We start from the raw sequence: 63665 nt of genomic DNA, 5'->3' as shown, positions 1-63665 counted from the left end.
TTTTTTTCCCCACTGTATTTGACACCCTCTCAATCAGAAAGATTTCTGGCTCCCAGGTGTCTTTTATACAGGTAACGAGTGTCACGATCGTTGAACGGAGTAGACCAAGTCGCAGCGTTGAAGGCAAACATACTTTATTTTCCAAAGTGATAACACGAACAAAACAATAAACGATAACGTGACGTCCTAGGTTAAACACAACCAACACGGAACAAATCAAAAGGAACAAGATCCCACAACTACTGTGGGTAAACTGGCTGCTTAAGTATGGTTCCCAATCAGAGACAACAAGCAACAGCTGATACTCGTTGCCTCTGATTGAGAACCATACTGGCCAACATAGAAAACACAACTCTAGAATACCGACATAGAACAAGAACACATAGAAACTACACACCCTGGCTCAACATATAGAGTCCCCAGAGCCAGGGTGTGACAGTACCCCCCCCCAAAGGCGCGGACTGCGACCGCGCCTCAACATAAACCAAACAGGGGAGGGCTGGGTGGGCATTCCTCCTCGGAGGCGGTTCCGGCTCCGGGCTTGCCCACCACCCTCCAATAATCCCCCCGTAGCGCCCCTGGTCCGGTCTGGCCCCACTGGCTGGAGCTGGACTGGACATCGTAGGAGCGGATTGCTTAAGCTCCGGTGTGGAGCAGCTGACCGGTACCTGACCAGGCACCGGTGACCCAGGCACGGGTTGTGCCGGACAGACGACGCGCACCCCTGGCTTGGTGCGTGGAGCAGGAACGGACCGGACCGGGCTGACGATGCGCACCCCTGGCTTGGTGCGTGGAGCAGCAACGGGCCGGACCGGGCTGACGATGCGCACCCCTGGCTTGGTGCGTGGAGCAGCAACGGGCCGGACCGGGCTGACGATGCGCACCCCTGGCTTGGTGCGTGGAGCAGGAACGGGCCTTACCGGGCTGACGACTCGCACCGTAGGCTTGGTGCGAGTGGCAGGAACAGGCCGGGCCGGGCTGGCGACGCGCACCGTAGGCTTGGTGCGAGTGGCAGGAACAGGCCAGGCCGGGCTAGCGACGCACACCCTTAGCTTGGTGCGTGGAGCAGGAACAGGCCGGGCTGGGCTGGCGATGCGCACCGTAGGCTTGGTGCGAAGGGCAGGAACCGGCCGGGCCGGGCTGACGACGCACACCGTAGGCTTGGTGCGAGGGGCAGGAAGAGGCCGGGCCGGGCTGGCGACGCACACCGTAGGCTTGGTGCGTGGAGCAGGAACGGGCCTTACCGGGCTGACGACTCGCACCGTAGGCTTGGTGCGAGTGGCAGGAACAGGCCGGGCCGGGCTGGCGACGCGCACCGTAGGCTTGGTGCGAGTGGCAGGAACAGGCCGGGCCGGGCTGGCGACGCGCATCCTTAGCTTGGTGCGTGGAGCAGGAACAGGCTGGGCTGGCGATGCGCACCGTAGGCTTGGTGCGAAGGGCAGGAACAGGCCGGGCTGGCGACGCACACCGTAGGCTTGGTGCGAGGGGCAGGAACAGGCCGGGCCGGGCTGGCGACGCACACCGTAGGCTTGGTGCGAGGGGCAGGAACAGGCCGGGCCGGGCTGGCGACGCACACCGTAGGCTTGGTGCGAGTGGCAGGAACAGGCCGGGCCGGGCTGGCGATGCGCACCGTAGGCTTGGTGCGAGTGGCAGGAACAGGCCGGGCTGGGCTGGCGACGCGCACCGGAGGCTTGGTGCGAGGAGCAGGAACAGGCCGGGCCGGGCTGTGGAGACGGATAGAGGCCTGGAGTGAAGAGCTGCCACAACCCGTCCTGGCTGAATGTCTAGCTTCACACACTCTGTGTGAGGCATCAGCACAGGACGTACAGGGCTGTGTACCCGTACTGGCATAACAGCACGTGACACTGGCGCAGGATATCCGGGACCGAGGAGAGGCACTGGAGGCCACAAGCGCTGAGCCGGCACACTCCGTCCTGGCTGCATGCCCACCTTCGCACGACACGTGCGGGGTGCTCGCACAGGACGTACCAGACTATGCCGGACCACTTGTGGCACAGTACGCAGCTCCGCATACCCCGGAACCTGCCCAGTCTCATGCTGCCATGCCTGAGTACGGGGAGTTGGCTCTGCTCTCCATCCAGGCTCCGCCAACCTGCCTTCTGGCCCCCCAAACCCGGTGGCCTCCTCTCCTAATCTCCCATTTCGCCCTGTGGCAGCCTCCTGCTGCCCAGTCGCCCATGCCTTGTGCCCCCCCCCTAAAAATGTTCTGGGGTTGCCTCTCGTCCGTCCGACGATGACACTGTTGACGCCGTTGCTCCTCTCTCGCCAGGGCCTTAACCTTAGCCCATGGCCCTTTTCCCCCAAGCATGTCCTCCCAGGACCACAATTTGCCCACCTGGGCCATCGCCAACCTCTCCAGCTCCTTACCCGGCGCTTCACCCATGTCCAGGCTGCCTGCTCCTGGACACGCTGCTTGGTCCTGGTATGGTGGGATCTTCTGTCACGAACGTTGAACGGAGTAGACCAAGTCGCAGCGTTGAAGGCAAACATACTTTATTTTCCAAAGTGATAACACGAACAAAACAATAAACGATAACGTGACGTCCTAGGTTAAACACAACCAACACGGAACAAACCAAAAGGAACAAGATCCCACAACTACTGTGGGTAAACTGGCTGCTTAAGTATGGCTCCCAATCAGAGACAACAAGCAACAGCTGATACTCGTTGCCTCTGATTGAGAACCATACTGGCCAACATAGAAAAAACAACTCTAGAATACCGACATAGAACAAGAACACATAGAAACTACACACCCTGGCTCAACATATAGAGTCCCCAGAGCCAGGGTGTGACAACGAGCTGAGATTAGGAGCACACTCTTAAAGGGAGTGCTCCTAATCTCAGCTTGTTACCTGTATAAAAGGCACCTGTCCACAGAAGCAATCAATCAATCAGATTCCAAACTCTCCACCATGGCCAAGACCAAAGAGCTCTCCAAGGATGTCAGGGACAAGATTGTAGACCTACACAAGGCTGGAATGGGCTACAAGACCATCGCCAAGCAGCTTGGTGAGAAGGTGACAACAGTTGGTGCGATTATTCGCAAATGGAAGAAACACAAAATAACTGTCAATCTCCCTCGGCCTGGGGCTCCATGCAAGATCTCACCTTGTGGAGTTGCAATGATCATGAGAACGGTGAGGAGTCAGCCCAGAACTACACGGGAGGATCTTGTCAATGATCTCAAGGCAGCTGGGACCATAGTCACCAAGAAAACAATTGGTAACACACTACGCCGTGAAGGACTGAAATCCTGCAGCGCTCGCAAGGTCCACCTGCTCAAGAAAGTACATATACAGGCCCGTCTGAAGTTTGCCAATGAACATCTGAATGATTCAGAGGAGAACTGGGTGAAAGTGTTGTGGTCAGATGAGACCAAAATCGAGCTCTTTGGCATCAACTCAACTCGCCGTGTTTGGAGGAGGAGGAATGCTACCTATGACCCCAAGAACACCATCCCCACCATCAAACATAGAGGTGGAAACATTATGCCTTGGGGGTGTTTTTCTGCAAAGGGGACAGGACATCTTCACCGCATCAAAGGGACGATGGACGGGGCCATGTACCGTCAAATCTTGGGTGAGAACCACCTTCTCTCAGCCAGGGCATTGAAAATGGGTCGTGGATGGGTATTCCAGCATGACAATGATCCAAAACACACAGCCAAGGCAACAAAGGAGTGGCTCAAGAAGAAGCGCATTAAGGTCCTGGAGTGGCCTAGCCAGTCTCCAGACCTTAATCCCATAGAAAATCTGTGGAGGGAGCTGAAGGTTCGAGTTGCCAAACGTCAGCCTCGAAACCTTAATGACTTGGAGAAGATCTGCAAAGAGGAGTGGGACAAAATCCCTCCTGAGATGTGTGCAAACCTGGTGGCCAACTACAAGAAACGTCTGACCTCTGTGATTGCCAACAAGGGTTTTGCCACCAAGTACTAAGTCATGTTTTGCAGAGGGATCAAATACTTATTTCCGTCATTAAAATGCAAATCAATTTATAACATTTTTGACATGCGTTTTTCTGGATTTTTTTGTTGTTATTCTGTCTCTCACTGTTCAAATAAACCTACCATTAAAATTATAGACTGGTCTTTGTCAGTGGGCAAACATTCAAAATCAGCAGGGGATCAAATACTTTTTTCCCTCACTGTACATGTTTCAAGCAGACCACCATAGTCCCTGTGCCCAAGAACACAAAGCTAACTTGTCTAAATGACTATCGCCCCGTAGCACTCACATCTGTAGCCATGAAATGCTTTGAAAGGCTGTTCTTAGCTCACATCAACACCATCATTCCAGACACCCTGGACCCACTACAATTTGCATACTGCCCCAACAGATCCACAGATGACGCAATCTCTATTGCACTCCACACTGCCCTTTCCCATCTGGAAAAAAAGGAACACCTACGTGAGAATGCTATTCATTGACTACAGCTCAGCATTCAACACCATATAGCCCTCCAAGCACATCACTAAGCTAAGGACTCTGGGATTAAACATCTCCCTCTGCAACTCGATCCTGGACTTCCTGACGGGCCGCCCCCATGTGGTGAGGGTAGGCAACAACACATCCGCCACACTGAGCCTCAACACGGGGGCCCCTCAGGGGTGCGTGCTTAGTCCCCTCCTGTACTCCCTGTAAACCCAGAACTCTGTGGCTGCGCACAACTCCAACACCACCATTAAGTTTGCAGACGACACAACGGTAGTAGGTCTGATCACCGACAACGATTAGACTGCCTACAGGGAGGAGGTCAGAGACCTGGCAGTGTGGTGCCAGGACAACAACCTCTCCCTCAACGTCAGCAAAACAAAGGAGCTGATCGTGGACTACAGGATACGGCGGGCCAAGCACGTGTCCATCCTCATCGACAGGGCTGTAGTGGAGCAGGTCGAGAGCTTCAAGTTTCTCTGTGTCCACATCACTAAGGAATTATCATGGTCCACACACACCAACACAGTCATGAAGAGGGCACGACAACACCTCTTCTCCCTCAGGAGGCTGAAAAGATTTACAGCTGCACCATTGAGAGCATCTTGACTAGCTGGATCACCGCTTGGTATGGGAACTGCTTGGCATCCGACCGTAAGGCGCTACAGAGGGTAGTGCGTACGGCCCAGTACATCACTGGGGCCGAGCTCCCTGCCATCCAGGACATCTATACCAGTTGTGTAAAGTACTTAAGTAAAACTACTTGAAAGTACTACTTAAGTAGGTTTTTTGGGTATCTGAACTTAATTGTTAATATTTTTGACAACTTTTACTTTTACTTCACTACATTCCTAAAGAAAATGATGTACTTTTTACGCCATTCTCCATTCGTTATATTTTGAATGCTTAGCAGGACAAGAAAATTGCCTAATTCACACACTTATCAAGAGAACATCCCTGGTCATCCCTGCTGCCTCTGATTTGGCAGACTCACTAAACACATGCTGTGTTTGTAAATTATGTCTGAGTGTGGGAGTATGCCCCTGGCTATCCATCCTTTTTTTTTTTTTTACAAGAAAATGACACCGTCTGGTTTGCTTTATATATGGAATTTGAAATGATTTATACTTTTACTTTTGATACTTAAGTATATTTTAGCAATGACATTTACTTTTGATACTTAAGTATATTTAAAACCAAATACTTTTAGACTTTTACTCAAGTAGTATTTTACTGGGTGACTTTCACTTTTCCTTGAGTCATGTTCTATTAAGGTATCTTTACTTTTACTCAAGTATGACAATTGGGTACTTTTTACACCACTCCTCTATACCAGGCAGTGTCAGAAGAAGGCCCTAAAAATTGTCAGATTCAAGCCACCCAAGTCATAGACTGTTCTCTCTGCCACCACACGGCAAGCGGTACACCGAGCCTGGAACCAACAGGAATCTGAACAGCTTCTACCCCCAAGCCATAAGCCTGGTAAACAGTTAGTCCGGGTAGCTATTGGTTAACTATTTAACTATCTGCATTGACCCTTTTTGCACTAACTGTTTTGACTCATCACATGCGCTGCTGTTACTGTTGATTATCTATCATGTTGCCAAGTCACTTTATCCCTACCTATAAGTACATATCTACCTCAATTACCTCGTACCCCAGCATATCGGATTGGTACTGGTACTTCCTGTACATAGCCAAGTTAGCGTTACTCATTGTGTTTTTATTCCTCATGTTATTATTTCTCTCTTTTTTTTCTCTCTCTGCATTGTTGTGAAGGGCCCGCAAGTAAGCATTTCACTTTTAGTCTACACCTGTTGTTTACGAAGCTTGTAACACATTTATTTTATTTTATTTGCTTATGTTTCTAGCTCCAACAGTGTAGTAATACCTAACAATACAAAACAATACACACAAATCCCCCAAAGAAATAAGAATTAAGAAATATCAGAACGAGCAATGTCAGAATTCGGAATATAAATATATATGTATATGATGGTGGTGTGTATATACATTATGGACAGTATATGAATAGAAAAAGTGTGTACAGCAGTAGTTATATAGTAGTTATATATATAATAGTTATAGTAGTTATATAGTAGTTATAGCCAGTCTTAGTACTTAGTCTATCAGCCTCCCCATATTTAGCTTGGAGTCTGTGATTTGACATACTGAGCAACCTACATGTGGCCTGACAGACATGTTTATCACCGCTATCCTTCTCCACACCCAGCATTCAATGCAGCCAGCCAGGGAGTAAAGGGAGTTAGGAGGGCTGGGGCTGAGCAGCCTGGCCTAAAAAGGACAGCTTTCGCTATTCGGCCAAGTCATAGTCCAGAAGAAATAGTTACCCAGGCCACGTCGTCCCTCATAATAAGGATGAGTCAACCCCGATCAAAATACATAAAGAGAAAACAACGTAAATACATTTTATTACTTTTGATTTGTATGCTCATATGTACTGTATTTTAATGGAAAGCTGTAAAGGGGATTTTCAGGTGAACAAAAAGGAGAACGGTCATTGATAATATCATTTAAAAAATGTATGCAGTTTATTACAAGAATTCAGGGAGAACACCTCCAGAGCAGAAGCAGAGGAAATGTCTAACCACACGGCACCGAATGTTCTGTAAACACCAGCCTGAGAGGCTTGTTGGAAGTCACAACATCAGCTGCTAAAGAATCACACAGTGTCACAGATACATTATCAGTGTGACTTCGGCCCAGCCTGGCGTCAACTTTAACCACAACATTCAATATTGGCAGACAATTGATAATGGCAGTTAAACAGGTCAAAGGTAGGAACATCAATACTTAGTTACAACAGATAATTATAGACTCAAATAAAGGAAAATAATTAAACAAATAATTTCCCATTTGTTTCTCCTTAAAGATGTTTTACATGTCTTCATTATTGTGGGGAACCGCAGAGGGACACTAAATGTTATCATTATGTTCAAATACAAGAAAGCATTGCACAGTGCAGAGCACTTGTGCTTTAAGGAGGTCCTTGTACAGTTCTTTACAGTTATCATCCCAGACTTGCACCATGTTGCCTGTACCTTTTTTTGTGGATATAGAGGGTTTTTATTCGGTGGCAGTACTGAAGGCCATGATACCAGTCAAATGTTGTTTCATAGCTGTTGTTTTGTGATATTTATAGATGGCCTCATCTTACACACCACCAGCCCCTAGTTGGAGTTGAATAACTGACTCATGACATACAGTATAACACCCCCTAGTTGGAGTTGAATAACTGACTCATGACATACAGTATAACAGAAAGCTGTGTGTGTGGGTGCGTGCGTGCGTGCGTCTCTGTGTGTATGTGTGTGTGTGTGTGTGCGTCTATGTGTGTGTGTGTGTGTGTGTGTGTGTGTGTTTAGACCACATGTTATCAAAACCCACACACTGTGTGTGTGCTGTCCTTTTCACTAGTGGGGGCTTCAACCTTTGAGAGGGACTAACAAAGAGAATTAGTGGTACACCCATCAGGATTATATATTTTTAATTTAGTTCAATTAGCGACATCTTTTTGGAGGACACTACCAAAGTCCAGTCCTCTTGATCCAAACCATTGTAAGCCAAATAATAATAACGTGTCATGATTGATTCCAACCTTTGGATATTGGTCTCTGAGGCTTGATAAATACTCCCATAAAGTCCTTATAGGTGGTTTGACTTTAAAGGGACAGCAATTGTATCAATCACAGTGGGCTGCATTCATGACTAATCAGGAATAAGTCATGCAGGGAAAATAAATTGGAGAAGTTTCTGGCTTTTAGGATTTAATGGTCCAAAATGTTTTTACTTCATACGAACCTGTGCTGTTGCATAAATCTTGCTGTTTGCCACTCTGACCTCGGCAACATTGTTGCAAAATACGAATTTGATGTCCCCCCTGTCATGAATTAACAGTGTCACTAGCCATGTTTCTGACCAGACGAAATCATGCAGCAGCATCATTAATATATCAAATTAGTAAAGGGTTGTTTAATATCATCTAAATAACCAAAAGGTTCTATATAGAAGCACAAATAATCTTTTTTCTAAGAGTGAAGAGCAATTATAATTTCAACAGACAATACATGTGGGAGATAATTTGATAAATTGAAGAAATGCAATATTAATATCTAACCCCCAGTGGCAGCCTGCTTCTCTTTATTCAGTTCTCATTGTCACATTTGATGCATTAGAATAAGAACTATACAAACATTAATTTAAATATGAATTGCACCTTGCCACAGTTATATGAAAAGATTTGTAATAGCTTTTGATACCAAGAACCCGGTGTAATTTCAATGTAGGGTGTCTGTAGAACGTTGACAAAGCACACCTCACAGAGCTAGTGAGGGCACATGAGGATTGACTTCATTGTTTTTTTAATTTTTTAATTTTTACAAATGGACAAAAACTGGAGACTTTAATCTTGATGCACCCAGATATTTTAAACATGCTTTTAAGAGTTGTACTTTCACCCCAAGTAAACAACTGTACATACTTGCTCAAGGTAAACAAACTGTCACGAATTCAGCCGAGGCTGCCCCTCCTCCTTGCTCGGGCAGGTTTTGGCGTTCGTCGTCACCGGCTTACTAGCCACTACCGCTCCATTTATCATCACTCCATATGCCTTGTCTTGTCTTGTCAATCACACACACCTGGTACTCATTCCCTCATTAGTCTGTCTATAAGTGTTCCCTCTGCCCCCTTGTCCTTTGTGAGTGATTGTTCATTGTGAGAGTGAGTAGCTCGGTTGAGCTACTCTTTCCTTGTATGTAGCCAAGGTGGATTTTCCCTTGTGCTAGTTTCGTTTTGACGCTTGCTGCGCTTTATTCATGTAAACTGAATAAACTCTGGATTTCGGTGTTTTACCTCCTGCGCCTGACTCCGTCATTCACACCTCATCACACAAACATAAAACACAGTGTTTATATCCTCAATACTCAAATGAGAATGTGTCTGGTCAAATTAGAATTGTTCAACTTCCCCCTGCTCTTACAGAAACACACCAGAAAACGTGTTTGTGTTTGGCTGATGGATTCAGGGAATGAGAGAGATAGGAACGCAATGGTTGAGAGATATTGGTAAAGTCTCTTTCTGAGTAAATAATTTTAGTCACTGGCTAGTGTACATAATTCATTAATTTGAGGTGGAAACATCTATTGAAATATTAATTACATTATGATGCACAGCTGAATTCATAAAGAAGAGAGGACAGTTGTAAAGCTGCCAAATCCAACAGTGGGAGGTTTAAACTAAACTGTGCTCTCTCTCTCTCTCTCTCTCTCTCTCTCTCTCTCTCTCTCTCTCTCTCTCTCTCTCTCTCTCAACAGGATTGACTGTTTAATTCTGTATTGTGTTGAATATATACATTTAAATGGATTGTAGAGGCCAATTTATTCTATGGTTTAAAAGCTTGCTTTGTTTTCTCAAGCTCTCCTCTATGAAAGCGTTAAGTCTTGATGACGTAGCTGTAAGTAAATAGTTGAAATGAGGACATTTTCTGAGGGCGTAAATAAGGAGTTAATTATGCACTATTATGTACTAAATGTTTGTTTATTATTGGAATGAATCACACTGAAAAAGAATTGTATATATAGTGTGTCTCCTAGGTGCCAAGGGTCTAGTGGGTGAGATATTCAGGGTCAGGGACTTATTTTAGGGTGTTTGAGTAAGTGATTGTGTGTTGATCTCCACTTAATTAATGAGAGGGACCTAAGTCTTGCTGTGAGTAATTCAGAGATTTCACGTTGAAATAAAGTATTACAACAAGCACCACTTACAGGAGGCTGATTTGCCATCTGGTTTATCCTTGAGGGATAACACTGCTGTCAAAGTGGACAAATGATGGCAATCAGTGACAACAATGGAACAGTTACCATGAGAGCTGTGTCAGGCCTTTCTCTCTAAATGTTCACAAACAGTTTCACAAATATGTCCATCATGACCAGACACTTTAAAATGTGCATGTCTTTCTCAGCCACTTAAAGGTGACTAAAAAAGCCTTTGCTGTATAATGCAGCCATTCTTATTTAGCCTAATCCACCTTGTTTTAGCCACCTTCTCAAATGACATAAAATAGATGTTAAATAGCAGGGTCTGTGCTTGTACAAGAGGGATTGAGGTTAACCAATAGGACCTCTGAAACGCTCCGTGTTGACGTGCACAGTAAGGCCTATTTCTTTAATAAGGAAGATTAATGGAATGACAGGGAGGGATGATGAAAGCTAGGGATGGAGGAGGAGTAGGAGGAGGGGCTTGTAGCTGGAGAGAGATGCTCTGGGTGCCCTTCGGTTGTTCCCTTCAAGCAGGAATAATTTAATTGGCTGATTAAGAGGGATTGGCGGAGGGGAGTCGAAGCATGGCTCCCGTGTGGCCTCAGCAGACGTCATTATATTCATATGATGGGCTGAGGCTGGTATAGGACCACTTTTCACAGGCCCCATTAACTGTGGCTGTTCTAAAAGTATCCCTTTGAAGAATGACTAGGTACAGAATGCCGGCGAAAATTGTTCTGTCAATAGACGTGCTCCTTGAAGCTTCTCTTGAATAATGCAAAATGCACACACACTCCATATTTGTTCAGCCATCCATTTCTCCCCATATTCTCTCTCGGATGTGTCTGCATGTCCCCTGTAGCTCAGTTGGTAGAGCATGGCGCTTGTAACGCCAGGGTTGTGGGTTCGTTTCCCACGGGGGGCCAGTATGAAAATGTATGCACTCACTAACTGTAAGTTGCTCTGGATAAGAGCTTCTGCTAAATGACTAAAATGTAAATTAATAAGTATGTGGAGCATGAGTAGTTGGCCATGAAGTCTTTCCTCTTGAATGAACAACAAACACTATCTCACTCTAATTCACTCGCTGTGGGGGGGAATGAGCCAATTGGAAGCTTTAGGAACCTTAGATACAATGATATTTCAGTTAAACAAGTGAGCATCACACTCATTTCACAGATAGTGTTGTAGACAACGTTACCATCCCACATCACATCACACACTGTGCAGAGGTCTGAGCATACAGTGGTATGTGATGGGGTTGACTGTGTGCAGCTCAGACCTTAGTGAGGGACTGATTCAGCTTCACTGTTTCAGACGCTACCCACATGCCCCCTCTACCAGTGATCACAATGCCTTAATTTCCCAGAGGGCTAGGAGGGTGATGCGTTCTACCCTTTAATGGACTGCTCGGAGGATATTCAGGATTAAGATAAGTATTTCATTCTCATTCTGACATTGGTGACGGCAGACACACTATGCATTCATTTCCCTCTTACAGACACACTATGCATTCATTTCCTTCTTACAGACACACTATGCATTCATTTCCCTCTTACAGACACACTATGCATTCATTTCCCTCTTACAGACACACTAGAGATTTTTGAACCAGGTCACTATTTCTGTATTCCATACTGTAGAGAGTATAACTTTACTGACATGGGCCCTGACCTTACAACCAAACTTTTGAACCTTTCAAACTATCACTGGACAACTGCCACTGTAAGTGGCAAATGTTACACAAATAAATATTTCAAACTTTTTACCACTAATACCAAATACTTATTTTCAATTTATAGGACAAGAAAAGTTTTGTTGCATTCCAAATTAGGCTCACTTACATGACTATTATTCCATCCTAGTAAATGACATTCAGTCTTTGAATCAGGAAAAGGAACTGTTTCTAATGTAGCCTACCATTTCTACTTGAAATGCGTCTCCATTTTATCCTGATTCAAAAGATGACATGAAAACCAACCTACTACAAAGCCAGACAGGTCCTGAAATAGTACATTGTTTTACACCAATATTACTGACTTGATTTTTTAAGTTGCAGAAAGCATAGACTATGTGCAATAAAGCAAAAAGAAGGTAACAGAGAGAAGCTATTTCCAGAACAAACATATGTACCCATTACGTCAAAAAAGCTGACAGGGGGATTGAAGATAGGGAATGTAAACAGAGATGTCTACATACCATTTGTTGCTGTGAAGAATACATACTGGAAGATCTCTGAAACATTAATGTAACCCACTTACTGTGCAACAGTTTCATAAAGTGCATGCTGGCACACCGTTTATATCATGCCTTCACATCCTCAGATAGAAGTGACATCACACACTTGGCTTTAAACTTGACAGGACACAAGTTATTTGTTGTTATTGATTGTCATTGTTACCGGGCCCATGCATAACAATATGAGCACATCAGTGGTCACTGACAAAGAAGTCACTCAAGCCTCCATTAAGGCCATTATGTTGTCAAACTGTGCTCTTACAGACCTTTTCTCAATCAATACAGTATTTAAAAGCAGTATGAAATATCATTTTGCCTATAATAATGATAATTCTCTTGGCTCGATCAAGCACTCGTTATGAAACATGACTTGACCTCTGAACTTAGAGGTGCCTTTAGAATGGGACAGGAGGATGGGTCAAACTGTATGTCACTGCAGAAGTGGGCAGAGCTTGGATAGTCGAACGCCAAACTCTTCATTGAGACCATGCAGAAACATCAATCCATGGGTGAGTCAGTGCCACATTAGAATTTTTGCCAAAATCAAAATGAAAGAAAAGTTACCCTGCAAATTCAGCAGGATATGGTATGGTATGATATGGGCTATTATAAGTGCCATCTTTCTTACGCAAATCAGTTCTTTGGTGTGCTTCTGCACAACTCAATTTTTCTCCCCTCCTATCGATACAATTACTTTTATTAAGTCATACGAAAGTTTTAGTGCGTGTGCAGTTTCAAATGCATCCTGTCATTACTAAATGTGTTGTGTGATTTGAATATTACTATTTTTAACACACAACAACATTTGATCAATAAAATATTTAGTCAGTTGTCTTCCTCAAATATGGTCCGGAGAATGAAGGGATGATGACGCACTCTTTGTGAGAGGGAGGGAATTTAATTTGATTGGTCCTTAACCTGAATTCATGGCTCAAATACTTCATTCAAGATAAGTGAAGTTAGCCCGGAGCAGGTTAGTTCTGAAGGACTTGTTGCCATAGAAATGTACCTGGCTAAAAGGTGAGCCACTTTCGTGTCATCAGTTATCCCGAGTTGAACTCTGAGTTGATCAAAAACACCTCTATTTAGATTTGTAGTACACCACTGTTCACACTCTGATTTACCAACACACCTCCTGGATAATGAGGATGGGGAATAATAGTCTGTGTGACTCAGTAGAGACATCTCTAATAAGAGTGGGATGCCCCTGTGTGACCTTGAATGGTGCATAATGGTGAAGTTTCCAATAGCAGGTCATGAAAGACAATAACAAGGTGCTGAAGGTCACGGAAGGTCAGCCAATTAGTAAACACAGCCTTAGCTTCTCATTAGTTTGGGTAACTAGCAGTTTATATAAAAATTTGACATTTTATGTATAACTGAACAGAGGAGACATCCTCATCTTACTGTATAAATGAAAATAAACCAGATATGTCATTTTAAGAAATCTCATCATATTAATGTTTTCTCTTGTTTTGACCCATGAGCCTTTGCAGCTCTCCTTTGTCAAATGTAGCAGCTGCCTAGCTGACGTCGGGGTCAAATACTGAGGGTGCCGCTGTTGACATGGCAGTCAGAGGGGGTCCCGGACCCCTGCATAAACTGTGATGGAGATTGACGCCCCTAATGAGCTAGAATACCAGCTAGAATAGCATCCCGAAGGCCTGGGTCTCACCCAAAGCTCCCATTCCCCTGGTGAGTGAGTGAGGTCTAAACCCCAAGGCATCTCTCAGCTCCTAACAATTAACCCAGCCCTGGCCTGCCCTGCTCCACCAAGGAAATTAGCCATCTGTACCCAAGGAGCACCAGTGGGAGGATCTAGCAATGAGGCAGAAGAAACACAGAGACTTGACCAGGAAATTAAAATGTAAAAGTAGTTTTTGTCTATTGATGTAAAATGTATGATAGAAATACATTTTTAGGTTTGTTGATTGTTGTCTGACACCATTGTGATAAATCACTTTTACCCTCCATTCTATTGGAGAACGTGCAATCACTGGAGAAAAAACTGGATGAGCTCCATTCGAGACTCTCGTAACAACGTGATCAGAATGTAATGTAAATGTAATAACTGTAATATCCTATGTTTCTCAGAGTCGTGGCTGAAAATTGTAAATATAAATCTAGCAGGTTTTTCTATACATCGACAGGACAGAACAGCTGCATCAGGGAAGCTCAAAGGAGGGGGTGTGTGTTTCTTTGTTAACAACAACTGGTGCGCAGTGTCTAATATTAAGGAAGTCTCAAGGTTCTGCTCGCCTGAGTTAGAATACCTCATGATAAGCTGCAGACCACACTATTTACTAAGAGAGTTTTCATCTATATTTTGTCATTGATGTCTATTTACCACCACAAACCGATGCTGGCACTAAGACCGCACTCAACGAGCTGTATAGGGCCATAAGCAAACAAGAAAATATTCAACCAGAGGCGGTGTTCCTAGTGGCCGGTGACTTTAATGCAGGAAAACTGAAATCCTTTTTACCTAATTTCTACCAGCATGTCACCTGTGTAACTAGAGGTGAAAAAACTCTAGATCATCTTTACTCCAAACACAGAGACGCATACAAAGCTCTCCCTCGCCCCCCATTTGGCAAATCTGACCATAGCACTATCCTCCTGATTCCTGCTTACAGCCAAAACTCAAACAGGAAGTAACAGTGATGCTCTCAATATGGAAGTGGTCCGATGAAGTGGATGCTAAGCTACAGGACTATTTCACTAGCACAGACTGGAATATGTTCCGGGATTCATCCAATTACATTCAGGAGTACACCACATCAGTCACCGGCTTCATTAATAAGTGCATCGACGACGTTGTCCCCACAGTGACCGTACGTACATATCCCAACCAGAAGCCATGGATTACAGGCAACATCTGCACTGAGCTAAAGGCTAGAGCTTCTGCTTTCAATGAGCGGGACACTAATCTGGACGCTTATAAGAAATCCCCCTACGCCCTCCTACGAACCATCAAACAGGCTTAGTGTAAATACATTACCAAGATGGAATCCTACTACACAGGCTCTAATGCTCGTCAGATGTGGCAGGGCTTGCAAACTATCCCGGATTACAAAGGGAAACCCAGCCGCGAGCTGTCCAGTGACGCAATCCTACAAGACGAGCTAAATACCTTCTATACGCACTTCGAGGCTAGCAACACTGAACTATAAATAACAACACCAGCTGTTCGGGACGACTACGCTCTCCGTAGCCGATGTGAGTAAGACCTTTAAACAGGTTAACATTCACAAGGCCGCAGGGCCAGACAGACTACCAGGACACATACTCAGAGCATGCGCTGACCAGCTGCCAAGTGTCTTCACTGACATTTTCAACCTCTCCCTGACCCAGTCTGTAATACCTACGTTTCAAGCAGACCACCATAGTCCCTGTGCCCAAGAACACCAAGGTAACCTGTCTAAATGACGATCGCTCCGTAGCACTCACATCTGTAACCATGAAATGCTTTGAAAGGCTAGTCATGGCTCACATCAACGACACCCTGGACCACTCCAATTCGCATACCGCCCCAACAGATCCACAGATGACGCCATCTCTATTGCACTCAACACTGCCCTTTCCCATCTGGAAAAAAGGAACACCTACGTGAGAATGCTGTTCATTGACTACAGCTCAGCGACCAACACCATTGTGCCCTTCATGCCTTTACTAAGCTAAAGACCCTGGGATTAAACACTTCCCTCTGCAACTGGATCCTGTACTTCCTGACGGGCCGCCCCAGGTGGTGAGGGTAGGCAACAACACATCCGCCACACTGACCCTCAACACGGGGACACCTCAGGGGTGCGTGCTTAGTCCCCCCCTGTACTCCCTGTTCACCCACGACTTTGTGGCTGCGCACGACTCCAACACCATTATTATGTTTTCAGATGACACGACGGTGGAAGGCTTGATCACAGACGACGATGAGACAGTCTACAGGGAGGAGGTCAGAGACCTGGCAGTGTGGTGCCAGGACAACAACCTCTCCCTCAACGTCAGCAAGGCAAAGGAGCTGATAGTGGATTACAGGAAACGGAGGGCCGAGCACGCCCCCATCCACATCGATGGGGCTGTTGTGGAACAGGTCGAGAGCTTCAAGTGTCCAAATCACTAAGGAACTATCATGGTCCACACACATCAACACATTCGTGAAGAGGGCACGACAACTCCTCCTCCCCCTGAGGAGGCTGAAAAGATGTGGCATGGGCCCTCAGATCCTCAAAAACGTATACAGTTGCACCATTGAGAACATCTTGACTAGCTGAGTCACCGGTTGGTATGACAACTGCTTGGCATCCGACCGCAAGAAGCTACAATCTACACACAATACCCCATAATGACAAAGAACAAACAGGTTTTTTGAAATGTTTGCAAATGTATTACAAATAAAAAACAGAAATACAGAAAGTGAGCTCAGGTGCATCCTGTTTCCATTGATCATCCTTGAGATGTTTCTACAACTTGATTGGAGTCCACCATGTCAGAACAAAAACCAAGCCATGAGGTCGAAGGAATTGTCCGTAGAGCTCCTAGACAGGATTGTGTCAAGGAACAGATCTGGGGAAGGGTACCAAAAAATGTCTGCAGCATTGAAGGTCCCCAAGAACACAATGGACTCCATCATTCTTAAATGGAAGAAGTTTAGTACCACCAAGACTGTTCCTAGAGCTGGCCGCCCGGCCAAACTGAGCAATCGGGGGAGAAGGGCCTTGGTCAGGGAGGTGACCAAGAACCCGATGGTCACTCTGACAGAGCTCCAGAGTTCCTCTGTGGAGATGGGAGAACCTTCCAGAAGGACAACCATCTCTGCAGCACTCCACCAATCAGACCTTTATGGTAAAGTGCCAGACGGAAGCCACTCTTCAGTAAAAGGCACATGACAGCCCGCTTGGAGTTTGCCAAAAGGCACCTAAAGGACCCTCAGAGCCCAAAAGGACTCTCAGAACATGACAAACAAGATTATCTGGTCTGATTTAACAAAGATTGGACTCTTTGGCCTGAATGCCAAGCGTCAAGTCTGGGGGAAACCAGGCACCGCTCATCAGTGGCTTTTTTTGTTACTTTTTAATTTTAATTTTAATTTAACCTTTATTTAACCAGGTAAGCCAGTTGAGAACAAGTTCTTATTTACAACTGCGACCTGGCCAAGATAAAGCAAAGCAGTGCGATAAAACAACAACAACACAGAGTTACATATGGAACAAACAAAATGTACAGTCAATGACACAATAGAAAATCTATATACAGTGTGTGCAAATGTAGTAAGTTATGGAGGTAATGCAATAAATAGGCCATAGTGCAAAATAATTACAATTTAGTATTAACACTGGAGTGATAGATGTGCAGAAGATGATGTGCAAATAGAGAAACTGGGGTGCAAATGAGCAAAATAAATAACAATGTAAATAACAATATGGGGATGAAGTAGTTGGGTGGGCTAATTACAGATGGGCTGTGTACAGGTGCAGTGATTGGTAAGCTGCTCTGACAACTGATGCTTAAAGTTAGTGAGGGAGATAAGTGTCTCCAGCTTCAGAGATTTTTGCAGTTCGTTCCAGTCACTTGCAGCAGAGAACTGGAAGGAATGGCGGCCAAAGGAGGTGTTGGCTTTGGGGATGACCAGTGAGATATACCTGCTGGAACGCATACTACGGGTGGGTGTTGCTATGGTGACCAATGATCTAAGATAAGGCGGGGATTTGCCTAGAATTGATTTATAGATAACCTGGAGCCAGTGGGTTTGGCAACGAATATGTAGTGAGGGCCAGCCAACGAGAGCGTACAGGTCACAATGGTGGGTAGTATATGGGGCTTTGGTGACAAAACGGATGGCACTGTGATAGACTACATCCAATTTGCTGAGTAGAGTGTTGGAAGCTATTTTGTAAATGACATCGCCGAAGTCAAGGATCAGTAGGATAGTCCGTTTTACGAGGGCATGTTTAGCAGCATGAGTGAAGGAGGCTTTGTTGCGAAATAGGAAGCAGATTCTAGATTTAACTTTGGATTGGAGATGCTTAATGTGAGTCTGGAAGGAGAGTTTACGGTCTAACCAGACACCTAGGTACAGTGGGGAGAACAAGTATTTGATACACTGCCGATTTTGCAGGTTTTCCTACTTACAAAGCATGTAGAGGTCTGTAATTTTTATCATAGGTACACTTCAACTGTGAGAGACGGACTCTAAAACAAAAATCCAGAAAATCACATTGTATGATTTTTAAGTAATTAATTTGCATTTTATTGCATGACATAAGTATTTGATACATCAGAAAAGCAGAACTTAATATTTGGTACAGAAACCTTTGTTTGCAATTACAGAGATCATACGTTTCCTGTCGGTCTTGACCAGGTTTGCACACACTGCAGCAGGGATTTTGGCCCACTCCTCCATACAGACCTTCTCCACATCCTTCAGGTTTCGGGGCTGTCGCTGGGCAATACGGACTTTCAGCTCCCTTCAAAGATTTTCTATTGGGTTCAGGTCTGGAGACTGGCTAGGCCACTCCAGGACCTTGAGATGCTTCTTACGGAGCCACTCCTTAGTTGCCCTGGCTGTGTGTTTCGGGTCGTTGTCATGCTGGAAGACCCAGCCACGACCCATCTTCAATGCTCTTACTGAGGGAAGGAGGTTGTTGGCCAAGATCTCGCGATACATGGCCCCATCCATCCTCCCCTCAATACGGTGCAGTCGTCCTGTCCCCTTTGCAGAAAAGCATCCCCAAAGAATGATGTTTCCACCTCCATGCTTCACGGTTGGGATGGTGTTCTTGGAGTTGTACTCATCCTTCTTCTTCCTCCAAACACGGCGAGTGGAGTTTAGACCAAAAAGCTCTATTTTTGTCTCATCAGACCACATGACCTTCTCCCATTCCTCCTCTGGATCATCCAGATGGTCATTGGCAAACTTCAGACGGGCCTGGACATGCCCTGGCTTGAGCAGGGGGACATTGCGTGCGCTGCAGGATTTTCATCCATGATGGCGTAGTGTGTTACTAATGGTTTTCTTTGAGACTGTGGTCCCAGCTCTCTTCAGGTCATTGACCAGGTCCTGCCGTGTAGTTCTGGGCTGATCCCTCACCTTCCTCATGATCATTGATGCCCCATGAGGTGAGATCTTGAATGGAGCCCCAGACCGAGGGTGATTGACCGTCATCTTGAACTTCTTCCATTTTCTAATAATTGCGCCAACAGTTGTTGCCTTCTCACCAAGATGCTTGCCTATTGTCCTGTAGCCCATCCCAGCCTTGTGCAGGTCTACAATTTTATCCCTGATGTCCTTACACAGCTCTCTGGTCTTGGCCAATGTGGAGAGGTTGGAGTCTGTTTGATTGAGTGTGTGGACAGGTGTCTTTTATACAGGTAACGAGTTCAAACAGGTGCAGTTAATACTGGTAATGAGTGGAGAACAGGAGGGCTTCTTAAAGAAAAACTAACAGGTCTGTGAGAGCCGGAATTCTTACTGGTTGGTAGGTGATCAAATACTTATGTCATTCAATTAAATGCAAATTAATTACTTAAAAATCATACAATGAATTTTCTGGATTTTGTTTTAGATTCCGTCTCTCACAGTTGAAGTGTACCTGTGATAAAAACTACAGACCTCTACATGCTTTGTAAGTAGGAAAACCTGCAAAATCGGCAGTGTATCAAATACTTGTTCTCCCCACTGTATTTGTAGTTGTCCACATATTCTAAGTCAGACCGGCCGAGAGTAGTGATTCTAGTCGGGCAGGCAGGTGCAAGCAGCGTTCAATTGAAGAGCACGCATTTTGTTTTACTAGTGTTTAAGAGCAGTTGGAGGCCACGGAAGGAGTGTTGTATGGCATTGAAGCTTGTTTGGAGGTTTGTTAACACAGTGTCCAATGAAGGGCCAGATGTATACAAAATGGTGTCGTCTGCGTAGAGGTGGATCTGAGAGTCACCAGCAGCAAGAGCGACATCATTGATATACACAGAGAATAGAGTCGGCCCGAGAATTGAACCCTGTGGCACCCCCATAGAGACTGCCAGAGGTCCAGACAACAGGCCCTCCGATTTGACACATTGATCTCTATCTGAGAAGTAGTTGGTGAACCAGGCCAGGCAGTCATTTGAAAAAACAAGGCTATTTAGTCTGCCAATAAGAATGCAGTGATTGACAGAGTCAAAAGCCTTGGCCAGGTCGATGAAGACGGCTGTACAGTACTGTCTTTTATCGATCGCGGATATTATATTGTTTAGGACCTTGAGTGTGGCTGACGTGCACCCATGACCAGCTCGGAAACCAGATTGCATAGCGGAGAAGGTACGGTGGGATTCAAAATGGTCGGTGATCTGTTTGTTAACTTGGCTTTCAAATAATTTCGAAAGGCAGGGCAGGATGGATATAGGTCTTTAACAGTTTGGATCTAGAGTGTCACCCCCTTTGAAGAGGGGGATGACCGCGGCAGCTTTCCAATCTCTGGGGATTTCAGACGATACGAAAGAAAGGTTGAACAGGCTAGTAATAGGGGTTGCGACAATTTCGGCGGCTAATTTTAGAAAGAAAGTGTCCAGATTGTCTAGTCGAGCTGATTTGTAGGGGTCCAGATTTAGCAGCTCTTTCAGGACATCAGCTATCTGAATTTGGGTGAAGGAGAAGCGGGGTGGGGGGGGGGCATGTGCAAGTTGCAGCGGAGGGTGCAGAGCTGGTGGGTGGGGTAGCCAGGTGGAAAGCATGGCCAGCCGTAGCAAAATACCTATTGAAATTCTCGATTATCGTAGATTTATCGGTGGTGACAGTGTTTCCTAGCCTCAGTGCAGTGGGTAGCTGGGAGGAGGTGCTCTTATTCTCCATGGACTTTACAGTGTCCCAAAACTTTTTGGAGTTAGTGCTACAGGATGCACATTTCTGTTTGAAAAAGCTAGCCTTTGCTTTCCTAACTGATTGTGTATATTGGTTCCTGACTTCCCTGAAAAGTTGCATATCGCGGGGGCTGTTCGATGCTAATGCAGTACGCCACAGGATGTTTTTGTGCTGGTCAAGGGCAGTCAAGTCTGGGGTGAACCAGGGGCTATATCTGTTCTTAGTTCTGAATTTTTTGAATGGGGCATGCTTATTTAAGATGGAGAGGAAAGCACTTTTGAAGAACATCCAGGCATCCTCTACTGACGGAATGAGGTCAATATCCATCCAGGATACCCGGGCCAGGTCAAATAGAAAGGCCTGCTCGCTGAAGTGTTTTAGGGAGCGTTTGACAGTGATGAGGGTTGGTCGTTTGACCACGGACCCATTACGGACGCATGCTATGAGGCACTGATCGCTGAGATCCTGGTTGAAGACAGCGGAGGTGTATTTAGAGGGTAAATTAGTCAGGATGATATCTATGAGGGTGCCCATGTTTATGGATTTAGGGTTGCACCTGGTAGGTTCTTTGATAATTTGTGTGAGATTGAGGGCATCTAGTTTAGATTGTAGGATGGCCGGGGTGTTAAGCATATCCCAGTTTAGGTCACCAAGCAGTACAAACTCTGAGGATAGATGGGGGGCAAGCAATTCACATATGGTGTCCAAGACACAACTGTAGCAAGCGGCAACAGTGAGAGACTTATTTCTGGAAAGGTGGATTTTTAGAAGTAGAAGCTCAAACTGTTTGGGCACAGACCTGGATAGTATGATAGAGCTCTGCAGGCTATCTCTACAGTAGATTGCAACTCCGCCCCCTTTGGCAGTTCTATCTAGACGGAAAATGTTGTAGTTTGGAATGGACATTTCTGAATTTTTGGTGGCCTTCCTACGCCAAGATTCAGACACTGCTAGAACATCAGGGTTGGCAGAGCGTGCTAACGCAGTGAATAACTCAAACTTGGGGAGGAGACTTCTGATGTTAACATGCAAGAAACCAAGGCTTTTACGGTTACAGAAGTCTCAATAACCTCATACCCCTGCACATCGACTCAGTACTGGCTCCCCGTGTATATAGCCAAGTTATCATTACTCATTGTGTATTTATTCCTTGTGTTATAACTTTAAAAAAATAAATAAAAATCTACTATTTCAATTTTTTTCTCTACATGATTTCATATGTGTTATTTTATAGTTTTGATGTCTTCAGTATTATTCTACAATGTCAAAAATTGTAAGTAAAAATTAAGAAAAACCCTTGAATGAGTAGGTGTGTCCAAACTTTTGACTGGTAGTGTATGTAAATGTGATATCAGTTTTTTTTATTTTATAAATTTGCAAAAAAATCTAAACCTGTTTTTGCTTTGTCATTATGGGTTATTGTGTGTAGAGTGATGAGGGGAAAAAACAATTTAATCAATTTTAGAATAAGGCTGTAATGTAACAAAATGTGGAAAAAGTTAAGGGGTCTGAATACTTTCCAAATGCACTGTATATGTACATATCTATCTCAATAACCTCGTACCCCTGCACATCGATTCAGTACTGGCTCCCCGTGTATATAGCCAAGTTTTCGTTACTCATTGTGTATTTATTCCTTGTGTTATAACTTTTCAATTTTTTCAATTTATTCTACTATTTCAATTTCTTTCTCTCTGCATTGTTGGGAAGGGCCCGTACGTATTTGTATTTGTATTTATTGTGGATCCCCATTAGCTGCTGCCTTGGCAGCAGCTACTCTTCCTGGGGTCCAGCAAAATTAAGGCAGTTCATACAATAAAAAAAAAAAAGACAATACATTCACAGATTTCACAACACACTGTCTGCCCTCAGGCCCCTACTCCACCACAACCACATATGTACAGTACACAAATCCATGTGTACTTGTGTGTATAGTGCGTATGTTATCATGTGTGTGTATGCATGTGTCTGCGCCTATGTTTGTGTTGCTTTACAGTCCCCACTGTAAAGGTGTTTTTTCATCTGTTTTTTAAATCTAATGTTATTACTTGCATCAGTTACTTGATGTAGTCATACTTCTCCCCATTTTAGCTACTGTTGTATCAATATGTTTTGACCATGACAGTTTACAATCCAGGGTTACTCCAAGCAATTTAGTCACCTCAATTTGCTCAATTTCCACATTATTTATTACAAGATTTAGTTGAGGTTTAGGGTTTAGTGAATGATTTGTCCCAAACACAATGCTTTTAGTTTTTTAAATATTTAGGACTAACTTATTCCTTGCCACCCACTCTGAAACTAACTGCAACTCTTTGTTAAGTGTTGCAGTCATTTCAGTCGCTGTAGTAGCTGACATGTATAGTGTTGAGTCATCCGCATACATAGACACTCTGGCTTTACTCAAAGCCAGTGGCATGTCATTAGTAAAGATTGAAAAAAGTAATGGGCCTAGACAGCTGCCCTGGGGAATTCCTGATTCTACCTGGATTATGTTGGAGAGGCTTTAAAATCCAGTATCAACTGTCAGAGCTGCCCTTCATAATGTCATTAAAACCCACATGGACTACGATAGAATCGATTTCCATGTCCTGACTTAGTACATTCGGGAGCAGCTTAGTAATATCATTTACTCGAGTCTCCGGGATAGGGCATTGTTTTTGCACCAGGAACGGTCACATTTCTTACCATGGAGCTGCCCAAAATCATGGCTGGCGAGAAGGACGAGGAAATCCGGCCACTCCCACGCTTCACAGGATGCAGGCCTCCGACAGATGGAGAAGCCACGCTTGATCCAGAGTAGGGACGGAAGGTTGCCAACGTCGATTTCGAAATCGAAGTAGTAGGCACTGCAGCCGCAGACATAGTCACCCCCAATAACGAAGGTGCAGGAAGATCAGGTTCCAGGACGGCGAAACTATTTGTTGTTTGTATCCGCTCCGGGCCTCTCGTTGGGAGTGTAGACTGCTTTGTGGGAGGTCGCTGTCTTCGGCTTCCACGGCTCGTGACATGTGACCATCGTTGATTGCTTTTCTCCTCATGCTGTGCTCCTTCGACGGCGCTATCAGATGGGAAAGCTCCAGGCAACACCGGCCAGTAAGCTGTTGTTTACGAAGAATGTGACAAATAACATTTGATTTGAATTGTTTTTTGAAGGCACAATGTTTTTTGCTTTTATGCTAACTCCAAAGATGGCCTCAGTCAAACATTATCTTCCTTGTCAAATCCAAAACTAGCTCCAACTTTATCTGTAACTTTTTTTCTGTTTAGGATGAGGATCCGAGCTGGAGCTGTGTGGACTGTAGCCTATATACTGTAGGCAAGGAACTTCTAGAAAAACAGAATAAATCAAATAAAGCTACTCTTTATTACTTTGCAAAAATGAATATTCATTGCTTAAGAACATCAGAGGATTGATTAGTCAGTGCTTCATCCATATGATACTACCTTATTGTTTTATAAGTGGCTTGTGGGAAGTTGATATTTCATGAATAACCTACCCATGCTCAGAGAGCATAGCAATAACGGACCAAATCGGCAAGGCAGAGGCTGTATTGTTGAAGAATTGTAATTCACACAACCAAAACCTTCCCAAAATAGACTTGTACCCAGCCATCCAAGGTTTCATTGACTGCTTTTAAAAAATTTTAAACAGGACTACCTTTTATAGATACACGAAAAGGTCAATAAGCTGAAAAAAAAGAAATTCTCATAAAAGAAAAAAGAACATGATCAAATTAAATCCAATGTCTTTCCAATTGGATTGAGATAAATAATCAATTTGTGTTTATTTATTTGATTTGATTAGGATCTCCATTAGCTGACGCCAATGGCACCAGTTAATCTTAATTCATTTCAGCATATTTATCAGATTCTGACCATCTATGTAGCACAGTTTCTCCTGTTCATATTGACAATATGCAATCCTTGTTTAAATATCAGGCTTCCTGGAAGTCACACGTCTTGGTTGACTCCCCCTCCAGATGGAACCCTCTTATGAGTCTCCTCTCTATTCTGGCAGCTCCCAATTTGGTACTCCCAGAGCTCCTATTGTTCAATATGGGAATGCTATTCACTTCCTTGATAAAGGGATGATAGTTTCCCTTCTCAACAGGGTCAAAGTTTGTTGGGTGAGAAGGAAAATGTTTGAAGAATTTCTCAATTCATTCGCCTTGAGAATTCAAGGGACGAAATGAACATCAGAATAACAGATGGGAACTGAGATACTCTGTACTGTTCAACACAGACTTTGTGCAATTATGTTTGTGTTTAAAATGCATGTACTAAGGCCAGGCTACATACCTTTCTGTGAATACATAGTGGATTTTCATAAGGCTGGCGAGAAAAATAAAGTATAGGCTATCATAAAAGACAAATGTTACTGAAAAGCTTCATTTTATTCTGAGAAATGGGTCAACTGTACATTTACGGGTTAACGCTTTTCTTTAAAAAAATAGCAATGTGTGTTGAGAACAATACATGATTAAAAGCTCCATAGCAAAATATCTAGCCAACTCTGGTACGTACACTGATCAGTTTAAACAAACAATACTGCCTGTTGCAATAACGTAAAGACTAGAAAAACAAACCACATTTTCAAGTTCACCTTGAACCTAATTTCAACATTTTGTACAAATTGATTTTTGCTGCAAATATCTCACACGCATGTAACTCAACCCCTCTTTCTTTAGACTCATTGCAAACAGACGGAATACCTGAGCGCGCCATCCCAAAACAACATGTAATCACACTTACAATTAACTATTCAACACTCTGACAGTGAACAGTTAGAATTGTGATTTGTATTGCAGAATGATATTGTCACACAAAGAAACACCATTGTTAGAATTAGGTCCAAGTAGTGGACCATAGCCTGGTCTCAGATCTGTTTGTGCTGTCTCGCCAACTCCTACAAATGTCGGATCTTAATTTGATCACTCTTTTGTTGCACAGCAGGAAATGCAAACTTGTAGTATATTCAAGGTTAAAAAAATCTTCTAAAGTTAGCAATTTCCATTTTAAAATGTGAGACTTGATTTGCCCTAATGAAAAATGTATCATCCCCTACAAAAAATGTCAATTTATTATAATGCACATAATAATTCACATTTCCTGGTGCTGCAAGTTTATTTTCCTGCTGTAGCAAACTGACGCAAATTAAGATCCTACATCTGTATGGTCATTGTTGCAAGACAGTACCAACACATCTGGGACCAGGCTTTGTAAGTGTTCCATTTAAAACCTGGTCTCCGAGCTCCCTCGTTTCATAGTGTTGCTCACGAACTGCTCATCATGTTCAAAGCTGAGGTTATTGTGAGACCTGGAGATCATGAGCAGCTTCTCTTTCTTGGTGTAATCCCGTTTGACTGCTACCTGGGGCAGCTGCAGTCTGTCCATAGGATCGTCCTTGTTCTCCAGCTTCATGTAGCCTTTACTGTTGCTGCGGTCCAGTCGGGGCCAGCTAGGATGTTTCCTCTGCTCTGGCTTCACTGTCAGGGTGGTGGGCCTTCGATCCAGGTCCAGAGACTTGGAGTGAGAAGACAGCATGTAGAGGGAGTTGTTGGCGCCAAAGTCCTTCCGGGCCACCCCGGGGGACAGGTAGCTCCCACTGGCAGAACCTGGGGACAGAGAGCTATGAGAGGACGAGGAGTGGGACTCTGTGGCCGAGTTACTCCTGAGGAGCATGACACCAGGGGGTTTGTAGGTTTTGGTGATGTCCACCGGGACAGGCACAGCCAGGGAAAGGGACTGCAAAGAGGGGAGTCTGGCCCTAACCCTCATGTGTTCCAGGTCCTCTGTGATGTTGTCCATGTCAGGCTCGTCAATCACACAGTTGTTGAGCTTAATCACAGGCAGGGTAAAAGCGCTGATGGAGGACGAGACGATGGATCTGGTCTGGCATCTCTTGGGGAAGTTGCTCTTCTCGTGCCAGTGGCGACTGCCTTCATGCTGCAGGCCAAAGATGGAGCCAGAGCGATCTCTGCAGAATGAAGGCAGGAGGCCATGCCCCCCTTTGGCCTCGTTGAGAAGACCCTCCTCGTCCTCCGTAGAGCTGGTCCTGCGAGACACCCTCACGTCGTTCCCCATATCGGGGAACCCTAGCAGGGTGTCAGCAGCTAGCTTGGAGGCACACTGGTTCTCATAGGTCCTGACCTCATGCTCCCCATATGGGACTGAGTAGGCCCCGTTCATGTACTTGTGCTCTTTGATCCTCAGGCTGTGGATGTCGATAACAGTGGAGTACATGTCCCTCATGTGGATCACCTTGGTCTCCCGGTCCCTGTTTTCGTGCAGGATGGCATTGGCACAGATGAAGATGAAGATACCGATACCCATGGTGAACGGTCCCAGCATCTTCATCTTCTCAGAGTGCAGGTGCTGCTCAAAAAACTGGATCAGCGTACCGCCCTGCTCCCGGGTCACCCTAGTGTCGTTGGTGGATAGCTTGGCATTGGCCGCTACAAGGGGCTCTCTGTGTGGCCAGTAGCCCAGTACGGCCATGACGATGCCCACCATCAGGATCAACACACCCAGGATGAGGAAGAACCCAGAGGCAGAGTAGAGGCGGATTTTTCCCCTGACCACAACCACATCGGCCCGGGGTTTACTCTTGGCCTTCCTCTTCTCCTGGATCTCTCCTGGGGCTAGGGACTGGATGGGCAGGTGGTGCTGGGAGCGGGCAGAGTCCTGCCTCTTCAGCGCAGCAAGATGGCCTGTGATCACTCCCCCAGCTGAAATCATCACTACAGCTGTCTACGGCCCTGTAAAGACAAACAGAGAGGGGGAGTGAGAAGCATCTGGTATGTTTACTGATGTCTGTTCTCTGATTGCTGGGTTGCTGGCACTGTCTTCCTGGTAATCCCACTGTGGGAAGCAGAGCAGCATTGACCTTGGGGTGGCTCCATCAAGCTGGGAACAGCAGCTGCAGTTAACTGCTCTCATGCATGCTTTGGTAATTACAACTGATGACAATTATGTTCTAATATTTATTCTAGTCACAGCTCGTAGGAAACAATTCATTTGGCAATCTGGTGTTTTTCCTCTTTGTATTTCATCTCTAAAAAGAAAGGTGGGCATTTCTGGAAGACCAAATTATGATAGAAATGGCTAATTGCTTTATGTTTGTGAGCTTTATGTTTGTGAGATTTATGTTTGTGAGCTTTGTGTTTGTGAGATTTATGTTTGTGAGCTTTATGTTTGTGAGCTTTGTGTTTGTGAACTTTATGTTTGTGAGCTCTGTGTTTGTGAGCTTTGCGTTTGTGAGCTTTGTGTTTGTGAGCTTTATGTTTGTGAGCGGATGACTCCAGAGTTATCTGTAATACAGCACTGCCTTTCCGTTCCAGCTGTGTATCTCTTTCTCTCTCTGTCACTCTCTCTCCTTTCACTCACTTGCACTCTCTCTCTCTCTCTCTTACACACACACACACACACACACACACACATTCCCAATTACGCCATCTATTTGTCATCTCAGGAGGATCATCTAATTTCATAATAAAAGGGGTTTTAAAACTATAAGATGCCGTTACTTAGTCCTTACGCAGAGATCTTAAATTAAAGACTGTAGAATTGATTATGACAGTCTGTTAATGGAGATGACTCAGAAGTGGTCTTCAAATATTTTACAGTAAAATCCATCCTCAGCCTACACAAGAAGCTCTGGTCAGTATTCAACCATACATTCATGGGTGGCCTGACTGCACTACACTTTCATATTTCAACATTTGCCAATGGAGCACCACAACTTATAGAATAAATATGTTATATTCAGTTTCCAATAAAACACCTTAAAAGTTCCAACAACCAGGCTGAAGGCAGGAGAGGTGCAGTAACATGGTTGTGACGAGTACTGAGGATACGAAGAGGCAGGACGCAGATGCAGGAATCAACAATGTAAAGGTTTACTTAACACTGAGCATGAAAACAACAAAGAGCGCGTACACGACAAGACACTAACAATCACACACCACACAACACTGAACAGTCCAGGGCTATATAGGGGTGGTGATGAGATGATGAGGTGCAAGGTGCGCTGGAGGTGATTAGGGTGCGTTGGGTTTCCATTCCGGTGTTGTCGAGGTGGTGCGCTCAGACCGGTGGCTCAGTAGACCGGCGAATCTGAGCGCCGGAGGGGAGCAATGGGAGGAGACGTGACAATGGGGCTTTACCAACAGGTGTGTGGAGTGAACCATTAACATAATCTCTCTGTCAGCACTACCAACAGGGTGTTGTTAGTGCAGTGTGGACAAGTTGTTATGTTTACACACCATACTCACACAACACGGAGAGAGTATGTCCCAGAAGCAAACTATAGCTCTGTAGGGATAACATTACAGTGCTTATAGAAAGTCTACACCTCCTTGAATTCTTTTCAAATTTTGCTGCCTTCAAATGTAATCTAAAAAGCAATTAAATTAGATGTTTTTCCTACAGATCTACACAACCTATACATTTTCAAAGTGAAAGAAAGCTATAGAATTATTTTATTTTTTATAACTGAAATATTATAATTAGATAAGTCTCCACCCCCCTGAGTTAATACTTGGTTGAAGGACCTTTGGCAGCCATTACAGCATTTTCATTAAAATTCTACCAACTTTGCACGACTCTTAGGGCAACATACGTTCACCAGACAGTTTATTAGGTACACCCATCTAGACACATCGAATTGAATCCCTTTTTAGATTACATTTTAAGGCAGAAAAATGTGAAAAAAAAAGAGAAAGGAGGTGTAGGCTTTCTATAGGCACTGTAGATATATCTGTAAATCCAAGGACAGTCGTGATCAAAAGTTTTGAGAATGATACAAGTATTGGTCTTCACAAAGTTCGCTGCTTCAGTGTTATGAGATATTTTTGTCAGATGTTACTATGGTATACTGAAGTATAATTACAAGCATTCCATAAGTGTCAAAGGCTTTTATTGACAATTACATTACGTTTATGCAAAGAGTCAATATTTGCAGTGTTGACCCTTCTTTTTCAAGACCTCTGCAATCCGCCCTGGCATGCTGTCAATTAACTTCTGGGCCACATCCTGACTGATGGCAGCCCATTCTTGCATAATCAATGCTTGGAGTTTGTCAGAATTTGTGGGTTTTTGTTTGTCCACCCGCCTCTTGAGGATCGACCACAAGTTCTCAATGGGATTAAGGTCTGGGGAGCGATGTTTTGTTCCCCGAGCCACTTAGTTATCACTTTTGCCTCATGGCAAGGTGCTCCATCATGCTGGAAAAGGCATTGATCGCCACCAAACTGTTCTTGGATGGTTGGGAGAAGTTGCTCTCGGAGGATGTGTTGGTACCATTCTTTTTCATGGCTGTGTTCTTAGGAAAAATTGTGAGTGAGCCCACTCCCTTGGCTGAGAAGCAACCCCACACATGAATGGTCTCAGGATGCTTTACTGTTGGCATGACACAGGACTGATGGTAGCGCTCACCTTGTCTTCTCCGGACAAGGTGTTTTCCGGATGCCCCAAACAATCGGAAAGGGGATTCATCAGAGAAAATGACTTTACCCCAGTCCTCAGCAGTCCAATCCCTGTACCTTTTGCAGAATATCAGTCTGTCCCTGATGTTTTTCCTGGAGAGAAGTGGCTTCTTTGCTGCCCTTCTTGACACCAGGCCATCCTCCAAAAGTCTTCGCCTCACTGTGCGTGCAGATGCACTCACACCTGCCTGCTGCCATTCCTGATCAAGCTCTGCACTGGTGGTGCCCCGATCCCGCAGCTGAATCAACTTTAGGAGATGGTCCTGGCTCTTGCTGGACTTTCTTGGGCGCCCTGACGCCTTCTTCACAACAATTGAACCTCTCTCCTTGAAGTTCTTGATGATCCGATAAATGGTTGATTTACGTGCAATCTTACTAGCAGCAATATCTTTGCCTGTGAAGCCCTTTTTGTGCAAAGCAATGATGACAGCACGTGTTTCCTTGCAGGTAACCATGGTTAACAGAGGAAGAACAATGATTTAAAGCACCACCCTCCTTTTAAAGCTTCCAGTCTGTTATTCTAACTCAATCAGCATGACAGGGTGATCTCCAGCCTTGTCCTCGTCAACAATCTCACCTGTGTTAACGAGAGAATCACTGACATGATGGCAGCTGGTCCTTTTGTGGCAGGGCTGAAATGCAGTGGAAATGTTTTTTTGGGATTAAGTTCATTTTCATGGCAAAGAGGGACTTTGCAATTCATTGCAATTCATCTGATCACTCTTCATGACATTCTGGAGTATATGCAAATTGCCATCATCAAAACTGAGGCAGCAGACTTTGTGAAAATTAGTATATGTGTCATTCTCAAAACTTTTGACCACAACTGTACATCTCTCAAGGCACTGCCTTATTAGCTTAAGGTCAACACACATGATTTCATGGTGAAAATACTAGATGTCATAATGTTCGGATCTAGAAAAAGGTATTGTTCCCTTGCAGACGGAGAGGAGACTCCTTGGCGAATGGATGACAGTTGTCTGACCTGCTTCTCTGACTAAACCCTGTACCAAGTACCCACCCTCATCATTAGGTCTGGGAGCAGATGTGGGCGGTGTAGCCTTTTGATGTTGGCTTATCTAAAGTTCTCTATTAAATACCAGGATGAGGAGAAGAGGGAGGCAGGGGGTGGATGGTAGCAATAAAGAAGAGAGTGCAGTTCCTATTAACTTTATATTATTCTTTTTAACCATGTGTTTAGAACATAGAACATTGCTTGCATGCCATGGCTTTGCTCTGTTTTCGAAAAACACAAACAGGAATTTAAATAAGAATATGATGCCCCATGAGGCTATCATAATGATAAACATCAGTGGACATGAAAAGACTTAGGGACCAGTCAAAGATAAGACTGAATAGGTGAAAAACAGACAATAGCGCTGTCAGTTAATATACATTTATGTTCAGTGCTGAGAACAAAATGTTGTCTTCCCAGATTGAAATAACGTGTCAAACCTGAAATAACCAAAATAAAGAAGGAACATAACATATTATCACAAATGCACTTGCTGCTTTGGCAAAGGATTTATTCACTGCAGCCATAGCAGATTGGACAAGGAGGAGGATCCTGGTCAGGGCATTATTGGTGTGGTTGGGGGAGGAGTTGTTCCAGACACAGTGCATAATGTCTGAATAGTGGATACCATGGCATTTTGTGACACTTGGTTGTTCTAAGAGTGAGGAGAGAGAGCGAGAGAGAGAGAGCAGATATAGCTTAACAGTTATAAGTATGTAACAACCTTTACACTGCAGCCTACTTTCCTATGTAAACTACCATTACACTTATTGTGGTAAGAAACATGTTATGTATTTACAAACACTGTTGTATCGAGGTATGATGCCAAGAAAACTCCATGATGATGATAGTCAAATGTGTCAGTAACTTCTAGACGGACGCGAGTGTGTGCAAGTGCGTGGGTTGGCGCTGTTATGGGACCGCTGGTTCCAGGAAAATGAATCATTTGCACAGTAATGCAATACACAATAACATAATCGATCATAACTACATGTGCGCGTGCAGGCTATGTTGCGAGATATGTAAAATCTCAAAACCCCAGACCATTTTCATTTTAAAAAACGCCTATAGCTCGAATAGGGCATAAATAGTAAATGGTTTAAAACAGCTATGAATAATAGGCTGTGGTAAAACGATGGGAAGGAATTTTTTATTCGCCAGTTGTATAATAGAAGAGTAAAGTTGAGAAATCAAAGTGATGAGAGGATATACATTATCTTTGATACGAGCGCAATTGCTCCATGAGACTATCCTGTCTATGGATTCGATAGAGAAAAGCATCTGTTGGTTTAAATGAAGGTTGAAACAGAACCAAGCAAATCATCTTTATTTTACTAGAGAAGAGGCCATCTAGGCCAATTCATTTTTTAAAAAAAAATAATGCAATTGCTGCTTACCTGTAAAAGAGGCTGCTTCTTTGTAGCTGTTGTTATTTGTCCATTACGCATAGGAAATTATAACATAAGCCATGTTTCTCAACACTCATGTTTGGCTTGCTATGTCCGTTTGTATTCCCATTACATTTATAATCGGGTGCCGATACGAAAAATAATACACTTCCAAAGGAACAAGCTTTCATTATTTTGCTCCATTTCCAAAACGCGCCTGGACTGTTGGCCACACCGCTGTATAAACTGCTCCAAGCTGCCCGACGCGCGAAGAACGACTATTGTTTTACTTTTAACTGTCTCAACTTTTTGTCACTGATGCCCGGTGATTCACATACAGTCGGCTCATAAAATTCAGTTTAATGTCCAGAATATAAGCAAATATGTTTTCAGTTTAGTCTACTAACTTTAGAGTTGGCTCCGGCAGAAAATCTGCACAGAAACATGTTTTTTCATTTCTTATGAAGAAAATGCCAGCATAAGTGTTCACATCTGGGGGCAAAGCACTGTCCACTTTATAATCCTTTTAGAGTAGAACCAAGATGTCTTATCATGTCCACTTTTTATTCCTCCGTGGAATGGTAGCTTGTAGATAAGGCTCTCCTGCCGCATCTTCAAGGATAGAGACGGTCCCTTCAGCTCGGAATAATGCATTACTGGGGATGGTAGACTAGGCAAGCTTTGTACTCCCACGTGATGCTTCGTATAAGTGACGCGTAGTGAGACGACAAAAAAAGAGAAAGCTAATTTAAATACTTTCAAGTCAATGCATCTGAATAGAATATTACCATAATAGTTTCCAATGCTTCCAATGCAAATACGGTATTTGATGCAAATATTGAAAACACGTGGTAACCTACAGTAAGTTACCTGCACGTTGCTTTCCTATGAGGATGGGCATTTATGGGCATTTATGAATGCAATCATTAGGCCTATATATAATGGCCCCATAAGAGAGATACTGTATGACAATATACCTCCCACTGAATCAAGATGAAACACAATCCCTGTTCATACTGCCTACTGTACATGCTGTGATGTGCAAGCACCCTTGGAGTAAACAACCAACTGTAGTTTATTTTAGCAGGAGCAATTAAATGGTTAAAAGCCCAGAGATCAGTATTAAAAGTTGCAGATGTTTGAATCTCTGTCATTTCCTGTGTTTATGCAATGCATATCTGGCTCAATGTGATACCAAAAAACAACATTTTCACAGGGGGTTTGGAGAGAGCTATAGAGCTTATGTGGCTGGGTTTCTATATTACATTCCTCTAATTTGATACTGTCTAAAAACCAAACATATTTTCTAATTTGAAATGGGACTAACCCAACTTCTAGTATTGTTAGGTTCCACTTAAGCCTTTGGGGTTGAGGGGCTGAGAATGGTTAAAGTGGAGCTGGGTTAAGTCCCACTACTACGCCTGTTCTCTGTCTCCCCACCCCTCTGATCCTTGTTAGGAATTCTCAAGGTTTGTTAAATGGGGAGATTGATAGTATGGGGACCTTGAGAAGTGAGTTGGGCTGTGTCTCAAATAGTACCCTATTCCCTACATAGTGCACTACTTTTAACCAGAGCCCTATGGGCCCTGATCAAAAGTAGGGTACTATATAGGGAATAGAGTGCCATTTGAGATGCCGCCTGGGTGTTATTACCATAGAAATTGAATCTATTTCTATGGAATTTACTGGAGAGGATCTCTGCTGTCAGTCTGAGGAAACTTTTCTAAGTGTGACAGCCTCAGCTGCATGTGGTGACATCCCACTGCGTAACTGACTAGTAACGTGAGTGATGCAGCCAGACTAGTGAGTCTCAGTGAGGGGGAGAAAACAGATTTCAACCATGCACGTCCTGAGATCTGGATCCACTCCAGCTGTAATACACTATGATGTGCACATGTACAGCGCTATATTTGCGGTCTCTCTTTGTGTGTAGATTCACCATCTTGAACCATATTCAATTAACTATATTGTGAGGAGGAGTATCTCAGTTTTATGCAGAAAAGCTGCTGCATTGTGTCAGTGATGTCTTAATGAAAGTGCACTGTCTATTCTTTCTATGTTATCTTACAACTCAATTTGATGGATCATTATCTGCTGTTGATGGCTCAGAAATATCACGTTCATTGTAATTCATTTTCTTGAGCTCTCAGTCAGTAAATCCCTCAAAGCCTTTTCTAGATCAGTGACGGTGTATGATGTATGCAGAGTTGGGGAGTAACTGATTACTTGTAAAAAACAAACAAACTGTAACTGTAATAAAATGAATAAAATAAAAATTTGGTAACATGCGCCGAATACAACAGGTTTATACTTTACAGTGACATGATTACTTACGAGCCCATTCCCAACAATGCAGAGTTAAAAAGTAAGGAAAATATTTGCTAAATAAAAAAGGAGATACTAACACAATAAAAACAATAACGAGGCTATATACAAGGAGTACCAGTACCGAGTCAATGTGCAGGGGTACGAGGTAGTTGAGGTAATACAGTATGTACATGTGGGTAGGGGTAAAAGTGACTTGGCAATCAGGATATATAATAAACAAAGTGTGTCCATGTGTCAGTGTGTGTGTGGCGTCAATATGCATGTGTGTGTGTGTGTGTGTGTGTGTGTGTGTGTTGGAGTGTCATTGTAGTATGTGTGAGTGTGTGGGTAGAGTCTAGTGAGTGTGCATAGAGCCAGCGCAAGAGAGTCAGTGCAAAACAAATAAGAAAAATAAATAAATAATAAAGGGGGCCAATGTAAATAGCCCGGGTAGCCATTTGATTAACTGTTCAGCAATCTTATGGCTTGAGGGTAGAAGATGTTCAGGAGCCTTTTGGTCCCAGACTTGGCGCTCTGGTACCGCTTGCCGTGCGGTAGCAGAGAGAACAGTCTATGACTTGGGTGGCTGGAGTCTTTGCCAATTTTTTGGGCCTTCCTCTGACACCGCCTGGTATAGAGGTCCTGGATGGCAGGGAGTTCAGCCACAGTGATGTACTGGGCCGTATACACTACCCTCTGTAGCACCTTGCGGTCGAATGCCAAGCAGTTACCATACCAAGTGGTGACACTTCTTCAATGGTGCAGCTGTAGAACTTTATGAGGATATGAGGCCCCATGCCAAATCTTTTTAACCTCCTGAGCCGGAATAGGCATTGTTGTGCCCGCTTCACGACTGTGTTGGTGTGCTAGGACCATGATAGGTCCTTAGTGATGTGGACAACGAGGAACTTGAAGCTCTCGACCCTCTCCACTACAGCCCTGTCGATGTGAATGGGGGCGTGTTCGGCCCTCCGTTTCCTGTAGTCCACGATAAGCTCCTTTGTCTTGCCCATGTTGAGGGAGAGGTTGTTGTCCTGACACCACACTGACAGGTCTCTGACCTCCTCCCTATAGGCTGTCTCATTGTCGTCTGTGATCAGACCTACCACTGTCGTGTCGTCTGCAAACTTAATGATGGTGTTGGAGTTGTGCGCAGCCACGCAGTTGTGGGTGAACTGGGAGTACAAGAGGGTACTGAGCACGCACCCATGAGGGGCTCCTGTGTTTGAGGGTCAGCATGGCGGATGTGTTGTTGTCTACCCTCACAGCTGGTCAGGATCCAGTTGCAGAGGGAGGTGATCAGTCCTAGGGTCCTTAGCTTAGTGATAAGCTTGGAGGGCACAATGGTGTTGAATGCTGAGCTGTAGTCAATGAACAGCATTCTCACGTAGGTGTTCCCTTTGTCCAGGTGGGAAAGGGCCGTGTGACGTGCAATAGAGATTGTGTCGTCTGTGGATTTGTTGGGGCGGTATGCGAATTGGAGTGGGTCCAGGGTCTCTGGGATGATGGTGTTGATGTGAGCCATGACCAGCCTTTCAAAGCATTTCATGGCTACAGACGTGAGTGCTACGGGCAGTAGTCATTTAGACATGTTACCTTGGCGTTCTTGGGCACAGGGACTTTGGTTGTTTGCTTGAAACATGTAGGTATTACAGACTGGGTCAGGGAGAGGTGGAAAATGTCAGTGAAGACACTTGCCAGCTGGTTAGTGCATGCTCTGAGTACATGTCCTGGTAATCCGTATGGCCCTGCAGCCTTGTGAATGTTAACCTAACATTGGCTATGGAGAGCATGATCATACAGTCATCCAGAACAGCTGGTGATCTCATGCATGGTTCACTGTTGCTTGCCTCGAAGCGAGAATAGAAGGCATTTAGCTAGTCTGGTAGGCTCATGTCACTGGGCAGCTCTCGACCGGGTTTCCCTTTGTAATCCGTGATAGTTTGCAAGCCCTGCCACATCTGACGAGCGTCAGAGCCGGTGTGGTAGGATTCTATCTTAGTTCTGTATTGACACTTTGCCTGTTTAATGGTTCGTCGGAGGGCGTAGCAGGATTTCTTATAAGCATCTGAATTAGTGTCCTTGAAAGCAGAAGCTCTAGCCTTTAGCTCAGTGCGGATGTTGCCTGTAATCCATGGCTTCTGGTTGGGATATGCACGTACGGTCACTGTGGGGACAACGTTGTCGATGCACTTATTAATGAAGCCGGTGACTGATGTGGTATACTCCTCAATGCCATCGGATGAATCCCGGAACATATTCCAGTTTGCGCTAGCAAAACAGTCCTGTAGTTTAGCATTTGCTTCATCTGACCACTTCCGTATTGAGATTGTCACTGGTACTTCCTGTTTGAGTTTTTGCTTGTAAGCAGGAATCAGAAGGATAGAGTTATGGTCAGATTTGCCAAATGGAGGGCGAGGCAGAGCTTTGTATGCGTCTGTGTGTGGAGTAAAGGTGATCTAGAGTTTTTCCCCTCTAGTTGCACAGGTGACATGCTGGTAGAATTGAGAATTCAGTTTTCCTACATTAAAATCACCGACCACTAGGAGCGCCGCCTCTGGATTTTCTTCTTTGTCTATGGCCCTATACAGCTCATTAAGTGCGGTCTTAGTGCCAGCATCGGTTTGTGGTGGTAAATAGACAGCTACGAAAAATGCAGATACAAAACTCTCTTGGTAAATAGTATGGTCTACAGCGTTTCATGAGGTATTCCAACTCAGGCGAGCAGAACCTCGAGACCACACACCTCCTCCCCCTGATCTTACCGGACTCTGCCGCTCTGTCCTGCAAATACATAGAAAAAACAGCTAGATGTACAGTATATTATCCATGTCCTTGTTCAGCCATGACTCCGAGAAGCATAGTATATTACAGTTCTTAATGTCCCGTTGATAGGATAGTCTCGAACGGAGCTCGTCCAGCTCATTCTCCAGTGATTGCACATTCGCCAATAGAACAGAGGGTAGGGGCGATTTATTCACTCACCGCTGTAGTCTCATCAAGGTGCCCGTGCGCCGGCCTCTATAGCGCCGCCTTCTCCTTCTATGAGTGTCGGGGATTTTCGGCCTGGTCCTGTCCAGGATAATCAATATGTCTTTCACCTCCGACTCATTGAAGTTGAAGTCCTCATCCAAATCGAGGTTAGTGATAGCTGTTCTGATGTCCAGAAGCTCTTTTCGGTCATAGGAAACAATGGAGGAAACATTATGTACAATAAAAGGTAAGATTAGTGCAAAATACACAAAAGAGCACAATTTGTTGGGAGCCTGTAAAATGGCCACTTTCCAAAACAGCGCCATTCTTCAGTTACGTTACCAGACATTGTTTTGTAATCAGATTACAGATACTTTTGAAAAACTAGATGATTACTTCTTGGATTACTTTTAATTTCAGAAAGTATTTTTTGAGGGGGAAAAATACATTGACACCTTTCTGTTTTCTCAATGACATTCAATTCAGCATTGAAAAAGGGCGCAAGCTTAAATTTGTTTCACCTGAGCGAGTTTGACCACAAGTCAGAGAGACCACTGGGATGACACACCAAATGCGTTTGATGGATCCTTTTTGTCTTCTTCTGATGCCCGTTAAGGGCATAATAACGGAAAGTAATCAGATTACGTTACTGAGTTTGGCTAACCCAAAGGTTACGTTACTAATTACAATTCTGGACAGGTAACTAGTAACTGATTACATTTAGAAAGTAACCTACCCAACCCTGGATGTATGGCATCATTTAGGATTCCACATAGTTTCATTGTGCATGTGACTGTTACGGTGTGTGAATACATTTGTCATTCATTTTATCTGCATATTGGTCAAACATTACAATTACCACGTTGAAGTGAATCCTCCTTGTGTATGCTTCACATATACATAGTGACTTACATACTGGTGTCTTGAATGTGATCAATTTAAGACATTAGATGCTGAACAAAACCCATTTAGGAGAAAATTCAAAAATCCAGACTTGTGATAAAAATGCAACAACATCCATATTGGAACAGAAAGGTATTTCTTGCGACCTCTCTAAACCGTATGCATGTTGTTTTTTTCCTTTCCTTTGCTAGTATGCGTAAACACAGGTCACGTTATCTTATAGATCACATGGAGTAAATTAACTGGATGGGGACCTATAGGTTGAATGTCACTAAAGGAAATATTGTGACTCAGAGAGGTAAAGTTCAGGACAGAGGAAAGTGCATCACCCTGCAGAACAGAGAATGAACATTTGAGGGATTTTGAAGAGGAATCAAAATCGGCTTATTTCTGATCTTGTCAGCAACCTTTGTATTAAGCAACTTTCACGCTCACATCCTTCCTTTGAGTGTAATTCTATAGGAGAGAGATGAGTAGGTTCTGTAAGTGCTGTACAGTGGGAGGAACACACAGAGAAGTAAAGCTTATTTCAGTGGTAGGGCCACAGGCAGGTAGCCTTGCGACAGGTAGCCTAGCAGAGGCAAGCCAGCAACCAGAGAGCGGCCAGTTCGAATCCCGGGTCCGACTGGAAAAAATCTGGTGGGAAGTGAGCTGGAAACCGGAGGGTTGCTGATATCAGGGAACAAGGCACTTAACCCTGTCACGATCGTCAAAAGGAGCAGACCAAAGCGCAGCGGGTTGAGCGTACATACTTTATTTGTACTGCACACGAACACAAAAACAATAAACCACGATCATGAAGTCCTCAGTGACACGACTGAAACGGAAACAAAAACCCACAATACCCACAGGAAAACAATTAGAATAAATATGGCTCCCAATCAGAGATAACGAGCCGACAGCTGACACTCGTTACCTCCGATTGGGAGTCATTGACCAAACATAGAAAACAACAACCTAGACACCCAACATAGAACATAAACACATAGACTGCACACACCCTGGCTCAACAATAATGAGTCCCAGAACCAGGGTGTGACAGTACCCCCCCCTAAAGGCGCGCACTCCGGGCGCACCAGCATACAGTCTCGGGGAGGGTCTGGGTGGGCGTCTGTCCACGGTGGTGGTTCTGGCCCTGGTCGTGGTCCCCACCCCACCTTAGTCACCACCCGCTTCCCTAGCCTCCTCCATATGACCACCCCCCAACTAAACCCCACTGGATTAAGGGGCGGCACCGGACTAACGGGCAGCACCGGACAAAGGGGCAGCACCGGACTAAGGGACAGTACCTGACTAAGGGGCAGCACCTGCCTGAGGGGCAGCACCGGACTGAATGGCGGATCCTGGCTGGACGGCTCTGGCGGATCCTGGCTGGACGGCTCTGGCGGATCCTGGCTGGCGGAAGGCTCTGGCCGATCCTGTCTGGCAGAAGGCTCTGGCTGATCCTGTCTGGCAGAAGGCTCTGGCTGATCCTGTCTGGCAGAAGGCTCTGGCTGATCCTGTCTGGCAGAAGGCTCTGGCTGATCCTGTCTGGCGGAAGGCTCTGGCTGATCCTGTCTGGCGGAAGGCTCTGGCTGCTCCTGTCTGGCGGAAGGCTCTGGCTGATCCTGTCTGGCGGAAGGCTCTGGCTGCTCCTGTCTGGCGGAGAGCTCTAGCGGCTCCGGTCTGGCGGACGGCTCTGAAGGCTCATGGCAGACGGGCGGCTTTGCAGGCTCAGTACAGACGGGCAGTTCCTGCGGCGCTTGGCAGACGGACAGTTCAGACGGCGTTGGGCAGACGGGCAGTTCAGGCGCCGTTGGGCAGACGGACAGTTCAGACGGCGTTGGGCAGACGGACAGTTCAGGCCCCGTTGGGCAGACGGCAGACTCTGGCCGTCTGAGGCGCATCGTAGGCCTGGTGCGTGGTGCCGGAACAGGAGGTACCGGGCTGAGGACACGCATCTCAGGGCTAGTGCGGAGAGCAACAACAGGACGCACAGGACTCGGGGGACACACAGGAGGCTTGGTGCGTGGTGTCTGCACTGGTGGTAAAGGGCTGGAGACACGCACCATAGAGCCAGTGCATGGAGGAGACACAGGGCTCTGAAGACGCACTGGAAACCTGGTGCGTGGTGTAGGTACTGGTGGTACTGGGCTGGAGCGGGGAGGTGGCGCCGGAAATACCGGACCGTGCAGGCGTACTGGCCCCCTTGAGCACTGAGCCTGCCCAACCTTACCCGGCTTGATGCTCCCCGTCGCCCGACCAGTACGGGGAGGTGGAATAACCCGCACCGGCCTATGTGGGCGAACCGGGAACACCATGCGTAAGGCTGGTGCCATGTACGCCGGCCCGAGAAGACGCACTGGTGGACTGATGCGTGGGGCCGGCTTCATGACATCCGGCTCAATGCTCAATCTAGCCCGGTCGATACGTGGAGCTGGACTGTACCGAACTGGGCTATGCCTGCGTACAGGAAACACCATGCGCTCAACTGCGTAACACGGTGTCTGCCCGTACTCTCGCTCTCCACGGTCAGTCCAGGGAGTAGGCGCAGGTCTCCTACCTGACTTCGCCACACTCCCTCTTAGCCCCCCCCCCAAGAAATTCTTGGGTAGTACCCACAGGCTTCCAGTCTTGCCTCCTTGCTGCCTCCTCATATCGCCGCCTCTCGGCTTTAGCTGCCTCCAGCTCTTCACGAGGACGGCGATATTCTCCCGGTTGTGCCCAAGGCCCCTTACCATCCAGAATCTCCTCCCATGTCCATGAATCCTTAGGAGCTGGGTCCTGTTGCCGCTTGACACGCTGCTTGGTCTTCTTATGGTGGGTTTTTCTGTCCCGATCGTCAAAAGGAGCAGACCAAAGCGCAGCGGGTTGAGCGTACATACTTTATTTGTACTGCACACGAACACAAAAACAATAAACCACGATCATGAAGTCCTCAGTGACACGACTGAAACGGAAACAAAAACCCACAATACCCACAGGAAAACAATTAGAATAAATATGGCTCCCAATCAGAGATAACGAGCCGACAGCTGACACTCGTTACCTCCGATTGGGAGTCATTGACCAAACATAGAAAACAACAACCTAGACACCCAACATAGAACATAAACACATAGACTGCACACACCCTGGCTCAACAATAATGAGTCCCAGAACCAGGGTGTGACAAACCCCCATAACAAATTTAGGTTGGACCTTGTGTGCAATTGACCAGTAAAGCAATCTTAACATATTGTCTCCACAGATTTATTTCCTAATTAGTCACATTCTGAAGGCTGTGTAGGTGTGATCTTAAAACACCTTCATCTCTAAAGATAGATTACCATTCACAATTAGCATTTCACATGAATAAAATTCACCGACCTGACTTAAATATAGTTATAAACTGAGTGGTTCGAGCCCTGTATACCATGGGTATGACAAAACATTTATTTGTACTGCTCTAATTACGTTGATAACCAGTTTATAATAGCAATAAGGTACCTCGGGGGTTTGTGGTATATGGCCAATATACCATGGCTAAGGGCTGTATCCAGGCACTCCGCGTTGCATCATGCGTAAGAACAGCCCTCAGCCGTGGTATATTGTTCATATACCACACCCCCTTGTCCCTTATTGCTTAAATAGAAAATAACGAGGACTGGGTAAATCTTGTGAAGACAAAGGTCTGGCCTGGATTCAGTCAATATTTGATTGACAGAAGTTTGCCATCATTCCTCTCTGTTCTGTAAAGAAGGCTGGGGAAGCTAAAGCTTGATTCTGAGTCATATTTTACCCAGGCAACTTCTTTTAATACACTGTGGGCACTGAGTAACTGTTGAGTGATGTGTTGTATTGTGAATCTAAAGGATGTTATATACTCTTCATGGTCTTGGAGGTATTAGTATGGTTCTCTCTGTTGAATAAACTGTATGGATACCACATAATATTATAAGAAAGTCTAATCCTGACATGTGATATCCTCATGGTTTTCTTTTATTCACAAATCAGGAAATGTTTCTAATTAAGCCAATAATATATCTGCCAAACCTGTTTACTACTCTGAGTTCTGATCAGCATGACTCATGAGGATCATGCATTGATGATCAACCTACATTTACATTTAAGTCATTTAGCAGACCCTCTTATCCAGAGCGACTTACAAATTGGTGCATTCAACTTAGGATAGCCAGTGGGACAACCACCCTTTTATTTTTATTTTTTCATGTGGGGGTAGGGGAAGAACCTAGCCTCTGTATTGCATTTTCCTCCAGCTACAGCTGCCTCATATCCCTTTAGAGTGCATCTCCTCCTCTCTCTTCTCCTCCCTTCTCTCTCCCCCTCTTCTCTTTGTACAGTAGGTCAAGCTCGAGGCCAGTTTCCTCAGTAATGCTTGGCATAAAGGAGACTCCTAAAGGACAGGGCTGTTGAATTAGAAGGTGAACAGATGGGCTGAATACACTTAGCAAAGGACAAAAAGAGGTTTAAACCCTCTGCACCATAATTTTTGTATAGTTGGTGGATGTGAAATCTAATTTGCTATTGTGCAAACCTCAGTTACAATGATTCCATTTATATTAGGTTGTACAAATGTAGAAACATTCTGTTGACAGTGAAGAAGCAATGTATTCACTATAAGAAACATCACCCAGAGCATTATGTCAGATGCTCCAAGTCTGAGAACAAAACACAGATTTTCCCATTTTCCCTGTTCAAAGTGAAGAGTTTTTAACTGAGCTTTCTCATCGTACTACAAGCTGGTAACACACGTTTTCAGGGTAGCCTACATGTATTTGACCTGCTAATATAGTAAGATAGGTAGCTGCCTAGACCTAACTGGGGAAGCTGTAGTCCATCACAGACCGACTCTCCATAGCACGCTGTCAGCTCCAGTTACAGCAGAAGAACTAGTCTGTCTCCCTGGAAAATGTTGGGCCAACAGATACAGACACACTCTTTCCCCAAACACGGAGAGCTCCAACGGAAACTTGGCTATTGTTAATCGCAAACTTCAAAAGTCATACTTTCCATACTGTTATCAAAGTGTTTACTGGCAAGTCCATTCTTAACTCGACTAGAGTGAGTCGTAATATCACGTACTTGGCACTGAGGCTGAGAAGATTTGAGATGTAGCATGGAGCTAAATGTACAAATAACCTTGGCTCAATTAGGAACAAGCTAATAGTCATGAAATACTGATCCCCTCAAACATGGTGTTTATAAGAAACAAAATATCAGTGTTCCAGCCCTTCCAGTGCTTATCAGCAGTCTTAGTCTGGAGGACATTTGAACAATAGACTGCCATACAGCTGCAGTGGCAGGCACTGATAGACTGTGCCAGTTTCTAATGTCACTTTCTCTGAAATGAGACATGGCATTCAAGAAGGTGCAAAAAGTAGTCACTTGTGTGGCTCCATTGTGTCACCACCACAAATTAACATTGTGAAGTGTTTAACACAAAGATAGACCATTGCTGAATAAATAAGAGCTATCTTTGAACTTTGTCTTTCAGCAGATTTCTGTGATTTCATTCTAAAATAGAAATATGATTGGAGGAAAGCATGTTTAGGCACATAGGCACACCCACCTGTACAGGCACACACGCACACACATACATGGCATTGATGCCCATCTAAAACACGGAGAACCAGATATGGTGTCTCCATGGTAACGAGGATGCTGGTTGCTGTGGCAGCATGGCAGGGAAACATTAGTTAGTTGAAGACCTCAGACAAAGAAAAGCTGTGATTCACACAAACTTATGCTCTGACGCTGAAAAGCATGGTCTGCCCCTGCAATTACTCTAGTCATTTAGATTGAATAATGTGATGTTTTAACATCAAGACATTAATTCATCTCCCTTTGTTTAAATGACATCTGCAACATGAATATCTTCATTCATTCTGTGCAGATGTGAAGACATTGTGCTTAAAGTAACCCTGTGCCATAGAGTTATATTATGTTGCTGTGTGGATCATGAGGTGATGAGGTCTTATCTATGTTTAGTGGATTTCTAAATGTATCCCAAACTACCAACTTTATCAAATATTTAGGCAGAGATGAGTATGCTCCAAATGCCTTAGGTTGGAATGACATTTTAATGGTCTGTGTCTGAAGAAAGCAATAATATATATTTCATGTTCAAAAAGTGCCCTTTTAACCTCTTCCTCTACACAGACAATGGTCAGTCAGTTTGGTGGGCATTATTGATTACTAATAAAAACATTTATAATATTTATAATCTGTTTAGAAAATGTTATTGTTTTGTTGTTCTGGCAGGCTTTGTTCACCTTTTGTGGGTTTTCTCCAGCCTCTCTCTTTTTAATCTAGAATTAAACCATGACTTGTTAAAACTACTTAACTGTCTCATGCTACTGCGAAGAATGTACTCTTATTATGTGTAAGTTATAATCATAATTTAAGAGACAATTCTTAAATTGTTTACAATGCAAACAGTCAGAATATTTGCCTTGTAGTGTAGGCTACATCTGCCTCTGTCATCATCCTGGTCATGCATAGACTTGCCCTGCCACTGGTCAGGGGCTCCCAAAGCGACTGCCTAACAGGCTGAGGAAGGTAATAGTGTGGAACATCTGCTCCATCATCAAGGGACAAACAGAACTGTAGGCAGCAATAAGCACACACTGGGTCCCTTTCACTGATAATGTGATTTGAAATAAATGAGAGATGACTTGGAGACAACTGAAAAAGTGATACAGATGTAGGATCTTAATTTGAACCAGTTTGATACAGCAGGAAAAGAATCCTGCAGCAAAAGAACATTTGAATTAGTATGTGGATTATAATTAATTGATATATTTTTTTTTTGTAGGGGGTTTATACATGTTTTGTTATGGAAAATCAAGTCAGAAATTTTTAAGTGAAAATTACAAACCATTTTATTTTATATTTTTTTACCCCCTTTTTCTTCCCAATTTCGTGATATACAATTGCGATCCAATTACAATCTTGTCTCATTGCTGCAACTCCCCAACCGGCTCAGGAGAGGCGAAGGTCGAGTCATGCGTTCTCCAAAACAACACCCGCTCGCTTAACCCGGAAGCCAGCTGCACCAATGTGTTGGAGGAAACACCGTTCAACTGACGATCGAAGTCAGCCTGCAGGTGCCCGGCACACCACAAGGAGTCGCTAGAGTATGAGCCAAGTAAAGCGCCCTGGCCAAACCCTCCCCTAACCCGGACAATGCTGAGCCAATTGTGCGCCGCCCTATGGGACTCCCGGTCACAGCTGGTTGTGACACAGCCTGGGATCGAACCCCAGGCTGTAGCGATGCCGCAACACTGTGATGCAGTGCCTTAGATCGCTGCGCAACTCGGGAGGCCCCTAGAAGCCTTTTTAAAACTTGTATACACTATAATTTGCATTTCCTGCTGTGCAGGAGAATTCTCAGCAACAAAAGAGTAATCAAATTAAGATCCTACTTCTGTAGGTTGTCAGATTTGGCTGCTGATTCCTGTGTTGCACCATTGGGAGAACTCTATAGAATTCTGATGACACGTGATAAGGCCAGGCTGGGCCAGGCTAATTCAGCCAAATCTTACTCGGCTGTGGACGGGCCATACACAGTTGAAGTCGGAAGTTTACATACACCTTAGCCAAATACATTTAAACTCAATTTTTCACAATTCCTGACATTTAATCCTAGTAAAAATTCCCTGTCTTAGGTCAGTTAGGATCACCACTTTATTTTAAGAATGTGAAATGTCAGAATAATAGTTGAGAGAATTATTTATTTAAGTTTTTATTTCTTTAATCACATTCCCAGTGGGTCACAAGTTTACATACACTCAATTAGTATTTGGTAGCATTGCCTTTAAATTGTTTTACTTGGGTCAAACGTTTTGGGTAGCCTTCCACAAGCTTCCTACAATAAGTTGGGTGAATTTTGGCCCATTCCTCCTGACAGAGTTGGTGTAACTGAGTCAGGTTTGTAGGCCTCCTTGCTCGCACACACTTTCTCAGTTTTGCCCACAAATATTCCATAGGATTGAGGTCAGGGCTTTGTGATGGCCACTCCAATACCTTGACTTTGTTGTCCTTAAGCCATTTTGCCACAACTTTGGAAGTCTGCTTGAGGTCATTGTCCATTTGGAAGACCCATTTGCGACCAAGCTTTAACTTCCTGACTGATGTCTTGAGATGTTGCTTCAATATATCCGCATAATTTTCCTTCCTCATGATGCCATCTATTTTGTGAAGTGCACCAGTCCCTCCTGCAGCAAAGCACCCCCACAGCATGATGCTGCCACCCCCATGCGTCACGGTTGGGATGGTGTTCTTCGTCTTGCAAGCATCCCCCTTTTTCCTCCAAACATAATGATGGTCATTATGACCAAACAATTCTATTTTTTTTTTCATTTGACCAGAGGACATTTCTCCAAAAAGTACGATCTTTGTCCCCATGTGCAGTTGCAAACCGTAGTCTGGCTGTTTTATGGCAGTTTTGGAGCAGTGGCTTCTTCCTTGCTGAGCAGCCTTTCAGGTTATGTCGATATAGGACTCATTTTACTGTGGATATAGATACTTTTGTATCACAAGGTCCTTTGCCGTTGTTCTGGGATTGATTTGCACCAAAGTACGTTCATCTCTAGGAGACAGAACGCGTCTCCTTCCTGAGCGGTATGACGGCTGCGTGGTCCCATGGTGTTTATACTTGCGCATTATTGTTTGTACAGATGAACGTGGTACCTTCAGGCATTTGGAAATGGCTCCCAAGGATGAACTAGACATGTGGAGGTCTACAATCTTTTTTCGGAGGTCTTGGCTGATTTCTTTTCATTTTCCCATGATGTCAAGCAAAGAGGCACTGAGTTTGAAAGTAGGCCTTGAAATACACCCACAGGTACACCTCCAATTGACTCAAATGATGTCAATTAGCCTATCAGAAGCTTCTAAAGCCATGACATCATTTTCTGGAATTTTCCAAACTGTATAAAGGCACAGTCAACTTAGTGTATGTAAACTTCTGACCCACTGGAATTGTGATACAGTGAATTATAAGTTAAATAATCTGTCTGTAAACAATTGTTGGAAAAATTACTTGTGTCATGCACAAAGTAATGTCCTAACCGACTTGCCAAAACTATAGTTTGTTAACAAGAAATTTGTGGAGTGGTTGAAAAACGAGTTTTAATGACTCCAACCTAAGTGTATGTAAACTTCCGACTTCAACTGTAGATTTGTCATTCTCCCTCTCCTCCTCCCCTCTCTCTTCTTCTCCCCGATCCTTACCCTGGCTTGGATTTGAAGCTGAGCTTGGATTGTGGGTATATATTCTTATTTTCAGACTATTTGGGTTTAATCCTTGGTAAACATGTGAAAGTATCCTGCATTTGCAGAAAAATAGCAGAGGTTGATTTTACTTCAAAAGGTTTTACGCTGTTTTCACAGAGCAGAACATTCCAAACCATTCCACAATATTTCCGTACATTTTGCTGCAACATTGTGTCATGTATTGACAATAATCAGGAATGACAGTGAAATTTGAATTTGATTTGTTTGACATATGAATATTGCTCATATACCACCATGACATACATTACAAGGATGATCCACACGCAATGGTGGATTAGTGAACTGAAGTTAGGATCTTTAGGATCTTTACCCTGGGCTCAACAGCATCCGTCTATTAGGGGGGGCTGAGGATTAGCTGTGTGTGTTGGATCATAAGGCGCTACACAGGAAATCCCAAAACACCATCCACAACATTCTATGAGGAAATTTTTGTGCAGATCATTGCATCATGTAGGAAACTATTTAGAATGTACGTTATGAGCTGGTGCTTCATTTGAAAATACTTTAAAATCTATGCCAGCCTCTTTCAAATATCCACTATGTTCTTCTAGCCAATGCAGCAAGAAAAGTGGGGAAAAAATGACAGCACACAAGTTGAGCATAAATGATTAAATGATACCAATTGAACTATCCATTATAATGAGTCAGGATCAATTGTTCATGATAACTTTGTATCAGTCACAACAATATGAAAAATGTTGGCTCTCTGCTACGCTACTCTTTTCCTAAATTGAACGAGGCAATCATGAGATGACTTGCTCATTAGACTCACTCACATAATAATCATAAGAAATGTAGCTTGGGAGCGGAAACCAGAAATAGCTATTATGGGAGATAAGCTGACTGTCATGCGACGTGTATGCGGTAGCGAAGTCAAAAGCAGGACACAGAGCGGCTGGCAACGTTATTTACTGAACACAGTAAAATAAACAAACACAAACCTCCAAAACAGGGAGGAAAGCACAAAGACCCGTTCATTCACGAACTGCCGGAATGACAACAAACAATAACACACAATATATACAATATATGATATACTAAGAGGACCGTTATTAGCATGTTTTAACCACTCCTATGTAAATGGTAGATTATCTGACACTCAAGAAGAAGGTCTGATCTCATTATTACTGAAACAGGATACAAGTGGAAAATATAAATATCCAGTCCATTTACAAAATTGGAGGCCCCTTACACTTCAGTGTTGTGATGCAAAAATCCTAGCAAAATGTATAGCGCATAGAATTAAAAAGGTATTGTCGGATATTATTCATTCTAATCAGACAGGTTTTTTTACATGGAAGATACATTGGAGATAATATAAGGCAAGTATTGGAAACAATAGAACACTATGGAAAATATGGGAAACCAGGCCTGCTATTCATAGCAGACTTCGAAAAGGCATTTGATAAAGTTCGACTGGGGTTTATATATAAATGCCTGGAGCATTTCAATTTTGGAGAATCTCTTATAAAATGGGTCAAAATCATGTATAGTAACCCTAGGTGTAAAATAGTAAATAATGGCTATTTCTCAGAAAGTTTTAACTGTCAAGAGGAGTGAAACAAGGTTGTCCACTATCGGCATATCTATTTATTGTGGCCATCGAGATGTTAGCGATTAAAATCAGATCCAATAATAATATCAGAGGATTAGAAATACAGGGCTTAAAAACAAAGGTGTCATTGTACGCTGATGATTCATGTTTTCTTTTAAATCCACAACTAGAATCCCTCCACAGCCTCATAGAGGATCTAGATACATTTTCTAACCTCTCTGGATTACAACCAAATTATGACAAATGTACTATATTACGTATTGGATCACTAAAAAATACAATTTTTACATTACCATGTAGTTTACCAATAAAATGGTCTGATGGTGATGTGGATATACTCGGAATACATATCCCAAAGGAAATAAATGATCTCACTTCAATAAATTGTAATAGAAAGTTAGCAAAAATAGATACGATCTTACTACCATGGAAAGGAAAATACCTGTCAATTTGTGGAAAAATCCCCCTGATTAACTCTTTAGTATTATCCCAGTTTACCTATTTGCTTATGGTCTTGCCTCCGCCTAGCGAACAGTTTTTGAAATTATATGAGAAAAAAATATTCAATTTTATTTGGAACGGCAAGCCAGACAAAATTAAAAGGGCATATTTATATAATGAATATGAATTCGGAGGACAGAAATTATTAAATATTAAAGCATTAGACCTATCACTAAAAGCTTCAGTCATACAAAAGTTATACTTCAATCCGAACTGGTTCTCAAGCAAATTAGTAAGATTGTCTCACCCAATGTTCAAGAAAGGCCTTTTTCCCTTTATTCAGATTACAACCTCTCACTTTCAGTTATTTGAAAAGGAAATAATCTCCCAAATATCACTATTTCTAAAACAAGCCATAGAAAGTTGGTTGCAATTTCAATTTAATCCTCCAGAAACGACAGAACAAATAATGCAACGAATATTGTGGTTAAATTCAAATATACTAATTGACAAAAGAAACTTTATTTTTTGACAGAATGTTTAAAAAAGGTATAATCTTCGTTAATGATATCATCGGTAGGACTGGTGGAGTTATGTCGCACATGCAGCTAATAAAAACATATGGAAATGTCTGCTCTACCCAAAATTACAACCAAATAATTGCAGCCTTACCGCAAAAGTGGAAGAGGAAAGTGGAAGGGGGAGAAAGTAAGGAACTTGTCTGTCGGCCTTGCATTAAAGAACATAATTGGTTAAGGAAAACTGTGATAAATAAAAAAGTATATCCGTTTCACTTAAGGACCAAAGGATTGACAGCCGTCCCATATAGATTGCAAAATAGTTGGGAAGAGATCTTTGACGTACCGATCCCATGGCATAGTGTTTATGACACGCAAAACGACACCGGATTCAAAAATTAGAATCTTTCCATTTAAATTATTATATAAAATTCTTGCTACCAATAGAATGTTATTTATAAGGGGGATACAATCTTCCCAGCTCTGCAGATTTTGCTGTGAAGAGACAGAATCATTAGATCTTTTGTTTTGGTTCTGTCCATTTGTAGCTTGTTTTTGGACACAGGTCCAGGAATGGAGCTAACCTTGCAGATAGCATTACTGGGTGATCTGAAAAGTCATAGTTAATCGATCAATAATATAATAATACTTTTAGCAAAAATGTTTATTTTTAATTCACAATCTGTAGAAGCAATGAGAATAGAAAGGTTCAGAACTTTTGTAAAACATCACAGTACGGTTGAAATATATATGGCAAATAGAAATCCTATATGGATGGTGTTAAGAGATAAGTGGGAGGTATTGAATATAGTTGAAGGATGGGACTTATAACAAATAACAACAAATAATAACAAAGATAGCTAATAATGTAAGCATACTGTGTCCATAATAAGTATATAGGTTGTATGTTGGGAGCTTTTGGGAAAGAGCACAGTTAGAAAGATATGGCATATAGAAGCAAACCGGATGGACATCATGAAAATGATCGGAGAGGTTGAGAGTAGAAGAAGTTCAGGAGCAAAAAAAATAAAAAAAATAATATATATATATATATATATATATATATATATATATATATATATATATATATATATATATATATATATAATAGAATTATTGTAAAATTAACTCTGTCCATAAGGTGTAGATAGTAAGTATAGACCGGAAGTAGAGGCCTGGGCATTGTTGTTCACTAATTTACTCCAAGTAGGGAAAGGATGGTGGGGTTGAAAAGTAATAAAGGGGAGTATATATATATAAAAAACATGGGGGATTGGAAGTGATGCAGACAATTACATTGATAGAAGATCCAATCTATCTGCAATATTAAGCTGATCCATCCCCCCCCCAAAAAAACAAAAAACTAAAACAATAACACACAAAATACCAAATGAGAGACAGGGGTAAATATAGGGAATACAATCAAACATAATGGGGAACAGGTGTAAACAATAAAGACTAAACAAGACAAACACCGAAACATCGATCGGCAGCAGCTAGTACTCCGGGGACGACGAACGCCGAAGCCTGCCCGAGCAAGGAGGAGCAGCAGCCTCGGCTGAATCCGTGACACTGACATATGGAATTATTTTAAGATGGTCATACTATTGATCATTTAGCTATTTGATTTAGAATTTTAGGACCCCTTTAGGTATAAAAAATATATATACCAAAATGATTTGATAAAGTATTGATTTTGGCCTTTACTACTAAAGCCCATAGAAACCCATTGAATAACAGATTAATAAATGGCAAAAAGGTAGGCACAAAACTACCTTCATACTTCCATTCGTTTTTTAAACCGGTACCGGTTACCTTCAGACTAGTCCCGTGACACTGGTGGGGGTCGTAAGGCAAAACGGAGAACACCATTGTGTTCGCGAGCATCTCCCCTTTCCACAGTGGGTCCCATTTGTTTGTAGCCCAAACAGTTTGGACGCTACCAAACAGAAGTTGGCACATAATAGTTTGTAGGTGGTCCTCTGTAGCTCAATTGGTAGAGCATGGCGCTTGTAACGCCAGGGTAGTGGGTTCGATCCCCGGGACCACCCATACGTTAAAATGTATGCACACATGACTGTAAGTCGCTTTGGATAAAAGCGTCTGCTAAATGGCATATTATTATTATTATTATTATTAGGTCAAACCGTTCGGACGCTACAGGCGTTTATGTGAGAAGACCGATTTTCGGGATGTCTCATGGTCTGACAAACAGCGCTCTAGCTCTGCCACCTTTCACTGCAGACGGAAGTGAGACACTGGCGGATGCAGTGGATTGAGAGGCATCCAATGCAAAAATATATAGCTTAAATTGACAGATTTTGATGGGGATTCTTTTGTTATGTAACTTAGATTGACACACCGTTCATCTTGTAGGTTCTCTCTCCAATCCCAGTTGTAACTAACCTGATTCAGCTTATCAACCAGCTAATTATTAGAATCAGGTGCGCTAGATTAGGGTTGGAGTGAACCTACAGGATGGTAGCTCTCAGCATGCCAATTGGACGCTCCATCTGTGGTATTGTGTTGTGTGACAAAACAGCACATTTTAGAGTGGCCTTTTATTGTCCCCAGCAGAAGGTGCACCTGTGTAATGATCATGCTGTTTAATCAGCTTCTTGATATGCCACACCTGTCAGGTGGATGGATTATCTTGGCAAAGGAGAAATACTCACTAACAGGGATGTAAACAAATTTGTGCACACAATTTGAGAGGAATAAGCTTTTTGTGCGTATGGAACATTTCTGGGATCTTTCATTTCAGCTCATGAAACATGGGACCAATACTTTACATGCTGCGTTTATATTTTTGTTCTGTGTAGTTTTTCTTCAGTGTATTTTTAACAAAGCTGAGATTGACTTTGAAGTGCAAAGTGTAGGAATAGGCCTACAGGTGAAATCACTCATTGATACAGACATGGTGGCGTAGCAGGAAGATCAGAATGAGTTCAATTCCCAGGTGAGGACATGTTAAATAATAATTACTGTATGAATAAACATACACAATGTAATCATGCATGTCCAATATGTAAGTTGAAAACACTGTATGTTAAAAGAACTGTTTGTGTGGGTGTCCCTAGCATTGCCAAAAGACAAAGAGCTGTGACTGGATCAGTGGTTCACCAATCAGGGCCTTGATGGGCTTGGCAACAGTAACAAGGGGGATGTGTAATGAAATTAGGGTGCGCGTGTCCTGTGCCCTGTGGGGGGGACGTTTATTTGCGACAATCAGGTGATCCCCGGGAACTACACAAAAACCTCCATGGGACCATGACACAACATCCCAAGACGTCCTAAAAATGTTCTTGGGGACGTCCCCAGGACCACCCGGGATCTACACAAAATCTTCAGGGGACCATGACACAATGTCCTGACGACTTTAGGTGACCGTTTCGTGAAGTCCCGGGGACAACCTAACGATTCATTATTGTTTGCAGGGTCTATAATGGGCCTCAACTCATAGGCCTAGCGACAGCATGTCACACACCTGGTGAATCACATTAATTCAGGCAACTATTACGTCTTGTCTTTATCTCGTGCCCTCTTTTCCCATTCATATTCAATCAGCTCGACTTCTTCATCGCAGTACAGCGATTTTAATCTCAATACCAAACTACCTGCTTCTTCCTATTCCACAGCATATGCTCGCAGCCTTCAGACAAGGCGTTTTCCCTCTGCACTGACATTTTCGCAAGGTTGTCTTCTCACTGGTTTTCCATGGTTTCCTTCTAATGTTCACATCTCCTTTTCTAAATCATGTCCCTAGGGTACTATCATAATAGCTCGCACTTACACTCAATCCTATCTTATGCTTTATGCTAATATATATTCACAGTCGACCCCGCTCTGCTCCTCATCATTCTCTTCATCACTCCTCTTCAACCCTTGTCCAAATTCTGTTTCACCTTTCTCCTTTTTCAAGTAATATAAAGGTGTTATCTTTCACCTCAATGCCTGCAGCCTCACACAGGGCTACCTGCCATCACATCACAAGGATCTTCCCTTGGAGATGAAGCCATTCCCCAAACTATTTAATAAAATATCATATTATATTCCGTCTTTGTTTTTGTAGTGATGTCTGATAGATATCTCCGTAGCTGATTGGTTATGCGTGTCATCGTCATAACCGGATATGACTAACCTAGCAATGAGGACTAGCAGTTAGTAGCTCGGTGGACTGCATGTTAATTGTCTGATTTAAGAGTTATTAAACATAACTAAACCCGATAATTCACTGCCTGGTCTCCATCATGACATGGTGGCAGAAATAAAGAACTCACACGCTGAAAATTAGTGAGGAAAATGTCAAAATTCAACCCACCAGAACCGTTCGATTTCTCGCAGCTGTCGGCATGGCCGATCTGGAGACAATGTTTTTCCCATTTTCGATTGGCAGCGAAACTGGATAAGGAGACCGGTGTGGTGCAGGTGAATTCACTACTTTATGCAATGGGGAAAGAAGCAGAGATTGTCTACAATGCATTCTCCTTTGATGACTTTAATGATGTGGTAATTGAAAAACTGAATGAACATTGTGCCACAGCGCAACGTGATGTTTCCATAAATGGATTCAAAAAGGGGGGAGAGACAGTGGAATATTTTGTGAGGAATCTGTATGAGCTAGCTGAACACTGTGAGTTAGGAAATACAAAGGATGAACAAATAAGGGACAGGATTGTGATTGGCATTATGGACAGTGATGTTTCACAAAAGCTACAGCTCGAGCCAGACTTGACACTGGAGAAGGTGATCCAAATCGCGCGCCAGTCAGAGCAAATAAAGAAGCAGCACGCAGACATGCGTGCAGTAGCTGAGAACTACGTTGATGAGGTGAGAAGCAAACCACAGCGTTACAACAAACATTCTAAGCAGACTACAGGCAACCAGAACAAACAGTTTAAGCAAAGAAACAGTCAGTCAAAACAGGGAAATTGCTCACGTTGTAACCACAGCCATGATGACAGTGAAAATTGTCCAGCACGCAAGAAAAGAGGCAGGAAGTGTAGCAAAATGGGGCATTTTGAGATTGCATGCAAAACAAAAATGGTCAAAGAAGTTACAGCTGAGGATGAAGAGGAAGTGCAAGGGGCATTCTTTTTAGGATGAGTTACTAAGCAGTCTGATTCTGAAGATCAGTGGCATGTTGGGCTCCCAATGAATGGCACAAGTGTAAAGTTCAAGATTGACACTGGTGCTGATTTTACAGTGATCTCAGAGCACTTACCAGAGCTTGCCACAGCGCACCCTGCTGGTTAACATTGAAACTGATGTTCGCAGACCAGGTGGCAGGGTTGATTGAATGGGGAAATTCCTAGCCACAAGTGAAAGAAAGGAGAAAAGTACAAATTCTGGATCTTTGTGATTCGAGGACCATATGCTAATAACCTACTTAGCAGAACTGTTGCATGCAAGATGGGTTTGGTCCTCAGAGCAGATGAGATCAGCACAGATGTGTTTGGAGAGAACTGTGAACCGGTCAAGATTGAGCATAGGCCCGCGGCAGTCCCCTATTCTCTGACTTCACCACGCAGAATTCCTTTTTCACTCCTTCCAAAAGTGGAAGAAGAACTGGACAGAATGGAAAGAAATGGCATCATCGAGGGAGTAACCAAGCCTACAGACTGGTGTGCTCCCATGGTACTGGTGATGAAGAAAAATGGCAAAGTGAGAACATACATAGACTTAAAACGACTCAAACGGAAGAGGTTCATCTTACCCACCTTGGAGGATATAGCACCAAAGCTATCCGGGGCGAGAGTCTTCTCCACACTCGATGCATCTAGCGGTTTTTGGCAGATACCACTTGAACCCAGCTGCAGAAAACTGACAACTTTCGTCACTCCTGTGGGGAGATTCTGCTTCAAGCGCATTCCTTTTGGAATAACCAGTGCACCAGAGATCTTTCAGAGGGAGATGAGCAAGCTCCTGAGAGGACACAAGGGCACAGCCGTCGTGATGGATGACATACTGGTCTACGGTGCAAACAAGGAAGAACACGACACGAATCTGAGCAAAGTGCTATAGACCATCAAAGAGTCAGGACTGAACAAAGACAAGTGCCACTTTGCAAAGTCGGAGATCCAGTACGTCGGTCATGTGATCGGAGCAGATGGGATAAAGCCGGATGACAGCAAAGTGAAAGCCGTCTCCGAGGTGCCCAGTTCAACAAACATCACTGAGATTCGCCAAATGCTGGGACTGGTGAACTACTTGGGCAAATTCTTGCCGGGCCTGTCATCAGTGCTACACCCCATCACTGAGCTGTTGAAAAAAGAGACAGTGTGGATGTGGGGAGACCCACAGGAGCAGGTCTTCCACAAGGTCAAGGCTATGTTAGTGTCAACACAGGTATTGGCATACTACGACGCCGGCAAACCAACTGTGCTCAGTGCGGACGCAAGCAGCTATGGCCTCTGAGCTACTCTCCTACAGGAACAAGAGGGTGGCGAGCTCCATCCTGTTGCATTTAGTTCATTCACACTAACAGAGACTGAGAGAAGGTACGCGCAACTCGAAAAAGAGTGCCTGGCAGGTGTATGGGCATGTGAACAATTTGCCCGCTACCTACAGGGCATGGGCAGCTTTTTTTTACAGACAGACCATAAGCCACTCGTTCCATTGGTCAACACGTACGACCTGGACAAAGCACCACTCAGGTGCTCATGCGCCTCATGCGTTTCTAATTGCTCCTGTAAGTCGCTCTGGATAAGAGCGTCTGCTAAATGACTAAAATGTAAATGTAAATGTAAAATGTTTCAATGTGAAAGCAGTGCACATTCCTGGGAAGCAGTTAGTGGTGGCTGACACACTGACAATAAAACACATCGGACACAGAAGAAGAAGTCAAAGCATATGTGAAAGCTGTGGGGGAGAGCAGACCAGTGTCTGCACACAGGCTGGATGACATCAAAGAGGCGACACATTTACATTACATTTTAGTCATTTAGCAGACGCTCTTACCCAGAGCGATTTACAGGAGAAATTAGGGTTAAGTGCCTTGCTCAAGGGCACAGACAGATTTTTGACCTAGTCGGCTCAGGGATTAGAACCAGCAACCTTTCGGTTACTGGCACAACACTCTTAACCACTAAGCTACCTGCCGCAATGATGCAGACCTCCAAATGGTCATGGGCTACATCCAAAAAAGTCTGGCCTCAGAAAATGGCGCAGCTACCCTACTCGCTACAGGGATACCACACATCTATCGGAGCGGGATGGACTTGTGCTATATCAAGACAGGATTGTCATCCCAGCTTCACAGAGAGAAGAAGTTCTACAACAGATACACAAAGGTCACATGGGGCTGACAAAGTGCAGAGAAAGAGTCAAGATGTCGGTGTGGTGGCCGGGCATCAGCGCCCACATCGCGAGAAAGTTGATGTCATGCAGGTTCTGTACAGAGAACAAACCAACTCAAAAGATTACAGCCACTTGTCATGACACCATTACCTAAGGGTCCGTGGCAGAAGATCGCAGCCGACCTGTGTGAGCTAGAGGGCAAGAAATACCTCATAGTGGTGGACTACTATTCTAGGGACATAGAAATAGCTTGCCTGCCCACAACCACTAGCCAGCAGGTCATCACCCGCCTCAAAGGTAAGTTTGTAAGATGGGGGATACCTACCGAGTTCATTAGCGACAACGCTACTCAGTTTGTTTGCACTGAGTTCAAGGAGTTCATGTCACGCCCTGGCTCTAGGGACTCTTTTAAGTTGAGCCAGGGTGTGTAGAGTTTATGTTTTGTGCTCGTTGTGTCTAGTCTAGTTTTTGTTTATCTATGTTGGCCAGAGTGGTTCTCAATCAGAGGCAACGAGTATCAGCTGTTGCTGGTTGTCTCTGATTGGGAACCATATTTAGTCAGGTGGTTTTCCCACAGTGTTTGTGGGATCTTGTTCCGTGTTGTTCCGTGTTTTGCACCTGTGGACGTCACGTATCGATTTGTTGTTTTGTTCGTGTATCATTTAATAAATAAGTATGTTCACCTTCCACGCTGCGCCATGGTCCTCCTCTGTATACGACGATCGTGACTGAAGATCCCACCAATACAGGACCAAGCAGCGTGCCCAGGCAGGAGAGGAGAAGCGGCGCCAACCGGGCAGTCGTCGGACAGGCGAGGGGCACCCCCAAGAAATGTTTAGGGGGGGGCACATGGCAGGGACGACGGGGCCACTGGAGGCAGATAAGGGGCGAGTTGGTGGACGAGGAGAGAAGGCCACCGGGTTACGGGAGCCATTGGTGTATAGAGGGAGGGAAAATGTAGAGGCACGGCGAGAGGTACTGAAGTGTGTTGCCAGTCCGGTCCGGCCCGTTCCTGATCCCCGTGTAAGGCCAGTAGTGTGTGTTCCCAGTACGGTCCGGCCTGTTCCTGTCCATCGCGCCAAGCCTATGGTGCGCGTCGCCAGCCCGGCCCGGCCTGTTCCTGCCCCTCGCACCAAGCCTATGGTGCGCGTCGCCAGCCCGGCCCGGCCTGTTCCTGCTCCCCGCACCAAGCCAATGGTGCGCATCGCCAGCCCGGCCCGGCCTGTTCCTGCTCCCCGCACCAAGCTAGTGGTGCGCGTCGCCAGCCCGGTCCGGCCTGTTCCTGCTCCCCGCACCAAGCCAATGGTGCGCGTCGCCAGCCTGGTCCGGCCTGTTCCTGCTCCCCGCACCAAACCTGTGGTGCGCATCGCCAGCCCGTGCCCGTTTCACCGGTGCCTGGTCAGGTACCGGTCAGCTGCTCCACACCGGAGCCTGAGCAATCCGCTCCACCGAAGTCCAGTCCAGCTCCAGCCAGTGGGGCTAGACCAGACCAGGGGCACTACGGGGGGGTTAGTAGAGGGTGGTGGTCAAGCCCGGAGCCGGAACCGCCTCCGAGGAGGAATGCCCACCCAGCCCTCCCCTGTTCGTGATGTTTAGGCGCGGTCGCAGTCTGCGCCTTTACGGGGGGGTACTGTCACGCCCTGGCTCTAGGGACTCTTTTAAGTTGAGCCAGGGTGTGTAGAGTTTATGTTTTGTGCTCGTTGTGTCTAGTCTAGTTTTTGTTTATCTATGTTGGCCAGAGTGGTTCTCAATCAGAGGCAACGAGTATCAGCTGTTGCTGGTTGTCTCTGATTGGGAACCATATTTAGTCAGGTGGTTTTCCCACAGTGTTTGTGGGATCTTGTTCCGTGTTTTGCACCTGTGGACGTCACGTATCGATTTGTTGTTTTGTTCGTGTATCATTTAATAAATAAGTATGTTCACCTTCCACGCTGCGCCTTGGTCCTCCTCTGTATACGACGATCGTGACAGTTCAGAAAGAAGTATGGTTTCGCTCATACCACCTCCAGTCCCCATTACCCGCAGGCAAATGGAGCTGTGGAGAGAGTTGTACATACAGCTAAGCTAATTCTTAAACAACCAGACCCACACATGGCTCTGATGTGCTACCAAGCAACGCCCCAAAACGCAACAGGAGCAAGCTCAGCACAACTCATGACTGGATGTTAGGTCCGGACGACGGTCCCCGTGCTGGATGGGACCGTCCGAGATCCTACGTTGTGGAAACTGAACACGGCACCATTGCTCTGAGAAACAGGCGACACCTTCAGGCTTTTCCAGAGTCACCTACACCAGAGAGACAGCAGCAGAACAACAAAAGAGTCACCCAGTCTACCAGTGAGGACAGGCACCGCCTGTGAGCCAGCCAACTCCCATCCCCTCACTCAGCCCACCACCTCAGCCAGCCTCACCACAACTGGTGAGAATGACCTCCAGAGGTCGAGAGGTAAAACTACCACTGAGGTTCAGAGACACTTGAGAACAAAAAAAGAAAGAAAGAGGTATAGGAACAGCAACTGTTTCGGTTCAGAATAATCCTTATGTTGCTGTGGACAAAGGGCTGTCTACCCCGATGTCCTAGTTGACACAGTTATGTGTATTGTCCATGTTAAAGAAAAACAAAACTTATGTTACTAGAAAAATATGTTATTGAAAAACAAATAGTTTGTATTGAAACGGTCCACAGGATGAATATTTGTATTAGGTAGAGATTATGTTATAGTTTTGATTTCTCTCAGAAATGGGGAGATGTAGTGATGTCTGATAGATATCTCTGTACTTGATTGGTTATGCGTGTCATCGTCATAACCGGATATGACTAACCTAGCAATGAGGACTAGCAGATAGTAGCTCGGTGGACTGCATGTTAATTGTCTGATTTAAGAGTTATTAAACATAACTAAACCGATAATTCACCGCCTGGTCTCCATCATGACAGTTTTTCATTCAGTTAAGCCTGTACTCGATTGAAATGTAGGTTACGTAAATTCAATCAGGAAGGCTGATCTGAATGATTGTTTATCTTCACCCAGTAAGCATAACAGAATTCACTTTGTTTCCTATTCTACAGGGTTAGTGGGAATGAAGACAAACGTCTTGTTGATTCTCCTCTTTCCTGTTAGCCATGTGCGGAATGTCATTCACCTATTTACCTTATAGCCTATAAGCGCGGCACAATAATGCACATTCCTCATGCTTGCTGTTTAACCTATGGGCTCACTCTTGAAATGATCATCTTCCTCTCTCTCAACCAATGGGCATACATCTTGGGATGTATTTATATGTTAACTTGCCCCTCGTTCTCTCACTTGCTGTTTTTCAGAAAAGTTTTCGACAACCATCCACCTCCCCATCACCACCAGCTATAATAACCTTAAGGCTCATCATTGGAACTCCTTTCCCCCAGTGGGGAGGTTTGGATGTCAGCAGCCCTGCATAGGGCTACCTGCCATCACATCATCTGGCTCAGAGCATCTTCCCTCAGAGACAAGTCCATTCCCCAAACGATTTAATAAAATGTCATATTGCATTCCACCTTTGTTCATTCAGTTAAACCTGTACTCAATTGAAGTGGGTCTAGGGTGTCGGGCAAGGTGGCGGTGATATGGTCCTTGACTAGCCTCTCAAAGCACTTCATGATGACAGAGGTGAGTGCTACGGGGCGATAGTCTTTTAGTTCAGTTACCTTGCGTACAGGAAGAATGGTGGACATCTTGAAGCAAGTGGGGACAACAGACTGGAATAGGGAGATGTCGAATATGTCTCCTAAAACTCCAGCCAGCTGGTCTGCACATGCACTGAGGACACGGCTTGGGTTGCCGTCCAGGGCCAGCAGCCTTGAGAGGGTTAACACGCTTAAAAGTTCTACTCACGTCAGCAACAGAGACCGGGAGCAGCGGGGGCCCAGACGGAGGCTCTGTGCTATTTTACTCGAAGCGGGGAAAGGTGTTAAGTCTGTTTGGGAGTGAAGCATTGATGCTTGCGTCATGACTGGTTTTCCCTTTATAGTCCATGATTGTTTGAAGTCCCTGCCACGTGTCTCGTGTCTGAGCTATGTTGGTTTATTCATGTGCATAAGCATTCATAATCTCGTAAGTCTGTGAGCTTATTATCTTAAATAAGTGGAAAAATAGATGCCAGCTTCAGCCTGACATTTCCAAAAGATGCCAACATCTGAAATGCTCTGGCTGCAGAGGTATTGGAGACAAGTGACTCACTGTTTTTCTATAGCTAGCTGCCTTTTTTAGGGTAATATTAAATATTCCCCTTAGCTAGTCATCTGAACCCAATCAGGAACCACATCTGTTGTAATGCGTATTCATATTTCCCGATGCTGTTGAAAACATCTTTATGCTTTGCAGTAAATAATACATTTTCCATCTGCAATCTTGTGTGAGACAAAACACATCAAAGACGATGATCCCCTAACAAAGATTTCATCTTAGATTTGTACTTTGAGGTGATTTAGAAGAATGGAACAGAGACACAATGATCAAACAACAGTTGATGATTTGTTAATGTAATAACAAATACTAGAAAATAAAAGATTGTGTTGAACCATGCAAAAAATTATAGTCTTTACTTTCACTGCATGAAAATAGAACAAGCAAATTATGTTTCCATTCTTAAGCTGATAAATCTGTCAAGTGATGTGAAAATTATTTGAAATTTGTCAAATGAATAAAATATGCATAATATTCTGGTGCTGAACACTTCAACAAATCCAAAGTGGGTTTAGTGTACACTGGAAGTACAACTTGAGACAGAGGTAACACCTGGGATACAATTAGACAAGGTGGCCTTAGTGTACTTCTCATTGAATTTATTTGTGAATCAATACAGGTGGAATAAAGGCTTCATCATTATTAAGCTGCAAAAATGGCAGGCTCTTTTCCCATTTACATTGCATTGCATAATTCTGTACACAGCTGTCTCACCGACTGGTGTGATAAGAAAGAAAAAGCATATTTAAATAAATAAAAGCAAAACATAAACCGAAATGTTGTTCTCTTTAGGCTTCGGTAAAGCACATTGAAAATAGAAATGGCATATTACAGTCAACTTTATTTTAAGGGCACGAAGTATGCTCTTTTAGATGACCAGCAATGTATCCATTCAATTATATTTAGCGATTGCTTTAAATGTATGTTCTCAGTAAATTGCAGTACATACAGTGCATTCGGAAAGTATTCAGACC

At 44.1% G+C, this 63665-nt stretch overlaps 1 protein-coding gene across 1 annotated transcript; it reads right to left on the bottom strand.

Moving 5' to 3' along the window:
* Positions 1-25680: 25680 nt before the first annotated feature.
* On the bottom strand, positions 25681-33825 carry LOC311108216 (transmembrane protein 200A-like). The gene is made up of 2 exons (XM_084150837.1): positions 33203-33825; positions 25681-28063 (listed from the first exon to the last, which is right to left on the bottom strand). Exon 2 carries the CDS (start codon positions 28041-28043, stop codon positions 26538-26540), a length of 1506 nt encoding a protein of 501 aa, XP_084006963.1. The 5' UTR covers positions 28044-28063; positions 33203-33825; the 3' UTR covers positions 25681-26537.
* Between the last annotated feature and the right edge of the window lie 29840 nt (positions 33826-63665).

Source organism: Coregonus lavaretus (assembly GCF_964263955.1).
Source record: "Coregonus lavaretus genome assembly, chromosome: 33".
In the NCBI taxonomy this organism is placed as follows: Eukaryota; Metazoa; Chordata; class Actinopteri; order Salmoniformes; family Salmonidae; genus Coregonus; species Coregonus lavaretus.
Note: the sequence above shows the minus strand (reverse complement) of the source record. Positions and strands in the feature narration are given on the sequence as shown.

What these genes read in the sequence shown, in the direction of transcription:
- LOC311108216 (XM_084150837.1), bottom strand. Translation starts at nt 28,043, where the DNA reads ATGATTTCAGCTGGGGGAGTGATCACAGGCCATCTTGCTGCGCTGAAG.